This window comes from Vanellus vanellus (genome assembly GCF_965231255.1).
Source record: "Vanellus vanellus genome assembly, chromosome: 1".
In the NCBI taxonomy this organism is placed as follows: Eukaryota; Metazoa; Chordata; class Aves; order Charadriiformes; family Charadriidae; genus Vanellus; species Vanellus vanellus.
The window spans coordinates 42,560,553-42,631,611 of NC_138905.1; the positions used below are offsets into that span (position 1 = coordinate 42,560,553).

A 71,059-nucleotide genomic window follows, 5' to 3' on the forward strand; every position below is an offset into this window, starting at 1 on the left:
TGCTCCTGGCTAATCTGCGTGGCAGATGCCAGTTTCACGGTTTACCCTTTGACAGCCAGCTATGATGTCAGGCTGAGCTGCACCTTATGAAGCAATTTCACTTCCTGTTACTTTGACACTTTCAAGTGCTTCCACACCCAGAGGACAACCTCTGAAGAACTGCTTGCCAGTATTATCTCCACCTAAGAGATTTTTCTTGTAAAAAATTAAGAAAAAATAAAATACTGGAAGTATTGAAGAATTATGCAAATCACATTTTTCTTTGCTGCATTGTTCTTACCGGATCTCTTCGCTTGCTGTCATGCTTATCCACAATATCCCTTGCCTGACATAGAAGATGCAAAGTTCATTGAAGACTGTGTGAGAGCTCACAACAAGTTGCGATCCAAGGTGAATCCACCAGCCAGCAATATGCTTCGCATGGTAAGGAGGCGTTCGTGATCCGTTTGAAAATTAATACAGATTGTGCTGCTGATTTAGCCCATCTTATTCTTCATTTGCCTTGTGATTTTATTTTCTGTTCTATCAGTGATTTTTGTACTATATATGTTAGTTTGTTGTGGGAAATAGAAAAGATACTAATTTTCACAGTATTGTTCAGTTTTAGTAATTTGAAGGGAATTCTTTGTTTAGGGATGGATGGCTACTCCAAACTTCAGCCAGAGGAAAGGGCTGTATTGCAAAAAAATAGCGTTCAGTTCTCAGCATTTCATTTACCTCTTTCTAAGAAAGATAGTAATCTGTTTTGTGTTAGACTGGTTTCATACAGGGAAGCTGCTTGGTATTACAAAGCTCCTGAATAGGCAATCAGCACAACAGGATTTGTTGAAAATCTATCAGCTCCCCTTGTTTCTTCCAATCTGAACATGTGTTGAAGAAAGGGGGATTTGCCATTTAGATACCCAATCTTCATTTGCTGTTGCTGGGTTTGGGGAGTAGGGATGCTAATATCTGGGGTGGAAAGCAGAACTTCCTATAAATATAAAGGGTATCGGAACAGGCCATGGATAGGTCTCAGCTTGTTTGGTGGAATAGATGAGGAAGAAGGTAGATGGATAGCCGAGGGAGGTAACACCAGTCAGTTTATGTCATTACTCTGAGCCCTTCAGCAGTGCAGCATAGCTGGAAAGGAAGTTAAATGCACAACCGCATGCACAATATGAATTATTTCTATGGCAGGAAATTCATTGTAAAGGGGTAAAATTCAGACTACTTGTGATTTTAATTTCTTGCCATTTTGAAAACCAATGTTTAATTTAAAATGCTAGAGCACATGGGTGAACTTGGCTGCTCAGGCCAAAGATCCAGCAAGCCTGGAATAAGGGCAGGACAAATATACAGAAACTTCTTGAATCAAAGGAGTTGCATTGTATTCAAAAGCTCTTGGTGGATTTTTCTTGTATCATTTTTTTTCAACCTTGAGCTCATGCAGGTTTTTATCATCCCTGGCATCACGTAGCAAAGACCTGCACAGCCTAACCACGAGTTGTGTGAAGATGTCTCCTTGCATTTGATTTGGACATGTAAATTCCTAGCTTTGTTTGATAGTCTCTGGTCTTTGTATTGGAGTAATCATTGCTTATTTACCTGCTTCACACAAGATGCCCAGCTGCCTCTGAACAAAGCTGCAGAGCACCCTCTGTTGCTTTATGAAAGCCCTCCATGCTTGAGGATGATCATCCTCCTCCAGGTTCTCTCCGCCCTTTCCAGTTCTGGCATCCCCTTCTTAAGGTGAGGTGCTGCACACAGCCTTTAACAGGACTTCTACAGTGGTGTAATTATATACCTGGTTTTATTCTCCATTCCTTCTCAGGGAATTTATAACACGTTATTTGCTTTTTAGATTACTTCTAAGCATTGATTTACAAGTGGTGATAGCCAGCTCCAAACCTGTCATTATGAACACAGAGTCAAAATTGTTTGGTTTATTTTTTCAAAACACATCCCTTAACTTACATTTGTCTGTATGGAATTTTACCTGCCATTTTACTGCCTGGTCATTTGGTGGCAGAAAATCTTTCTGCAAGTCTTGCAGACTGGTTTCTCAAATTATCATTTGTGCCACTTAGGACGGGAATGGTTCCTCCTCAGCCCGGCAGAGATGAGTGAGCCTTTTAGTTCCTTTGGCCACACACTGAGGAGGGAGAAGAGCAAAGAGGCAGAAGGGGCTGGGGGAGGGAGCAGCTGTGACTCTTCTCCTCCTCTCCATCTCGGCCAGCAGAACAGAATTCCTCTCTGGTCTAGCGATAATTGCAAAGTGCAAATCCCGGGACAGCCAACAGCTCTCAGACATAAAGTCCCTCGAGCCCCTGTAAGGCTGGGGGCTTCACCCAGTTGCCTCCTCTCAGGCCACGCAGCTTGAAGACTGCAGTCCAGCTCTAAATATTTTAACAAGTCAGATGATACCACGGGACAGTGGGTAGACACTATGTGTCCTGCAGTATCTAAGGGAGAAAGAAGAAAATAAATTTGTTGTGGGAGTAGAAATGTCAAGTCAGGGAAAGAAACTGAATGCAGGGATGAGAAGCAGGAAAAGGGGGAAAGAATCCTTACAAGTTTCTGTTTAAAAATGTTTGAATTCAGCGAGGTCACTGCAGTGCAGGTCATATTCTGTTTTCTTCCTTTTCTGCAGTCCTGGGATGCTGCTTTAGCCAAGACTGCCAAAGCGTGGGCAAAGAAGTGCAAGTTTAAGCACAATATCTACCTTAAAATGCTGGGGAAGGTGCACCCCACCTTTACTCCTGTTGGAGAAAACATCTGGACTGGCACAGCCACCATCTTCTCCGTGGATGAAGCTCTCAGTGACTGGTTTAATGAAGTCAGCAGCTATGATTTCAACACCAATAGCTGTACTGGCATGTGTGGTCACTACACCCAGGTGAGTCTTACATGCCCAGTGGTTTATAATGTAACAGTTTCACAGAAAATCCAAGCACAGGTTTGAAAGGGACCTCTTTGGAATAGGGAATTAGAGCAGGGCTTTTCACCCCCCCGGTTTATTGCTGCATGAGATCGGAAATTACTGTTCCGAGCCCCAGGGATGTCCAAGTACTATTTTCAGTAACGTTGCAAGAGGATTATCCCCTGACAATTTCATGTTTACAGGGGAGCCAGATAATAAATGCAAAAACATCTATTGATCAGTCGTTTGTCTAAGCTGCCCTTTGGGTTGTCGATGTTGCTCCTGTGTTGTCTGTTTTAAACTTCCACAAGAGCCTTCCCTTCTCCTCCCTCCCTTAATGCCGTTGCTCTTTCGGTGTTCAAACAGGTGCATTACATGTTTCCCTTTGCCCTTCAGGTCGTTTGGGCAGAGAGTTACAAAGTTGGCTGCGCGGTTCACTTCTGCAATACAGTTGAAAATTTTCCAGGGCTCTTCCGAGCAGCACATTTTGTTTGTGACTATGGGCCAGCGTAAGTTAATTATGGCATTTGGGATTATGGAGTTTTAATTTTTAAGTATCCTATAACTGACCTGGTATCAGATGCTAACAATGATGGGAGCAGTCGTAACAAACTTCAATAGAAGCTATGTCCACGTGTCACCGGTCTGAGGGAAGCTTCCCCCAGACATTAAGAGCAGAAGCTGCTGGACATAGTCGGAGCTGCAGAAAATCTCTTTGTAAAAAAGCGGGCAAGCAGATCATAGCTGAGAGCACTCACCTTAACCAAGATGGTGGAATAAAGTCTGCTTTGACTTCATCTCTGCAGAAAAAGTAGGGAAGGTGCAAGCTTTCCATTTGAGAAAGATTACATCTATCTATGGCCCTACCCAAACTTCAAACAAGCCATTTTAATTGAAGAAATGAAGAAAGTCCTCTAGTTTATCTCATACCTTGTAAATTCTGGATTTACCTCTTACAGATTTTCTTTAAAATACAGATGGGTAATGAGGGACTAGAGGCAAATTCTTGTATGCTTACACAGTATTACCTGAGAAGTCTCTTTAATTTAGATGGCAAGTCACCAGGTAGCTGCTTCCCATGCCAGTGAGAGCTTTAATCTGATCTAAAAACAATGTCAAACAATTGCAATGACCAGTTTTTGGATAAAGGGATTCCCCCCCCCTCCCCCCAATAGCTTTACATGATAAATTATTCTAACAATGTGCTGAAACCATGTATTTAAATTGCTTTTCAAACAACTGAGCTAACAAAATACTGTTTTTCTGCTTTGCAGGGGGAATTACCCAAGAAAACCATATAAAGTAGGACGACCCTGCAGTGGATGCAGTAATGAGAAGTGCACAGACAAGCTCTGTGGTAAGATCAAAGTGATAAACTTAGAAAATTGCATAGAAATAGAAGTGGCGTAATTATCCGTGGAAATACAACAGGGAGTCAATTTGCACAGAGTAAGTACATAGAGGGTCTGCAGCCCACCACACAGCAACAGTGCCAAACCCTGGTAAGGATAGTATAAGAAGGAATTAATCAGAATATTTTGCTGTTGAAGGCTCTCAGACGTAGAAGCCAGAGTTTCTGATGGAGTATCAGTTAGACTACTTTCTGCCTTTTATCTGATCAGGAAGTCATATATAAACTTTAGCACCAACCATTTTGTCTGCCTGGTTCTTTTTTCCCTAGCAGAAGTAGTATGTTTAACTTCTTCTTTCTTGCTTGTTTAGTACATCCTATCACATTTTCCAGAAAACTATAGTTGTGAAACAATAATGAGATTATACTGAAAAGCACACTTATTTCTACCTGCCGCAATTTGCTGAAGTACAGCAGTGAGAGCTTTTTTTTCCACAGCAGTTTGCAGCTGTGGACCTTTATGTCATTACACCTAGTCCCAAATTAGTCCCAAGTAGTGTTTTAAGTAGAGATTAAAGGACATGCAGCAATGTCTTAAGTTAAACATGAATTTTATACAGAGGTTTTATGGGAATGGTCTCTACTAGCCAGGCTCTAGATAGCTTCAGCTGTAGAAATAATTGAGCATTTGGTATCCTTATTTCCTTCTGTGATATCCTGGCTGACTCATCTTGAGGTCTCAGGCTGATGCATCACAGGAAAACTAGAAACGTCTCAAAGACTAGGGGGAGGGAGAGAGGGAAAAGAGCTTTTAAAAATTAAGTGCTAGATCCGACAACTCATTTTACCATATTCTTCTATAGGGCAAATCAGCAATTCCAATTGGATGCACATAGGCAATACTGCAAGTGCATCAAAGCTCTTAGTAAAGGTGTATTTGTGTGATAAATTTAGTTGTTAGGTTTGTCTGTCCGTAACTACTTAAATTTGTTTTGTGTATCAATTTTTAATAAATTACAAGTTTTGGTTTTTATTTGCTATTCCCTCCTCCCTGTGACACAAATTCTTCCTAAGGCAGCTGCTTCTTTTCTGCTTCTATTTCAATTCAATAAAAATAAGGGCCCGACGTCAGCCAGGAACGCACTCTTGTTGGCCTAATTGCCCCTTGCAGGATGTTTTAAGCACTGACTGGCATTGTCAGTGCAATCAGCGGGGCAGCAGCAATGGGTTTCCTTTTTAAATTAAGAACCACCACTGAATGCTACTCACATTTATTTCCTTTTCTTATCTCTCTACAGAAAATACAGAACGTGAGAAGCTGATAAGTACGTATCAAATTGTTCTTGATTGCTTTCCTGTAACTATGGCTGAGTCTGATGGGTCTTAATACCTGTTTCTTCACTGTTTTTCAGATTATGCCTACTGGTATCCGGACTGGGATACACAGCCACAGCCACCACGGCCCCGTCCCCCTAAGCCTCCCACACCACCGTACATCCCCCCTGCTGAGCATCCGCGTCCCTCTTGTGACCAGTACTGTATTAGTGTTTTAGTTTTAAGGCCACTGTTTTTGGTACTGAGTACTGGTGCTGTTCTTTTAGTACAACAGTGGTTTCCACACACGTTTTTTTATGAGTAATGATCAATTAAGATACTGATAGTGATCCTACCGCTGTATTACTCTCAAAGAATTGCACACATTTGCAAAAAAAACCTCGTTCATCTCTCCATTATCCATTATCCTTGTGATGTTTATCCAGCATAGAAAAAGCTGCTTTTTCACTCAAGGCAAGATATAAGTGGCTGTGCATAGAACTAGTATAATTTATTGGCAGTAGCTGTAACATGCGTCTATGTCTGCATGAGCCTCTTAGCTCTGGCTCAGGAGCAGCTTGCTGGAGGGACCACGTAGACTATATATTGCTATACATGCTAACAAGCCTCCTGGAGACCTGGAGCATCACAAAGACATGTCTGAAGTGGCACAGCAGATCCAAAAGAAGCAATAACTCATCTCCATTAACCTTCAATCCAAGACATCGCTTTCCCCAGATAATGGAAATTTACTTGTACGTATTATTTTTAAGAATAAAAACAGTAAAGCTTCTCCTTTACTCTATTTAGCCTACGTGTATCAGTCTCCATTAAAGTTTCTCTATTGTCAGTTGTACTATTCTGTTCTCCTTGCAGAGTTAAGCTTTGTCCTCCATAGCTAGAAGAATGTCAGGGAAAGTTGATAGAGCAAGGATTAAGATGGAGTGTCAATGGGGAGAGCTTAATTTTAGTATGTGAGATGGTGACAGATTCTGAAATGCAGAGTAGATGACAGCTGTCCTGAGCTTGCAGGGAGAGAAAGGTGGGGGAGGAGGGAAGCAGGCAGAAAAACAGGAGAGGGAAGATGAAATGGGCCTGGGACAGATTCTGATTTGGAAATGGAAGTTCTCAGCCTCATTAAAAAAGCCCAAACTGTTGGTGGATTTAGTTTGGCTTGAGACACATTTAGTCCTGACCCCTACTGTTCCTGTATACATTTGTCAGTAAGAGAAACAAACCCGTCTTTCAAGCTAAGAGATACTGGCTGATATTAGCAATATATAACTGTGCTATCAATAATTAAAGCTGTTTCTCCTCCTTTATATTAGTCCTAATGTTTTGAGAACATTCTGACTCAAATTCTGAGCCACACCGCACCTCTGAAGGAGCATGGCATCCCACAGAATAAAAATGAGCCCCAAATGTTTGGCCTCTTGTCATATGCTGCAAAATGTCACCATGTAAGAAGATACATATTTAATTTCACAATTGTCCATTCTTGTCTGCTGCCATCTTTCGTATCTAGCAACAGCAAGTAGGCGGGGGGCAAGTGGTTAGGAATGGGACACAGGTGGGACAGCTGACCCGAATTGACCAAAGGGATATTCTGTAACATATAACATCATGTTCAGAAAAAAAAAAAAAAAGAAAAAAAAAGGGGTAGAAGAAGAAAGGTGGGGAGTTGGCTTCCAGGGTGGCCATTGCTCAGAGACTGACTGAGCATCAGTCTGCCATTAGGGGTGGAGAGTGATTGCCTTTGCATCACTTGAGGTTTTTGGTTGGTTGTTGTCCCCCTTTACACACATATTAAGCTGTCTTTATCCTGACCCATGAGATTTTCCACTTTTCTTCTTCGTGTTTCCTCTCCCGGTTCTGCTGGGGAAGGGGCAGTGAGCGAGCAGCTGTGTGGGTGCTCGGCTGCTGACAGGGGTCAGCCCACATTATTCTGGTCTAAGAAGTGGTTCACAGGGTTGTTGTGAGCACAGTGTTTCTCATCCATGATTCCCTCAGAAGGCCTTTTTACCTGTAAGGAGTCTCCCCATGAACAGCTGGAGGTGTTCGACCCATAGGACCTAATGTGTGCTGGTGGGGCTGCTGTTACAAGCTCACAGTGTGACCCCGCATCACAAACCTTAATGTGGCCTTGCCACCAGTTCCAACACCTACACGACTGCATGCACAAAATTGATAACTGGGACCTACGCCCAGGTGTTCAAAGGAGGCAGAATCCTAAAACGAATCCTGGAGTGGGAAGAAACCCAACCTCATTCCCACAGAGATGTCCAGGTTGAGACTGTGGGAAAGTGCCTGAGCTTGATGGACAAGTGATAGTTAAGGGCAGTGTGAGGAAGAGGGTGGTGATGGTGGTGGGTCTGAGCAGGGAACGTTGGGCACCTGAGGAAACGTGCATGGGACATCAGCTCCCAGCTCCTGGCTGTGAAACCCAGTGTGGGCGCTGGGCACCCGGCACGAGACAGCACCAACCTTCACAGTCCCCAACTCTGCTGGGGGCTTGCGTTGCGAGGAATGAATTATGAATTGCTAAAGCCTGGGAGGAGAAATTGATAGCAACACATAGCACAAGGGTGTGATCACAGGAGGAACCCATCAATAACTGCCGCTTATTTAAATCGCAGTTCTCAGCCAAACTAACCCATTCAATAACTCAATGTACAACCAAAGAGATTGTTCATACTGTAGTAAAAGTCATGGTTCAAATCAGTAGTTATTTCTTGCGGCATTCTGGCTCAGAGTAACAGCCTTAACAGCAATGCTATTTTCATGAAAAGCAGAAAATTTAACCAAAACTTTACTGCAAGCCATAGTGATTGCTATGGATGGGATGGTGGGGGCCAAAGAAACAAAAACAAAGAAGCCCAAAGGACAGGAGGGAAGAAGCTTGCCCACCACAGTTAGAGAAAGAAAGAAAGAAAGAAAAAGGAGAGAGACAAAACTGCCACGGCTCTGATGTGAACTTGTAGCTCAATTTCCTTATTCTCGTAGCAACGCTCCTGAAATATGACTCATTTCCTGTGACCAATGCCATACTCAATTACCATGGCTAAGATAAGTCCTGCCCACAAGCCTTCCAAGCAAAACGCTGCTGGTGGAGCTAAAACCACCTCGGTACAGCTGAAACGCTCTGCTCTTAAAGCTGGAAGACCAGAGGCTGAGAATCATGACAAGCAGATTTTCTGCTTGTGTGCTGGCTTTACTGCACTTCTGTCCTTCCTCTGACTCCTACGAACCACCGACATTGTCTGATGTTGGAGATCCAAAGTTTATCGAGGAATGTGTGCAAACCCATAACAGATACCGGTCTGGAGTGAATCCACCAGCCAGCAACATGCTCTACATGGTAAGGGGATCTTCATGACTTACATGCAAGTGTGTAGGGTTGTGATGGTGTTTATGATTCTCAAAGATAGGTTTTGTGATCAAATGCAAAAAAAAAAAAAAAGAAAAAAGGAACTGCCCAACGTCCTGGGGTCATAAGAGCTACTTCTTTTTAAAGCAGAGAAAAAGGCTGTGATTATCAGTTGCTTTATACGATCGGGTACGTGTCTAGTTTTGCGTGGCTGAATTTCCTGATTTGAAACCCAAGATTTCAACCCTCAACCTAATGCTGTCGTTTTGTGCTGTGAAAAGCCTCCTCGCTCCGAGGCACCGCAGCTCAACAGCCCGGGCTGTAATTTATGTGCAGACCTAAGCACAACCTTTCCTACTTGGAGTCAGCAAGTGCAGAGACCGTTGCCAAACGACGTAGGAGACCTTTCTCTAAGCTTTCTTTGGGAGGCTCTCACGGGCTGGGCCAAGAGAGCAGCTGTTCCTAGGTGCGGGGGGCTGCAGGGGAAGCCAAAAAGCAACAAGTGCAGCAGGAGCCAGCGCTGGAGGGATCAGGTCCTGCGCTGCTGTGCCCCCCCCGCCTTCTCCCTGGCCACATCAGGGGGCAATACGTGCAGCCACCGTGCAAAAGGCAGCCTGTCATGATTCCAAATATACCCCAAAGTGGCCGTGTCTCCTTTCAGGTGGCTCGTGACGCTCGTCTCTCTGCTGGGTGGCACATGGAAAACCCAGCAAGGAGGAAGCTGTAAATGCGTGCACAAATATGGGCTTATGGCTGAGAAGCTCATCTCTGATTTGTGAGATGCTCAGTTCCGGTAGCTTGAGAGCTGTCTCTTGCAACATCCATCACCTTTCGTGCTTTGACTGGGTAGTACTTGAGATACCGTGTTTCTTCTTGGGATAATCTCCACAGATCTCCCAGATGGACCAGAGCGGTTGTCCTAATTCTGATCTCTGCTCCTCTTTCTTACTATCTCACACGGTCACCACCAGAAGAGGACATAACACCCCATCTGAAGTTCAAAAAAAAAAAGTTCATTTCCCATTTCTGGTTGTCAAACACTAAAAAAAGCAAGCTCGAGTTGCAAGCCTGACAGGAACCGATTTAGTTTCCCTTCTAGATGTGTCTTTTACTGCAGCTTTCTTAGTGGGGCACCCTGAACTTCCAGTACGTATTGCTCCAAACTCTGTTTTCTAGATTGCTTTACTGGCCCTACACTAACAAAATCTTGCCATGATGTATTAAAAGAGCAGTATTCATCTTTTCAAATTGTGCCTAAATTTTCCTTTTGAAAAATTAAAGAACTGAAATCTGAAAAAAAAAAAAAAAACCAGCTTAAGAAACAAACATAGATTATCACAAATAAAACAAGTTGCACAGTAAGTTTCTTTTAAAGCACTGCAAAAACCCTAAAGTATGACCTCTCCCAGGAATAATTTAATGTGGAGAAAGCAGTACAATACATGATAAAATCTATTATGAAAGTAGAATCATAGAAAGTAAAAGCATTGGAATTGAAAACAGTGTATTTCTTCATTTTTTAGTGGTGTTTAGCACTTCAAAAATGAGGAAAAGAAGATGACTTCTTTATTTCATAGGGAACTTCTGTTTGTTGTAGATAACTGTCCACCAAGATATATAAAAAAGAAGACTATGAACTCAGCACATTTCCACATCTTGGAAAAAATAGTTTTTAAAAGAAAATGCAAGACAGAAACTCCTTTAACTGCAACTAAGAAAGCCCAACCATCTATATTTGTAATATGTTTATTATAAAATGAGAATGCTGATCTACCATTTTCTAACCTGACAAATACGACCCCTTTCCCATTCACCCAAAGCATTGCTTAGATCTGTTCCAAGGCTTTTCAAAAACCAGCAGAAAGACTCTCACCAGCTTCTTCAGGGACTCACAACAGTCTCCTTTGACTTACTGCTGCCTCACATCACTTTTCACCAATCATATGATCAGTTTTCCCTCTCTACATCACCGAGCAACTCATCTGAGTTATAAAACCAAAACTGAGAAATAGTTCATGGGGGGAAAAAGACTGTAATTATCATTTTCTCAAACAGCAATGATAACCGTATGCAAACCTCCCTGTCCTCTGCATTTTCCCCCATGCAGTTTAGTCCAACCTCTTTGCATAAATGCAGTTTCATAAGCAAATAAGAAGTATAACTATAGTTAAACTAAAGGTCATTCTGAACTATGAATTCCTCCACATTGCTTTTTCAACCGTCGGCCAGTTTAAGCATTCACACAAAAAAAGGGAAGTACATTTAAACTTATTAATTTATCTTTAAACCTATTTTATGTCTACCTTTATGGAAACTTAGACTTAATACTATTATAGGATGAAGAAGAAAAGAGATGGACGAACTCTTAAAAAGCAGAATGGGAAAAACAAGATCGTGAAAACTAAGGTGCGTCGACCAACTGTCATACCTCTTTCAGCATGGTCTTCTCCTTGTGACCTCAGAGCATTGCCAAGATGTAAACCGCAGCCTCTGTCTTAACTTGCAGTAATGCTGGGACTGGAGGATAACTTCTGTACAATGACCCATATTGTTCATTGCCCTTAAAAGTTATCGTCTGAGGAAATATCAACTGCTCACTTGAAAGAAGACCCCCAGCCCCAAGTTTACCTTTAACATTCAATACACTGAGCAATACACTGAGGCAAATTATTTATGTGGTAGTTCTGTGGGAGAACACATGCCCACACAAATGTTAGTCATGGGAAGAAATGGAAGGTTATGGAATATTTTCAAATCTCTGTCGATGTATTTCGGTATGATCTTGCAATTTTTAAGTACTTATTGGTAGAGCAAACAATGCACATATTATTTCAGACTTATCTATGGTATAAAAAATTATATTATGTAAAATATAGCCATAAAATCTAACAACCACCTTTTCCTTAGCCACTGTTACTGGTCCCTTCAAAACAATTTCTCTAGTGATTCCACTGTTTGCAGAAGCAACCGAGATATTTTAATCCATATAGAAAATACAAATAAAAAAACTGTATTTTTTAAAAAGGTCCAATCCAAATAGTTCAGCAGTGCTGAACAACTTCATTTAAATGACAAAGTGTAACTCGAAGTACAGGCGTACACTCATGGCACTGCATTTTCCAGGAGGTACAATACTGCATTTGCTCAATCAAGTTGTGTGCACAAGAAAACCCAACAAAACCAGACACCACCTCCAGTGCAAACAAAAGACATTTATATAACTCAATTGCTTAAATAACCACTTTCTGTAGGACTGAATAGCAAGTGAATGAGTGATTCCACAAATATGAATTCAGCGCTAACACTTGAAGCCACCGAACACAGAGATGCAAACCAAGGGGATGAGTTTAAACTGTCCCCAAAATCTCAGCATGCTTGTGAGCTGACCTGCAAGGTGGCCTTAATGCATGAGGCTGCACGAGACTCCAGTCTGATTGGTATGCTAAGCATAACCCCCCAATCTCCGGATTTCCTGTAAATTCACTGTGTACATTAAATTGATGTTCTCTCATGGCCAGCACAGCCTGGAAGTGCACACTGCGCCCCAAACACCGCATTTGCCTGATGTACAGCTCTTGGTGTCCAACAAACCAGTCAGTCGAGATCACCCACCACCCCATAAACTTCCTCAAGTGTAATGACTGCCTAAGTTCAAATCAGAAATGAACCTACACGACAATTTACCATGTAGCTTTGTACATCTCAGCAGAAGTAAAAAGCAAATGAACCTGAAGCACATATGCTACTGAGACCCATCTTCTCCTCAAAGTTGCTCTGAACTACTGCATTGCTGAGATCCCAAAGTGATTTTTAGTTGTCTTTATTTTGCAGAGTTGGGATCCAGATTTGGCAACGACCGCGAAAGCTTGGGCAAAGAAATGCCTGTTTCAACATAATACATACCTCAAAGATCCAGGGCAGGCTCACCCCAAATTTACCCCTGTTGGAGAAAACCTCTGGACTGGCTCCGTTTCTATTTTTACTGTGCAAAGAGCCATCACCACATGGTACAACGAGGTCAGCAACTACAATTATGCCACCAATAAGTGCACAGGAGTATGCGGCCACTATACACAGGTAGGCATTGCATTTCTCCATCTAAAAGATGAACTAGTGTTGCCATTTTGACACAGAAACTCCAGATTTCTGTTGAAGATTCAATGAACTGTTTTCCAGGTGCTGTAGTCTTATTTTATGTCTGTGTGCACTAGATGTTCTCTTGTCCCCATTTTAGGGAGGAAAAGAGCCGCTGTATTATTATTTTAAATATGCCGGTTGTATTTTGTTTCCAGGAAGAAAACAGGGCAGCCGTCAAGCAGTCAAATTTAGCCAAGCGGTGGCCAAAAACCAGGCAATGACAATGGCTGTGGGCTGCAGCGTGTGGTGGGATGTGGTCCCAGCTCTGGCAGGCAGCATCCGCACGCCAAGGGCTGGGGAAATACCGGCACATGAAGAGATGTCTGCAGATCTGCAAGCATCACGTGCACATTTTTTCCCAACCATAATTCCAAAAGAAAGAGGGCAAAGTGAGGGAGAGGAGTGCCACTGCCACTCGCAACCCCACAATTGCCAACCACAGCTATGGGAGAGCAGGACGGCTTCCAACAGTGGCTCTGTAGGGATTAGATTTTGACCTGAAGCTATTTCATATTTTCTGCGGAGATACACGTAGGCATTTAGGACTTGTAAAGACGAGCTGAAGCTGGTGGGGTGTCTGAACGACACGTGCAGGTACTTGTCTGCAGAGAAGATGTTCAGATGCAGGATCCGTGGGAGGTGACAGCGTGTTGCTTTTGACCTTGCTCACAAGGACACGGCAAGAGTCGGCATCTGGAAACTGCAGTGAAACGCACCTTACCTGCCACTAAGGCACAGCGCTGTCTACCACATTGTTTGCAGAGGAGCAGCCCAGGCCATTGCATGAGGGAGAACGAGAAAATAAGATTATTCTCACTTGGAGTCAGCAGTGACAGTGACTGTAGGTAGAAGCTGTGTGCCTGCCAGATTTGGGACGCATCCTCAGGTCTGCACCTTCAGGGAACCCCTGGTTCCTCTCCCTCCTTCCCAGCTGTGGAGCAGAGGTCTCCCCCGGGTACAATTACTGCAGTTACCACAACCACATACCCAGCGATGCTTCAGCCAGTGGCTGCCTGGGATGGGGAAGGTCCTGTGATTCGGTCCTTCACCATCCTCGGGGATGCAGCTGTCTCTGGCTGGCGCTGGGAGCTGCCTCGGCTCTGCCGCTGCACTGAGAACACCCTCAGGAACCTGAGGGTTGTCCCCTCTTCCCAGAGCTGGCACCAAACAGGCACAAACAGAAAGGGCCAGGTCTCCCCTTCGAGTCGGTGGAGGGGCGAGTGTGGTTCTCCGTCTCCTGTGCTGTCAGGTTCTCTCTACATCTCTCACTTAGTCATCGCTGCTGCTGTATCGCCCTCAGGTGCCGCTGTGCCCTCGTCTCCCCTCTGCTTCTGTCACGGGGTTTATTTTTCCAGGACTGCAGCATCTGGCTGCACTGTAATCTTTGAGGTAGATATAAGATGCTGGATCGAACTGAATGGCTTCTGGTAGACAGAAGATCACTAGATGATGTAATGCCCTCATCTCTACATTATCTTAGTCATGGCCACGATGCTGAAAGGCAGGACTGCAGCCCAGACATGCTCCTTCTTCCTCCTCCTCCCATAACACCAGTGCCTTCCAGCAATTTGCCTATACGTCCCCACTGGATTTAGTACAGGGACAATCAGTCCTCGTAGGAGCTGTAGCCTTTTCTGCACAGATTGGATCAGCTCTCCCCCATCAAGAAAGACAGAAAGCTAATGGATTACCTTGAAGCAAAGGAGATGAACTTCACCTTCTCCTTTGCAAGAAAGGAAAACTACCTGTTACAGCCAGTTATTCTTTCTTTGAGGGTTGTTTTAACAAATATCTGGTAAATTGGGCAAAACAATCAGGTGTTTTTCAGAACAAGCTATGATTTCGAGATCCATCACTGCTGCTTTCCCCCAGGAAGCCTGCCCAAGGAGTGCTCCTCAGCCAATTTGTCATGAAACAGAGGAGGGCAGGTCTTCTCTGTAACACTTCAGATGCTGAAGCAAAGCTTTTGTCACCACTGTACCTGTCTCTCTTTGCAGATCGTTTGGGCTACAAGCTACAAGGTTGGCTGTGCTGTCCACTTCTGTCCCAGGGTGGCTTACTCCCATGTAACCAACGCAGCACACTTCGTCTGCAACTACGGGCCGGCGTAAGGTTTTTCACTACAAATGTGACAATGCCATGTTGGAGCCCACAACATAGCAAAAACATGGACCTGCTGGAGCAGGTCCAGAGGAGGGCCACAAAGATGATCAGAGGGCTGGAGCACCTCTCCTATGAGGAGAGGCTGAAAGAGTTGAGGCTGTTCAGCCTGGAGAAGAGAAGGCTCCAGGGAGACCTTATTGCGGCCTTTCAGTACCTAAAGGGGGCCTACAGGAGAGCTGGGGAAGGACTTTTTACTAGGGCATGTAGCGATAGGACGAGGGGGAATGGCTTCAAAGTGGAAGAGGGTAGATTTAGATTAGAAATTAGGAAGAACTTTTTCACTCTGAGGGTGGTGAGACACTGGAACAGGTTGCCCAGGGAAGTTGTGGATGCCCCATCCCTGGAGGTGTTCAAGGCCAGGCTGGATGGGGTTTTGAGCAACCTGGTCTAGTGGGAGGTGTCCCTGCCCATGTCAGGGGGGTGGGAACTAGATGATCTTCAAGGTCCCTTCCAACCTAAACCATTCTATGAAATATTTCACAGGGTTTGGGTCCTAACCCTTTCCTCCCACAACGTGCAACTTTATTAGATCATCTATTCACGTGTTTTGTGGGAGGAAATGGCCCCCAAAATAGAGAAAGAAGTACACCTCTGTCCAACCTGATTTTTTTTTTGCTATATTATGGGTACGTATTGTAGCAAAAAAGCAGTGGCACAGGCAGAAAGGGCAAAATATAAGATGCTGACATGAAAAAAATGAAGCAATCATTTGAAAATTAATCCCTTCCTCCTGAATGCCAAGATGGCACCAGACAGTTGCCAAGGTGCAAGCCCGAAGTCTGAAAAGATTTCCACACATGCCTGCAGAATTAAGCCTCTAGGTCAATGGTTTGGATAAATATTGAAGTGTGCAATGCTTGCAGCTGCAGCCTGAGGGCTCCTTGTGAGGCTGGGGTTGCTCAAGGAAAAATTTTATCCAGGGATCCTTCATATGCATAGTCAGTAGGATACCCAGCTAGGATTGATGTTTTTTACCCTTCTCCAGCTAATTAATGCCACCACAGCCTCAATACAGCTTTAAAAGCTTTATATGCATACCACATTGGGCCAAGGTCAGGCCAGCCCATGAACTCGAGCAAGTTTGGCATTCCTGTTGCCTGTGCTTCATCCTTGGAAGAACACGTACCCCTGACCAGATACCTTGAAATGACACAGCTGCTGCTGTGCCAAAGCAACACAACTGCTCTCCCCAGAAGCCCCACACCCAAAGGGGCTGGGCAACCATTGCCTCTGCCGGTTCTTGAGCCAAAAGCCACTGATCACCCAGGGCAGCTTCTCCTTTCCCTTCTCGGCACTCGCTATGCGCCCCACCACGCTAGATGGTGCAGAAACCCTGTGCACAGGCCAGCAGGTCCCCAGCCCTGCCAGGAGGTGCTCTCTGCCCCTCGAGCCTCACGCCTGGATCTCCCAAAGGCATGAGCCAAGCCTTCCTCCTTCTGCCCCTTAGCCAATATCTGTGTCGTGCAGAGGACTGAAATCACGCTGGATTGCTTGCCCTGCGTCAGCAGGGATCCCACGGGCAAGCAGAAGGGTGCCCTCACCCTCCACAGCACCCAGCGGAGCAGCCCTCCGCCAAGGGCCAATGCAAGATGCACGCACAATTTCAATTCGTAAAGTGAATAGACTCCAAAGGATTTTCTCCAGCTTAGAGCAAGCAATGAAAGCCTCACCTTGCTGAAAGTAATGAGGTTTTACCACCAAGTTTGGCGCTGCTGAGACTCTTCGCATATAAAATCTCTCTCAGTGTGTTTATGGGCAGTTTGAGGCACGCTGTAAATCCTGCTTTGGCCACGCTCCAAGCAAAGCGAAGCACTGAGCTGCGCTTGGTGCAGTATCAGAGATGGGCAGGTTCGATATGGAGATATCGAGCCGAGAGCCTGGGCAGAGGTAGCTGCTGCCGCTCCCGCGGCTGGCAGAAGGAGGGAGCAGGGGGACATGCACATCGCTCCTAAAATATTTACCAACAAATGGATGAAATCACTAGCTATGGGAGATTCTCCAGCACCAGAGATTCCTCTTCAAGGTTGAATATGCACGTCCAGACAGAGTAACTGAATCTACTTTTGCTCCCAGAGCTAGAGCCAGCTTTGAGAGCCCCCAGTCTCCACAGGCACAAATTATCCAGTGTTGTTGAGACTATTTTAATTCCCAGGTTTGCAGTACCGCTGTCTCCGGGTTCCTCAACAGGTGCCCCATTACACTTAACCTCTTCTGCTTCACTGCATGTCTCCGACATAGGGCACTCAGACAGGGACTGTCCAAAAACCATCTCCCTGTCAACATAAGGGAAGCAAAACCCAGGTTAAAAACTGATTAGCTGTAGGTATTACCATTCTCCTCCCAAGGGCAGTTTGAAAGCAGTGTTATTTTCTTTCCAGTGGGAATTACCCAAGGCGCCCATACAAGACGGGAGCAGCGTGCAGCGACTGCAACGGCGAGCAGTGTGCTGCCCAGCTGTGTCGTAAGTAGAAGACAACCAGCACTCCTCCCCAAGCACACGTAGAAAGGGAAAGAGCACACAAAAGATCCTGGCAGGAGGCAGGCACAGCGCTCTCCTGTTCCTAAATATAGTCTGAAAAACTGCAGTCAGAAGCCAAGTGTGCAGTGAGGCACAAAGAGAGGGGAGGAGGGTGGAAAGAGCCTGTTTTCTACCCCAGGGGAGTGATGGGGTGGGGTTTGCTCTTCAGGTGCTGGAGGGTATGATATAGGAGATATAGTGGCTGTAGTTCAAGGTGGTATTATCCCTGCCCGGAGTTACTGCGTGTAGAAATGGGAAGCACAGAAGGGGATACACATCCACTCCTGGGGGCTCCAGGTTATTAACTGGTGCACAAGCTGCGGCTTGAGCCAGTGCAGGTCCAAGCCAGCCCGGGTCCACGCCAGCCTTGCCCCTGCTGTGCTGCTGCGGGAGGGGAGAGCTGCCACGACACTGCCAAAGCTGCCTGCTCCAGTGAACATCAGCCAGGCCATCTGCTTTCCCCTATGCACGGGGAGAGAGCCAGGCTGACATGTGAGAGCCCTTCATGGGGACACGGTGCTTAGCCTGCACCCCTGACAGCCCCCCTGATTCTCCTGCACTTGGCTGGATGGGGACAGGAGGGGAGGAGACCTTCTGCAATAAGGACAAGGCACTGTGCTGTGGACACCTGCCCAGGAGGAACTGAGGTACAGTCACATTTTTCCCTAGCGAACATTTGACCCTGGGCGAACTGACGGAGTGGGAAGCTGATGTTAAAACACCAGTGCTGCAGGAATGAGAGGGAGTCCCTGATGCATGGGACTGTTTAATATTAGCTACAAGTTGAGGATCTTAAATGTAAAGCACTGGGCAAAAGCCAAAGTGATCTTGGGAAGCATGCACAGGGGAATGAGTCCTCTCCATGCCAGCCACTGGTGGGAGAAGCCAACAAGGTGTGATCAAGTGCTCCTCAGCAAAGCCTGAGGGGTCACTGCAGGGCTCTCCCAAAGTCAACAGGTCTTTGCTTCTTCCTGGAAAGAAGTGCAGCTGCCATAGCTGCATTTGTGAGCCTGTCGTGAGGCTCACACTTCATTCCTTTTTGCTTAGACTCAAATTGTTTATAATGTGTAAGTCTGCTTACAGTCACTTCTTTTCTCTCTCCAGAAAATGCAGAGCGTGACAAAGTCATCAGTAAGTACCACCAGAATTACTGCTTCCATTTGTTGCCCTTGGTGCAGTTATGCTTGAAAACAAGTAACTTGTTTTGTTCGTAGGTGATTCCAAGTGGCGTCCAGACTGGGACAGACCTGCATGTGACGAGTACTGCATCACCGTTATTGCTTTAAGGCCATTACTCCTTATACTGACAATTCTGGCCACCTGGCTCCTACCAAAATACTGGTCTATAACACCTGCCACTGAGTGACACACATACAGAAGACCACGAGAGCGCTTAGGTCAACTCATCCCTTCCCTGCACAGAAGTTAACTGACAGAACAAAGATCGGTAGAGACATTTTTTGCATTCACAGGTGATTTAGAAGTACAGCAATACCATCTTCATTGCAGGCAGCAGCTAGGAGAGCTGATAAGCAGCCTTCTCGTTGAGCAGAACCAGTAAACGGTTTTAAATTACCCATGTATTTTTTTAAATTGCAGTGAGTGGGATCCGGTGGGTGAGGCAGCATGCTGCCCACGCAGTGCACTGAGGCGCAGGCAGCTGCCTGCCATGCTTGCTCCCGAAGGGCTCCCAGCAGCCTGGCCCCAGGCAGAGCGCACACTTCTCTGGTTCCTATCGCGCTCTTTCCTTGGACACTCCTCCAGCAAGACACAGAGTAGCCTGGAGACGTTTTTCATTTAACATGATATTTTTTCTAACAATTTTTGGACCCCTCTGAGCTCTGGGATTTGCATCCTGTGGCAGGCAGCATGCTTCCCAGTCGCGCAGTACACTGGGGCCACTGGTACTTCTCTTTGCTTAGAATTTGGTTTTAAACATGCTTCATCTATGCCAAAATACAGTTTCACCTGTGTTTACAGATGGTTATGTATCACTGCAATGTTTCCTGTTTGTTTGTTTTTCTCATTTTTTTTTCTGAGCATGCAGTTTTTGACTGCTGTTTCAAACAATAAACCATTATTTCCTGCTTCCCATGTATGGCAATTGCGTATTTGCAACATGATCTAAAGCTTAACTGCTGGTGCATAAAAACCTTCCACATTAGCTCCAACCTGTACAATGCTGAGAAACACAATGCTGGGAAAGATGGCATAAACCTCCAAATAAAATCATGCTGCGCCCGTAGTTATGTCTTTGGTTCAACAGCTGCCAAGGGATGAGTCTCCTGCAACCCGCACATCTGGAGCAGGCAGAAAGCAGTGGGGACAGCTGCTGTGTTCAGCTGGGCATGTCCTCTACCAACTGCCATCGCTCAGCTGGAGTGGAGGCTGGAAGGAGCAAAGCTGCACAAGCTCGCAGCTGGACCGTAGCAACCCTTATCTAGTATCTATTTGGAGGAGGGTTTAGATGCCTCTGCACCATGGCCCTCTGCAGGGCACAGGACACACACTGCTGTAAAGGAGGCTGGGAAGTTCCCCTCAGCACGTGGTTTCTGGGGTACTGCCCTGGCAGTACCTGTCAGTGTTTCTGCATACCCACTCCCGACCCCACTGCTGGGGTCGATCTTAACTGAAAACACTGGAACTGGAGCCCAAAGTTTCTCATGTTTTTCTTGCTGGTAATTAACTGCTTGCACTCAAATAATCTCAGCATCACAGCCTGAATAAATCATTTTTCAAAATGCAAACATGGTTGGGGACAAAATTGCAAGCTTTGCCCTTGATGTATCTTTACACTTAAGTTTGTTGGCTGCCAGAGCCCCCGTCGCCAAGACATCACGCACACAGACAGATGAGCAGTTTCTTTTCCATGCTCCAGTGACCAGGGTCCCAGTACCCATGCTGGCCCACTTTTCAGAGAGCCAAGCTTGGTTCTGTCTTCCAGACTGGGCAGATTAGGGTGTTTTCAATAAAAAAAATCTCCATTGCAAAAGCAAGGCCATGGGTCTATCTGTTAAAAAGAGCAGCTGTTTTCCTCCCCACTTTTCTGTTTGCCATTCTTTTATGTGAGACCCAAGCCTCAAGCTCCATGTACCACAAAGTCCCATCTGAAAATGGGATGGCAAGCAGCACATGGGCAGTGGGACTTACTCTGTGTAGGCTCTCTTGTGCAGGGCGCCCACCCCAGCACAGAGCCAGGCACGGTGTCTGCCCCACTGAAGCCAGGTGCAGTTAGATCCTAGTGCTGCAGAGAAATGTAGGAGAGGGAAGAGCATACACTGCTGCATCCAGGGAGCAAAAATGAGCTCAGCAAGAATTCTCCCCTGCTTAGTTTAATCTACGCTTGGTCTCCAGGAGAGTAAATAGAACGAACACAGAGCCCTTAAAGTTCAAAACATTCACAGCACTGTCATTGAACTATATACTTCAGCAGCTCTACGGAAACACCACAGAAAAAGCTTTGTTAAAAAAACCTGTAAATCACTGGGGCTTAGGGGAAAAAAAACCCTAAACTTTACAACATGGTATCTTTCAAACAAAAAAGCCTGAAAGTCAAGATGTCAAAGCTAAACAAGTACGGCATCTCATTTTAAGGACATCCAAAAATCTAGATATTTAACTCTGGATGATAAACCACTTTGAGTTGTCCGCATTCATCTTAGGGCATATGCCCATGAATTCCGTACGATAAATGCAAAACACTGATATATAATACAGCCTCCAGGTACTTTTTCCCAAGTCTGTAAACTCTAAAATCAGTTTAAGGAGACAATTTGCAATAGTTTAAGCTGTTCCAAAAATACCATAAACAATTTTTCACCCTTCCAGATCCACTTTGTTTTCTATTATTTACTTTTTATACAAGTGTTGGAATTGTATAGCCATATTCTCTGAGAAAATAGGTGCAAAAAGCATGAACAGTGAGCCCATGCAGCCAGTTACCATTCAGATATGGGCTCTAAGCTGACAAATCCTTTGGTTTAACTTGCCTACAGGAATACGAGTAGGCTTTCTTGATTTTCCAGTTCAAGTAAATAAATGTCCAACCAACAATTTGTAAGACCTGTCAACCATAACAACTGAAAAAGATTAAACACAATGCAAAGCCTTTTCATCCCATAACAACAGAACGACAAGACTCCCTGAAGTCTATTAAGAGTTTTAGTATGGATAGGGATAAAGCTATATAGATGCCTCAGCTGTGGGTCCTAAATTAAAAAAAAATTAAAAAAAAAAAAAAAAAAAATCACACTTTCATGGAAATATACATAATTTAAGACCAGGCTGCCACCAAGCTGAGCTGTTTTCCTGCACTGCAACGCAGGCAAACACGCAGTTAGCTGACGCTGCTGAAAAACCATCGCTTTTTTGTAGGGTGCTTCCAGCTGGATTGGGTTCCTGAAATGAAATGTCAGCCTACAAGACCAGTGTAGAGAAACCAGCACCACACTGGTTTGTTTTTTAAAAAGTTAAAATTAAAAACAAGGGAACATCTATGCCAGTCATCTGTAGTGAAAGGTGCCTCATACTGTCCAGATTAGAATCAAGGACTCTCCCTCCCCTAATACACTCATGCTCTTTCCCTGGCTACAGTCAGACTCCTCCTTACTGGCTTCTAGCTCTGCAGACTCTTCTGTTGAAGCACTCGTTCATGGGATCACACTGTGAAAACAGGCATTTAAACTCAAATATTGCAGTGCCTCCTGTTGAAATTAGTCCTTTCACTATATGAGAGGCATGAACTACCTGACTGGTACTGAACTTCGGTGACCCCTGTACACTGTCAACTGCTAAACAAGAGTTGGTGTTTCAAGAAAGCTTTTAATCACTAAACCCATCAGTTCACTGCGGTTTCTGAGATGGATACTTGTGACTTATTGATCATATTCTCAGTGAATTATCTGCTGAAGCAGTATTTTCCTGATTGATTTTGTAGGTAACTGAATTGTCGTTTATGAAAAATGCAGTCCATAAAAGGACTGAGAGCATTTTTTCCTTAATAATTAAGTGCCAAGAAGTGATCACATAACTGAAAGGCACACGAAGGCTAATGTTGTCCCCTAGCCTAAAGGGCAAGCATCTTAGCTACTTCTCAATGTACATGTACTGGCTATTTAACCACATATATTCTAAATTCTACTTTATATATGCAAAAAAGGAAATGGCTGTGTTTTTGCTTACTAGTTTCAAATCAAAAGTCACCAACCTAAAAGCAGTGAGTTGCAATGTTCTAGCATAATCATTTCCACTGCATGTGCAAAAGGACTCCAGCATAATCACGAAATTGTTGTGGCTGTACCACCTCCTAGTTATTAAATTCTTTAATCTCAGATGTATGAAATAAGCAACATCTGCTCTTCTGATGAACTTTATTTCATCACAATTTGCATTTTCAGGAAACTAAAAACCTCTAAACTTCCTTTACAAAAGGGGAAGGGCCTCAAAAAAAAGAAAAAAAAAAAAAAGAGGAACACAATTTCTTACATTTTCTTGCAAGCAAGAAATAAATTAAAATTGTATTTAAAGATAACACGACCTTCTGCTTTCCCTGCAGCACATTCCATGTAGAAAGACACTTGCTTTTTACCACATTCTGTCTAACAGCCTCCAGGATAATGCTAATAAATGACATTTCATTAATGGCATTCAGTTAAAATTAAGGTTTGTCTAATTCTCACATGAAGCTGTGAGCTTGTTTCCTGGAAAATAAGATGTAGGTTGTACAGTAACTGACTAATTCAAGGATTTAAGAACAATGTATTAAAATAGTTTATTAACAGTCAGACAAGACACGCAAAAATAATCAGCTTTTACAGAAACAAAAGCATAATACAGCAATAAATCTTGCCCATTTTGCAACAGTTATCACCATAACTGAGGCTGCATATAGGTCTGGTAGTCTTTCATGCAAGAACTACCTTCAACTCTCACCAAGTTCTCTGACCCTAATGTCTAAAATCCTGCATCAAACTCCTAAATGTTTCTATTACGAAACCTTCCCTTTAGGCAGATGCATGTTATCCAAGTACACTCCCTTACTTCCTCAAACAACACAGCAGCGCAGGTTTTCTTCGCCAACCTTGGCAATTTTGCACAGCCGCTTTCAGGTCCACCAATTAAAGTGTACTTACGAAAAGAGAATGATCTTTCTACCTTGTTTTTTCTTGTCCAGATTATACAGACAGCAAGAAGTCTCAAATCTTCCAAGTGTGAAAACGTTCATTAATGTGGCAGAAAAGGTGGTGAATTACTTCTTTTTCTTTTTTTTCTTTTCATCTGCTGCCATTTTTAACTTGACTTCTTCCACAGAAAGTGCTCCTAATTTCTTCTTCTTTGCATTCTTTACTTTTTCCTTGATGGCTTCAATATCAATTTTTTTCTCAGTGGAGGCTACATAGTAAAAAACACAAGTATTATCCACAAAACTCTCTCAGTAGAATTCAAAGAACATTCATATAAGAAATCCTATACAACTGCATTGGAACACAGATGACACACTCTGCACACTTACAAACTATTATCACCCGTGTCTCAGATCACAGGTGTAGCCCTCCGAAATTAATACACACACACAGTCTTGGACATCAGCCTATTGGCTTGGTTGGTCTCACATAAGACGACAAGAAATTAATTATTGAGTTCTTATACCCAGAGAAGCTTTCATGGTATTTTGTCTCTTTGCGTATAACTAAGGTGGTAAGATCCCAAACATACCTGTCCCATCCTTATACTCTTTCCCTGGCCGTCCATTAACGGCCACTGTCAGAAACAGAATGGGGTGTGCTGGGGGAATATGACACACATCTTTAATCTGCATGAAGACCTTTATAAGAGACTTCTACAGAGAGTGCCAGAGTACTGAAGTAACACTTAATGCTGAGCAACATGAATAACGTACTGTTATGTTTATCTAGGTAATGGTATTTTTTCTTTTGGGTGTGTCATGAGTTTGGATCCAACTCTTCTGTCTCACAGAGTTAATTCCTACATCTCACAGTGGGTACCAGCTGTCCTTGGATCTCAGTTCTTCTCTACATACAAACTATTGCTATCATTTATTCTTGAAGACTGAAGGATTTCGGGTCAAAACATACAGCAGCTAGAAAAGCACAGTATTTGAGACACAGTACAATTAATAGCAGGATTACTGAAAATTTATTGCCATCACAAAAAAGTACTGTACCAATGATGCAGAACACATGCTTTTCGAGAAACATGAACTTTTCGATTAATCTGAAACTGTGTAATATGTAGTGCAATAATACGTAGGTAGTACATCTAATACAAAACATACAGAGTATATGCAATACAATGAATATGTAGTATAGTCAATGAATCCACGAAAACAGAAAACTTGTTTCCCTAGTGCGTAAAACCCAGATCATCTGAGAACACAAGTTCTTACTCGGCATATAGTGTGGTTTCACTGTAACTTTTAAAAAAACTATTTATCCTATCTTATACCAATACTGTGGCATAAGTTTCCAAGTAAGTATTGCTTTTGGGCTTCTTTTTCTTAACAGAAAAGCCATTTGAATGCAAAAATTATGGCCGCTTCGCTACAAGACTGAGCCAAAAACTGATGTAGACAGAACAACCAATTGAGATGGCCATCCCAGTACCTCCATCAGGAAAATATTCTACGGAGAACTGTCATTTTATAGGTACAGAGTTACGGGCCTCACGATCTTTCTACTGTCCCTGGCAACTTCAGACATGGATTTGAGCATTAGGATTTTTTTGCATGACCTTAAGTATTTCCTACAGCTGTACCTCTTCAAAATCACTCAGCCTAGGAATCAACAGCAAAAGGTTTTAGAAAAGGAAAAAACAAATTGTTACCTTTCTTTGTTTTCACAAGTGGCTTTTCCTTTGGCGGGATAAAAGCTTTATTTCTTTCTTCTTGCCTTTTCTTGATTGCATCTGCTTGCTTTGCCTAAAGTTACCAATAAAAAGGTCAAGTATCAGTACAGCAGGGCAAAAGGGGCGAAAAAAACCCAACAAACAATCCAAGTCAGCAGTCAAATGCTTTTTAACTGAACAGCAGGTTACAACTTTACCTTTATCTCTTCCACTTGCTTTCGTTTCTTCTGTCTTTCTTTCAAGAAGTATTCACCACTTGCCAATTCTTTATCAATCTGTGTAAGACAAGTATCGAGAAGCTTCAGATAATTATGCATTATAAGCCAGATGTATCGTACCAAGAAATCAGAACTTGACAGAAAAGGCCACCCAACCTCTTGTTAGCAAGAACAAGATTTCAAGTCATGCTAGATTCCTGCATAACCAAATAAAGTTTCAGCTGACCTGGCTTTCTGGCTGTGGAGGTGGGAATGGTGTGTACTCCTTCTTAGTATTTTTCTTCTTTGGCTCCTTGCGTTTGTTCAAGTTCTTCCGCTTGAACTTAGGCAAAAATCTTTCCCAACTTTGAGACCTCAGTTCAGGATCTTTTGATAATTCCCTTTTGATCATCAGAGTCTTCAGTAGTTTTAGAATGTCAAAAAGAAGTTATTAAGAAAATAGTATTACAGTAATAGCCAAGAGGTCCAAACTACATGTTTTACTAAACTTTCTTACGTTGAATATGCTACATCTGAATGTTCCATCTCTCACTTCAGGAAGAGTAGAGGGGTTTAGTTGTGAACAGTAGAACCAAAAAGATATGTGTGTCTCAAAATGGGGACAGAGTGCACTGGAGAAGGTGCCTCAGTTTAAATGAGCAAGTACCAAGCAAAGAACTGAAGACATGAAAGTTTATACACACTTTTCCTTTGATGTTTTCTCAGATACTGTTAATGATATTATGGCAGTATATCCTGGTAAAATGGAGGAGAACAAAGTCAGGACTTTTTTTGAAGAAGCACTCTACAGAAATTCTCAAAACCAGATTACCACACAGAAACATGTACCTTATTAACATACAACTCTCTGAGAAGAAATAGTGCTTTCTTGTAAACAGAGATGCACAGTGGACCATACTAACCTTAATGTTATATATGGGATGTATATTCTTCATCGTGTCCAGAACAACTTTTCTAACCTGTATTTAATTAAATAATAATAATAAAAAAAAACAATCAGAAAACTCAGCAAGTATATCATATTCTAATCAATTAAAATACCAGGTATACTGTCACGCCTCCTTTTCCCTCCACCCCTAAAAGTAGGTAGATTTAAAAAGCTAATGCACATTGCTAACTAGAAGGCACAGCACTTCAGAAATATCAGTAACATTGTCATGTTTATAATACACTCCAGCACACCCCACAAACATTACTTTCCTGTTACCACGGATTTTATGGCATCATGAGGACTCTTGCTTTTGACAAGCTGTCTTCTCCTACATAGTTACTAAAAGCATTAGATGTTCCTTAAGGTTATATGTCATTAACACTGCAGTATTTTCATTCTTACACCTCTTATCCAAAACTACAAAAAATCTTTCTAAAATAAATAAATTAAGAGTATTTAGCAAATATTTTTTTACTTCCAAGACAGAAAGATCTCATACTCTAAACAAAATTCAGCAGCTAAGATGCTAAGACTATGGATATTCATGTAAATGTAACTTATAAACATACAGCTGAAAAGTCAGTGAGACACTCTTGAGGTTACCAGATTTTTGCCTCTTGTCTGCCCTCAAGCTGGGCAGAGAAGTATGCTACACAAACTGCTTGTCTGCCTTTCCTTACCTCTTTTAGGCCACTAAAGGGTCCAAGAGCTGAAACAGTGTTGCCTTGCACCATAATATAACAGTTAGTTAACAGTTCCAGGGCCTACACCAAAAAAAGAAATGAAGTAAGCGTAAACTGAAAACCTGACACAAATTTGGGTCTAAGAATTTTCTGGTTACTACACCTATTGGAAATACCTTCAGAGTAGACCCTTTGGGCCCAAGAAGTCGTCCTCTTCTTTTTATAAAAGTGTCCCTCTTTCTCACCAGAGAGCCTATTTTAATGATATCACATGCAACATCATCCTGAAGGATACGAACTGCCTAAAGATAAAAGAAGGAGGCAATATCATCTAAACGCAAATGTATCATTCAGAAGTCAGGAAGATACTGCAGTTTATTCTTCCCACTTCGCTTTCAGATATATTTACTTTAAATAAATTTCTTATTTTACGTGACTCACTTGAAAATCCCGCATTTTGAAAAGGTACTATACGTATTATGATAGAATTTGATACAAACTTCCATGATTTAATACAGACCTGTTCAAATGGAACACTTCTTGCCAGAAGTTTTATTAAATCTCTAGCCCTGATGATTGCATATGGATCAAAAGTCTTCTTAGTGGTCGTGACAGTCATGCTTCCTTCAATTAGATCCAGTGTTCCATTCACAAACTGCAATATTTAAAAAGAAACAGAGAATCAATGTCTAAATAAGAGCCTCAGAATTCATCTTTGGCAGTAAGAAGTTTGCAAACAGAATGCTACATACTGAATGCAGATTCATTTTCCAGATTTCCTCAAGTGACTTTCAGCTTGAGGAAACTGACACACAGACACAAACAAAAAAGACTGAATACATGTGTCACAAGGCCTGAAACACCACTCCCTTGTCTCCTTGAATTCAGGCGCAACAAAGTTGTCAGCATCTGGATGAGGAGACTTGCTGCTGCAGAGAGCTTTCCTGACAGCATCTGTAAAGAACTGCAAGTCTGACTACGCAGACCTTCACTGATTTTGATGACAACAAAAAATGACACTACCAATTCTAAACGCAAGCACAGTAGAAATTTACACAAATACAGTATCAGAAAATCAACCTGCACTATTTTTATAAGCTTACGTAACACCTGTATCTCCCAAAAGATAAAACGCAGTATCACAATTAGTAAGTATGCATACATGTTCACCCAGGGCTTTCTGGACGAGTGGCCAGCACTCTTTCAAGTACGCTTCTCTGTACTTTGGGAATAACGTTGCAAAACTGCTTTCTTCCAGCAGACCTTTGGGATTATCTTCTCTTGTAAAGGCCGGCTCTTTCCATCCATCTGGCACAGTGAGAAGTTCAGATTCATCAACTGTTATAGGTATAAAAAAAAAGTTGTTTTTTTCCTTCTCTTTCATCAGCAACTATTACTCTCCTCCCTGTTTAACTACAAAAGATACAGTAAATGAAAGCAGGGACACAAATTTCTGTTTAATAGTCTGCTGAATGCATCTTGCATGTCTTCTAACCTTAAAAAAAGTTACTGCTTTAAGCTACTTAAAAAAAAAATAACTCCATAACTGAGGTAGGCGCTGTGGGCACGATATTACACGAGAACAAGCCATACCATGCTGAGGCGAGCAACCAGAGGACTGTGAGGACGGCCCCACCAGAAGCCCCCACCGCTGCGCACCCCTCGCACCCAACAGCCGCTCCTGTCCCACCCCAGCGACGCAAGCCGGGAGGCAGCCCGCCTTCCCCACGCTACCTCTCCGCCTACACGGAATTGCCGCCAAGCTCCTCAGCCTCAGGCTGTCTGAGGAAACAGGGGAGTCTCCCCGCACCAGCACAGGGCAGAAGGCCCGCGGCCACGGGGGGAACCCGCGGCCCCGGGGGGAACCCGCGGCCCCGGGGGCTTCCCGGCGAGCCGGCTGCCAGCCCTGCACGGACCCTCTACCCGCCCCCACCTGCTGCCGCTTTATTTTTGTTTCTGTTCTTTTGTTTTTCTTTTTTCTTCGGCCCGGCCCCCGCCTCGGCCTCGGCCTCGGCCGCCTGGGGAGAATCCACCATGTCTGCCCGCGCGCCGCCACCGCTCACCCGGCGCCGGAAGCGCGGCGCGCCGGAAGGGGGCGGGGCCCGGGCGCGGTGCACGCCGGGAGCGGTAGTCCCGGCAGGGGGGAGCGCTGAGGGGCGCGGCGAGAGGCCGCGCTGGGCTGCGGGGGGTTAGAGAGCGGCTTTATCGTGTATGTTCAGAATAATACGCGTTTTATTGTCGGGTGGCCCTTCCCTGGGAGCACAGAGATGAAAATAAAGCCAGTGCGAGCAGACAGGGATGCCTGCTGTGCCCCGCAGCAAGGCTCAGTGCTGGCCTCCGTTCTGTGGGTTGTGGGTGACGGGTGTTGCCAGGCCGCGCGTCTGATTGAAAGGCCTCCTTGCTGCTTGTGAGCACTGAAACGTCCCACAGCTCTCCATCCACGTTACTTTATCTCAAGGTGTGCCCGCACCGGGGCAACAGTGGCCTCTGTGAACACAGCAGGGTCCCTCTCATGCTTACAAGGGTCTGGTGGGTGGTCATAGTGCTGGAGACCTCCCCTGCTTCCCCGAGGTGGCTCTGCAGCCCCTTCTCGGCTCTGCTTCTTATTACAGGCACAGACCCTAAGAAATTTAACAGCACAGCTGAGATGAGAGGCATCGAGCAAGCATTGTCTTTCCTTCCTCTTTCATGTGAAACATCTTTTCTAGCCACGTTCTTGAGCTTTGAGTTTTCTATCGCTGTTGTGCAATGCAAAGGGAAAAAGAACCAGCATCATCGAAGTGTAAACTGAAGTACATTGATAAATACTTGAAGTATTTCAGTGCTTATAACTAAAGAAACCATGTTCCTGGTGAGACCTAATTATTCAGTTGAATAATGTAATTTAAGGCTCTCTGGGGGGATGCTCTGCATCTTTCTCCCTCCCCCCTCCTCTACCTGTAACTGGGCTTTTTCTTCAGTAAAAAAGGAAGAGCGTGCCTCCTTCACTGTCTTTTATGGCAAATGTTAAAAGCCAATGGAGAGAAGAACTGGAAGAGACATTTAAGAGTGAGAATGCCTCCATCTCTGAGGGAGGATGGCCTTTGTGCTTGGCAGGTGTTCATCAGACCAATTCATAAAAGCCTGTGCTCTGGGGTGTTTAATTACCGTAATGACAAGAAAGATATTACTATCATCTGATTTACACATAAATAAAATACTAATTCAAAAATCAGTTTTGACCCCCCAAAACTTTTCTTTGAACCTGACTGCTGTCTTTCCTAGCCTGCTCCATCTCCCAGCCCTCTCCCAGCCGCATCTCCCACAAGGAACAGGACACCAGGATCCCTGCCGCCTGCAAGTTTGCTGTTGAGTTGGTGCATGATTTCAGCCATTTATTTTAAATTCTCTCTGTCTATGTCCTTCGGACAGGGAGGCTGCTGTGGGACAGCTTGCAAAGGACAGAGCGTCCCTCGGTGGGGCTGTGAGGCGTTTGATGGGATGCATTGTCTCTACCCTGAAACGGCACGTGGAGTATCCACCTTCTGCTCTGAGGATAAAATGGAAAAAGAAAAAAAGCGAGAAGGAGAATCCGGCAGGCCCAGCAGCAGAGAGGTGCTGGTGGGTCCCTCCAGCCACTTTGGGGTGGTTGGTTATCCATCCCTGGTCCCGCTAGATGGCAGTGACCGCTGTGCAATGTGGAGCACCCCAAACGGAGCTGCAATCCGTCCGGTGGATTCTGCTGGAGATGGAGAGAGCTGGTGGCGATGGGGAACGTGCTCCCCTCTGCCCACGCAGCCCTGCCTTGCGGGGGGAAGGTTGGGGTCCCGCTCCTGCCTCGCCTGGATGCCGTATGCCATTGGCAGAAAAGTGCAGTGCCCCTGGGCGAGCACAGGGAGGCAAATTTGCTTCTCTCAGCTCTTCGGCACAGAAGTCTCCTGGGGTTGCTTGCTGGGCTTGCTGGTATCCCTCAGCATTGTGCAGCCTGTGAGCATGGGATGGGGGTCCTGCCCAGCTGTAGGCACCCACCCGTTCGATGGGAAGGCAGGGCTGGGGGGGCGCAGGGAGGCGTTTCTGCTCTGGGAGGTAGTGCATTGTGGAAGCGCAGCAAAGCAGATTTGGAAAGAGTTTGAGGGAGGATAATTAGATAGGTTCAGCACTTGTTTATAGCCTGTGCGTAGGATGCAACCCACCAAAAAATCTCAGGAGCGGGCTGTGGAAGGGGCGTGCTGGCAGCACTCAGCAGTGGGAATCAGCTTCCTGACTGGGATGAGAGGGGAAAGGTAGAGAGGCTGCAGGCCATGGAGTGTCAAGAGCATCAAGGCAAATTACAGGCTGCGGTGCAAGAGAACAGGGAGCCCAAGGGAGAGGCATGGGGGGTAGGCAGCATGGCCAAGGTGGTCAGTGAGGCAGAGGATCTCTGCAGCAGCGCACTCCCTGGCTGCGAGCAGTTTTGAAGGTCAGAGGGACAGTCTCTGGTGAGATACACCTTTTTTTCCTCCAACCTCTTGGGCCGTGTGCCTGCTCTGAGTATACATCTCACACTTCTGCAGTGGTAGTGACAGCCTGCTTCTGTGCCTGCTCCTCTCCTGCAGCCCAGCCCCTGCACCGGCTCCTGCTGCCTAGGTGTCACCAAGCCCCCCGAGCCACTGCGCTGGAGAAGGAGAGAGGTGCATGGTTTAAGAGGGCAAGGGACTGGGGTCTCCTTGCACTCAACTGCTCTGACTCAAAGGATGGACAACCGTCTCTGGTGCAGCACCACTCAGAAGCGTGTTTTTCTGCAGTTGAGACAGGTCCACTAAAAATAATAGAAAACAGAGGCAGTCGTGCTAACAGACTTGGAAGCTGTGATTCAGGAAGGTCCCTCAAGTCCCCTCCTGTCTGAATCTTTGAAGGAGACAGTAATTTCTCATCTTTCCTCTTACCTCAGGATCTGTGGTCTGGTCGGATATGGGGAAGCCACTTCCCTAATTCCTGGTAGGGACAGGATGCTCCCACAGACCCGCTCCACTCCTCCGGGCAGCCTTCTCTGGCTCCAGACAACAGCATGTTTATATCATTTTTATTAGTCACTGCTCAAATGTAATAACCAGCCACCACTCGTCTGGTGAGGTTAGGAGGGTGAGGACAGCTAGCTGGGGGAACAGTGGCTGCTGAGGGGATGGGGGACTGAAGGCTGGTGCCCAGGTGACTCCAGCTGGGCTGCGCTGTGGCAGGGATGCTGCATTCCCGCAGGAGTGGGGTCCCCCGCATGCTGGTTTGGTAGCTGAGCTCCCAGGCAGAAGGGGCAGCACGAGTGCCAGCATGGTGGCAGGGCACAGCTACCTCACAGCCGGTGAGGCGCAGCACCGCTGCGATTTCCTGCCCTCTACCGCCCTGGACTCTGGGGTCTGCCTTCCCTCCCAGCTCTGCCAGCACCAAGAGGCAACGTGTTTTCTGAAACCAGCATTCACTGGCAGCACACACCGTGCTCATTGTTATAACAGCCCAGTATGGGATTTGAAGACCTTTGTCTGAATGATACAGATCCCAGCCTAGCAAGACGCCTATGCCTGCTGAACCCATTGCTGGGCTTTGGGGGGACCTAGGTCAGCTCTGTATCTATATATTCAAGGGTTTTTCCTGTTAAAAAAAAAACAAAAACAAAAACAAAGGAATGAACCGGCACAGCCACAGAGCCTCCCTTACATGCATTTCAGGCTGTATGATAAAAAGGGCAGAGCGCTGCTGTTAGGATGAAGGTGCCTCTTTATTATGCAGCAAAGTAATTATTTCTCAGTCAGTAGATAGGACTCCAGCCACTTGGCACTTTCTTGCATGCCATTTTCCAATCCAAAAGAGCAACTTGGGATTTTGTGATAATTCAAGCAATCAGATGAGCTCATGCACATGGCATTCATTCACTAGAAACGCCACACAGATCCCATTCAGCCTCAGCACTCGTAAATCCATGTGACACTTTTATCTATTTATAAACTTTTAACAGCAGGTTATGATTGTTATGCAAGCCGTTTTCCAGGGATTAATAAGCAGCTTGTGTTGATGGCAGTGAGAAGGGCCATTAACTGCTCTGGGACACTCATTAATCTGTAGTAAGTGCTCAGCACCTGGATCATTTCTGAGTAATTGATTATTTAATCAATACTGCCTTTTGATTCAAATAACTGGAGAATTGTATTTCAAATTTATCCTGGCTTAGGGTGTTCTTAATTCTTTTAGTTTACAACAGGGCAGGAAACAGGTACATGGGCAAGTGAGAGCTTCTCTTGGTGTGACTGGCTCCTAAATTATCAGCTATTTCATACAAAACCTCTCAAGTGGCCAAAATACAGTTCAAACTGGCCACCAAAACCTATTAATTGAATTGGATGGAGAAAAAATAGTCACAAATGTGTGGTTCTTTTTCTGTTAATACAGAGATCTTTCATTATTGGAACAAAATTGTCTTTGAGTGACCCAACACTGGGAGGTAGCCTGGCAGAATTAAAGTAGTCAAACAGAAACTCTCCCTGCCCAGTCACCTCCAGAAACAGCCCTTTTGATTCGTTCCCCATCTGGCTAACATGACCTCTGTGCCCTCAGGCGGATGGGGTTGTGGTCTTCATTTCTCTTTCCTCTCCCCCCCTCCCTCTCCCTTTCTCTCTCTGGGCAGTGGTGTAAGTCAACTGCTTGGTTTGCAGAGTCAAAACTCTACTTTGGTTTTGTTCTCGTCTTTGCTGTCAAATCCAGTGACCTGCAGAGGTGCTGACAGATGAAGGTAACGGTGCCCATCACAAAGCTGGTCAGGCAAGGACCACACTGTGGTGGTGCTGCTGCCTTCTCCGTGGAGAGCTGGGGAAATGCCCAAGCAGGCAGTTTCTCATAGGTGAGAACAGGTAACTGGGAGTCAAAACCATGAATTTCAAAAGACAGAGACTTATTGTAATGTCACAGGATCATATGCTATTTCCCATCCATTTGAGCTGTCTTTTCACTGGATAACAAATCTGCATCTTACCACAAGGACATGATGGATGAATAACAACTACCATCACTGTTAGTGGGGTTAAAACTTAGGAAAAAAGCAAAAACTCACACAGTAAGATATCTATTCATATTTTGAGGCTGGAAAGACAGGAGGAAGATTTTGCAAGAAATAGAGAGGAGTATCACTGACCCGATAGCAAAGCTTTCAGATGTAGCTACCGTGAAGACACTTGTGAAGTTAGGCATGAAAAGATAAAGAAGAGGGAACAGTGGCCGTCATAAATTCAGCTCAGCTAAGGGATAGCTGAGTCTGTGAGAGAGCAAGGGCTTCCCTTTGAAAGAGAGCAGAGGGGAGAGCACGTGCTGAACTGTAAGAAGAACAAGGAGCTGAGAAATGAAAAGATTACAAACCATAAAAGCATCTGAAAGGACTAGCTGTAAAAGCAAAACAAAGATAATTTGTGGCAGAAGGAAGAACCCCGGATAAGAAGGAAGAACCAGTGGATAAAAAAGATAATAGCTTTGTCTGGGGAAAAACTCCCTACAATAAAATTGCTGTCAATTTGGGGACAAGAAAGGGACGAGAGCCAAAGTGGGAAAGGAATTTAGTATCATTATGAAATCAAAGCAGCAGGTTTAGACCAAAAGGTCTTTGGAGCGGGGGATGTGCCTAATCATGTATTCATACAGTGACTGACAGAATGAGGCTTTTGTCTTGACTTGAGCCTCTGGGAGTTGTCAGAAAACAAACACCATACCATGGCAAGCTGCGCCAGGACCTCCGAGATAAACCCGGGAGAATAAAAATGGGAGGGTGAAGGCGAGTGCCGGTCAGGGGTAGGTGTATCGGAAGCCAGGGAGGAGGAAGGCAGGGGGCTGAGGAAGGCGGTGGGAGGAAATGCCTAAATCAGAATATTGGTCCAAAGCCTCAGAGGGGAAGAGAGTCAAGCGGGGATTAGAAAGCGATCGCTCCTGTCTGCTTTGTCTCCCACATAGTGTGGAGAGCAACCACATGTTCCCAAAGGTCCAGCAGGGACGGCTAACAGAGATTTCTCCAGCTGTCTCAGTGTCCATCCTATTTAGGTAATGCCTAACGCAGGCTGTGCCTGCCAGGGCAGAGTGGGTCTAATGGCTCTTGGCTCCCCAAATGAGGAGGTGGCCCTTGTCACCCGGAGGCACAGGTCTGCGCTGGGGCCGGGGCAGCACCCAGGGTCCCCTCCGCTGGCACCACTCCTGGCCCCTCCGTAGTGGGTGCCTGGGGAGCCATGGGGAAAGGAGAAGGGGATCTGCTGTAAACCTGCAAAGAGCAGACCCTTTCTCAAAGGCATACAGTGCCACGGGGCTGTGGATTGAAGCTGGAGTTTCCCCCCAAAAGTTGTGAAAATAATTTTAAAGCCATACCTGAGCAACCAGAGTTTGAACACGGCTTTTCTTTATAAATTTGTAACAATGCTTATGTGCGTTATTCTGAAACACACAGATAAAACACTCCCTCAGTCTATTTTTCTCTTGTACTAGAATCCGGACATTATTATGCAGATTTCCACTATAGCAAAATTACGGCAGAATAAATAGCTCTGCTATACACGAAGGGGAATCCTATTACATCTTCAGTAACTCTCAGTAAGCATCATCGCTATTATACCAATTGAAGAGACAGAAAACAATTTTTAATTAAAAATATTTATAGCAGGCATAATACCAACTGCCAGTTTCACTATCCAGTGAATGCATTTTGCAGCTGGTACTAATTCTCTCTTATTTCCATGAGGTTAGCCAATATCAGCTGTTCATTAAGCAGAGGACATTTCAGGAGTATCCATATTATATGCTGTAACTAACTGAGAAGTTCTTCCTTTGATAGATTTTAGGAAATCAAGATTGCTTTGCTATGTTATTCTGGGACTTTATAATAGAGAGGTCATTTCCCAGTGATCCGAGTAGGCTGCATCATCAGTTTTATTCAAATCAATCCTACAAACTGCTTTCCAGCAGATAAGAACATTTTAATTAGCAATATATCTTTTGTCTTCTATCTGCAGTGGAGTAGGGGGTGGGAAACTGATTTCAGCACACCCTTTATTTTACTGGGATAGCAGCATAATCAGAAGGTGTCAGCAGAACCACAGGCAAATTAATTTTGAGATACTGAGCTTCGTACAGCCGACCATACGGCTGCTCCTAGCGCTGAGTCTGGCAGAGCGAGCTCACTGCTGCCGACGGCGCTAGATGCTCCGAGGGGCAAAGTCTGACACGGCTCTCTTGGGCAATCATCTAGCTCCCCTGCTTTCTGTGCCAGAGAGCATGCAAGACCTCAGTTCTTGTCCTGGTTAGATGTATATATTGGTGAATGTGCTTACGTATAGCCGTAGGTGACGGGCAGCTGGCTGTAGGAGTCCTAAGAGCAGCTATGAGCCTGTAGCTTCTGCTGCAGCCGTAACTCAGGCTCAGAGGAAACCAGCAGGCAGAGGATGGGGCACAGAGGAGCCTTATTCCCACATATCTCCCTTCCTCCTACCTCTCTGTGCCAGAGGCCATGTGTCTGAAATCCGGAGCTGGAACAGTGTCCCCAGTTTTGTGCCCCCAGGAAGCTCTATCCCCATAAAAGCAGGGATTCAGCTGAGTCAGTTTGTCCTTGGTTCACATTCATGTGGCTCAGAGGGGACTCAGCACGCTGAAGGCTCCAGCCCATAAAATCTAATACAAAACTTCTTGTTCGCTGTATTCACCCCGGGATAGCCAGCAGCCCAGCCAGTGAGGAAATCCCCCGGTGATTTATCAAAGTAGCAGCTGGGAACTGACAAACCGAGCAGCTCATCATAACCTGGCTTGTGACTTGCTAAATCCCATATGGTTATTGTTTTTCACTTTAAAGTATAAGCAGTGAATTTCAAAACCCAGAATTTAGCAAGCTGTGTTTCATAATTGGAAAGATCAAAACCCATTTGAGTCTGTGAAGTCATTTACAACATGCTTATCCTTCCACCCACAATAGATTTTACAGCAATGTCCCCTGGCCCGGATCCCCAGTGGCAGCAGAGGAGCCCAGGGGACCCAGCTGGAAAGGCGAGTGATGTGAACTGGTGGAGAGGTGCATCCGTGAGGGGAGCAGAGGCTGTCCCAGGAGGTGATTCAGAACAAGAGTTTAATGTAGGGAGGTGCTCTGAGTCGCTCCCGGGGGAGCTTCCATCCCTCCACTGCCTGCAGACCGACCTGTGAAGAGCAGCTGCTGTCGCTTAATTAGCCTTTGTGAATATTCTGCTTTAATCCATCTTTAAAGCTTGCAAAAGCCTCGCATGTCCATGTGCTGATCTTGGTGTAGGCAAGCATTGTGCCAGGCATCAACAGCATCAAGAAGCTGAGCTCCACCAACTCTGTATAAGAATGTCCAAGCTGTTACATCCATTTTCTTTTACCTACAGGTAAATAAGTCTTTTGGGCAGCCAAGGAGCACACCCTTTCTTCTTGCAGAGATGGCAATAAAGGCTTCCAGAGCACTTTGGACTGAGCGTACGGAATACAGTCACCACAGCAGTCCCATATCTAACTTTGAGTAGTCATGATGTCCTAGGCTAGCTTTGATTTTAGCTGTTCCCCTCGGTATTTTGTGTAGGTGGACAGTGAGCATTTGAGTGATGTTCTGTTTATCTCCTAATGGTAGCAAGCAAAATTTCAGGGAAAAAAATGATACCATTCCATCCTCCGGAAAGGCGGTCTCTGAACAAGTGGAGCAGCAGAGCGTGAAGCGTTCCTTCTCCTGCTACTCATCATTTTGGTCAGCTGTTCATGAAGTGGCACATGGAAAAGCAAACTGTTATTTCCCTCAAATCTTTTGTCTGGGTTTAAGTAGAGTTCATAGGTTGAATAATAAGGAGTTTGCATCATCCCTGAGTCAGATAGTGTAGTCAACTCTACAGCGAGCTCAAGGACTGGGGTGTCCATTACCAGAGCTGCTACTAAGGTTGACCAACCACTTTCCTTGCCTAAACTGTAAATTTTCGAGGGCAGGAACTTTCTCTAAGTATGTGTTTGTACGGGAGGGCAATTTGAGATGATCTTGTGCGAGGTACAGCTGCAACGCAGAATGCTGGCTGCTGAACGCTGCGTTTGTCGTAAAGTTGCATCCGATGCAGAAGGAAATACAACAGAGCCGGTGGGTGGCAAAGTAGCTGTTAAAACAACCATTTCGAATAAAATGTCACAGACTGAAGTTTGATTGATAAAATTTCATTTTTGCATGCCACTGGGCGGAAGAAAAGAGCCCATCTGTTCTCCAAGCATTGCACATTGTTAAGCAAACTGCTCGCAGCTTGGCAGATCAGAACATTAGAAGAAAAAAAAAAAACCACTAAAAAAAAAAAAGCCAACCATAGATGAGCATGAATACAAGATGAGTCATTGAAGTTTACCCAAAAGCAACATAAAAATTATGGTTCTCGCCAGGAAGTTATGCCAGGGTATTCTCACGGGCTTGGCTCGCTGGGACAGGCAGGCAGAGAGAGAAAGCGGCGGGGAATAGGGGTGCATTCTTCCGCCACCGAGGCTGGCGAGGGCTGTTTGGCTGCTCGCTGCGGGGAGAATGCGTGTGTTTGTCTTAGCAGACAAGGGGCACCATTATCACATACCTCAGCAGGGTTGTAGATGTCAACCAAATAATTGGTTTTATTTAGAATATGACATCCAAATGGTCAATGAAGCATTTTGGGTGTCCTGGAAAGATTTTATATACAAACCAGCTGGAATCCCATTGACAGGAACAGCCTCTTCCTTTCCCTCGCCCCCCTCCCCATTACTTTCAGTCAGACAGAGCTGGAAGTGACTGAGAGGAGCTCCAAGAAGCCTGCGCCTTTGAGCAGTGAAGTCTACTGGTGCTAAACATCTGACACTTGTTCATTAAGAGAGACCCGGGCAAGCATTTCATCACTGAGATGAGTATTTAATACATGAATGGGTAGCGAGAAAACATATTTGTGGCCATTTCAAAAGGCTGTCATACAAGGAGACTCCAAGTCTGAGCAGGTTGGACAAGCTGCAGGGTGCTTTGGAAATCTCTCAAATGAACACACACTTGTAAAGCCCAAAGTTGCTGTTGCAGCTTCCAAAGAAAAGTGAGAAGTAGAGTGAGCGGGCAGGCGCGGGGCAGGCAGCAGGTGCCGGGTTCCAACTTTCCTTTAGCACAACCGCTAGGTTATGGGGAAGGGGGGACCTTAACACAGCTTCCCATGCAGAGCGTCACAGCTGCACCCACCACAAAACAATACAACTTTAGTCCCATCACTCCGTAGCTGCATGAGTGATGTGCTAGGATTTTCCAGAAACTCAGAGGACAGCCTGTCCTGGTAGCTGTCACGGCCAATGCCGGATAGATGCATCTTCTTCCTGTGGGAATCTACCATTTGTTCAAGGAAAATTATTGAATGTAAATAGATTCAAAAAAAGAACTGAAAATGAATCACGGAATCACGGAATTTTCAGAGTTGGAAGGGACCTCTAGAGATCATCTAGTCCAACTCCCCTGCTAAAGCAGGATTGCCCAGAGCACATTACTCAGGACTGCATCCAGGTGGGATTTGAAAATCTCCAGAGAAGGGGACTCCACAACCCCCCTGGGCAGCCTGTGCCAGTGCTCCGTCACCCTCACCGTAAAGAAGTTTTTCCGTGTATTTGAACGGAACTTCCTGTGTTCTAACTTGTGCCCATTACCCCTCGTCCTGTCACTGGGAACCATTGAAAAGAGCCTGGCTCCATCCTCCTTCAACCCATCCTTTAGATACTTGTCTAATAATAAGGTCTCCCCTCAGCCTTCTCTTCTCCAGGCTAAAGAGTCCCAGCTCTTTCAGCCTTTCCTCATAAGGGAGATGCTCCAAGCCCTTAATCATCTTAGTTGCTCTTTGCTGGACTCGCTCCAGCAGTTCCCCGTCCCTCTTGAACTGGGGACCTCCAGTAGCTAGAGACAGAAGAATGTTTCAACTGAGACAAAAAAGGGCAGAAGCATTCAGTAAAGTGCTTTTTCTCTGCTTTTGGAAGATGCAGGATGCTGGCTCCTGTGACAGAAGCAGAGTGCGTCTTGTGCATCCCAATTGTCCCAAAAGAGCTGGCTGAGAAGGGAATGATTTTTCAGTAGCCTCTTAAGTACCAGGGGCATTGCAGAAAATATAAAGCAAGATGGTGATATGCTAATTGAACAGGACAAGCAGGAGGTCACTGGTTGAAAGCTGTCGACTGCCTGGCTGATTTCCATCCTAGGTGAAACTATGGAGAAGCTTGATGTGAAATTCGGTGATCAAGAAGATGTACATTTAGTCACCGACACCAATGTTTTATAAGAACAAAGTGATGTGAAATTCAGTGGTCAAGAAGATGTACGTTTAGTCACCGACACCAATGTTTTATAAGAACAAAGCGGCATTATTTAACGTATCTTTCACTTTTCCCGTTTACAATTTTGGCTGATAAAAGGCAATTGTGGAAACGTGACAGACTTCTAACCCATACTCATTGTAACAGGCTAGCTGGGTGTTATCTCAAAAAAAACCCCACCAACATCAACAAAAAATCCCCACTATGTAATACAGGACACAGCCAGTGGATTAAGACCGCACTGATTAACAATGAGGAACAGTCATGAAATGAACTGCCAGATTTCCGACTCAATCAGTGTAGGACCAAGGCAATGTTTTTGCTGAGCACCTGAAAGCAATAACAAGAACACTGCAAAGCCAACGTGTGGAAGATGCCCAGGTTGCAAAGGAAGCATGCAATGATACGGCAGTCACGAGGAGTGAGCTGGGGCACTTGCTCAGCTCCAGTCACCCAAACAAGAAGTGTTTTAACACAAGGCCATTCAAAACCACACATCTAGGAAGGAGGATTGCTGGCTGAGCCCACATGGTGGGAAATAGGACACTGGAAAGAAGTGACTCTGTGTAGCATTTGGGTATTAAAAGAGGACAAGCAGTACAACTAAAGTGCTCAGAACAAAAAAATAGATATATGACAAGAAAAAAGTTGTGAGAAAAAAAAAGATATATGTGACACACAAAAAAAAGATATATGGGTATATGGACAAGAAAATAGCGAGCAACCCAGTGACACAAATGCTTATATTCAACGTTGGTGAGGTGATCCTGGAAACCTGTGTCAAGTTGGTGACCGCATTTCTTACAGAATAAAATTAACTTGCAGAGGAGACCCACCAAATAATTGGAAGACAGGAAAATTGCCAAAAGCTCCCAGAAAAATGTCATTTGCTTGCCAAAATCTGTAGAGAATGCTTCTATAGGGTTTCAGAATACTTAGTGTTAAGAAGCTATTAATTCAGATAAAGGTTTTGGTGGTAATATTCAAATTATCGGTAGATAATAATTATCAATTTTAGGTAGCAGTAATAAGAAATGCCTTTTTTACACAAATACATTTTTCAGAAAGAAGGTTGATTATCAAAGGGCTGAGATATAAAAGGTTTCTCCACTTCCTGATGGCATCAACTGAAGATTTGGTGCCTTTTTGGGTGATACGCTTTAGTCTAACACAAGTTATTTAGTTCAGTATCTCAACATTCAAACAAAATGTAATGATCTGTTCCCTGCAGGCAACTGTGCTACATCTAAGGGTCCTTTTTTGCCTTCAGGTCTGTGACCCTCCCAGTTCTCTCCCCACATTGCTCCACACATTAAGGCTTGCACCATGGAAACCACAAATAGAGTAGAAAATATCCTTGTAAATCACTGTGGTTAAGCGGCATTTCTTATTTCGGATTTGAGACCATTTTCAAATCAGGCGAGTGGAAACAAAGGGAGACTGCAAGAAAGATAAGACATGCCAATAGCAATAGTAAGCACCGGGGTTATTAGGGCAGTGGGCACCCAGCAAGTGCACTGGGACTGAAGGACACTGCCAATCTCATGGGTCAGATGACCCCATTTCAGCATGTGCTGGGCTGAGACATCCCGCCTAAGTGGTCTCAAAGCCTTTTACTGTAGGTTTGGGCCGTGTCCTGATCCTATTATCAGGTTTAAGAGCAGGAACTGTGGTCCTGCCAAAATTAGATAAGGGCTAAAAAAAAAAAAGAAAAAAAAAAAGGGCACCAGCAGACACTGCTATCAAACAGAGTGCTTGCTTGTGCTCTTACACTGTTGGAAATCATCAGCAAATTAGGTATAAAAGGAACAGGCAGGCAGTGTGCTCCCAGCTGAACTGCTATAAATGTCACAGCGTTTGTGTTGACACCACAGGCTGTTTTATAAAAAAAAAAAAAAAAAAAGAAACCGAAAAAAAGAAAAAAGGAGGAAAAAAATAATTTTGCAAAGAGGTTTGTTTTACAAATGAGAAAAGTCAAACATACTTAGCAAAATTTACCCTGCAAGAATCTAATAATCAGGCTATTATTAGGTGATAGTCAAAAGGTGGTAGGAGCTGAACAGCTAAATAGTAACTACATCACTGTTTATACTTAAAACATGTAAAATGTCTTATACCAAAGACTAAATGGGAATGGCATAAAGATGTGAAAGAGTTTGAACTGTTTATTTAGATCAGAAAATCCTTAGGATTGAATGAAAGATGGGAAAAAAATATAGTGCAGGGAAGGGGACCGTGTTGCTTTAGGGTTGATGCTCTTCCATTATCCTAAGGATCTCCTTATTCCCTGCTAGCAAACAAGCAGCACTTCCCATAAAGTCACAAAACCCAGCAGTTTCTCTCCTGCTGCTTCCTCAGTATCCGCAGCAGTTCAGCAGGAACTGCGACGGCTATTTCACCTCATCATTTTTAAAGGGAAAATTAAATTTTAAAAGTTCTCTTTGAGTCGCTTGGCTGAAACATGGCTTTCTACAAGCAGCCTTATCCAAAATATTCACAAGCACCTGCTGCTTCCCAAACCAAGGCAAAATTCTCCTGGTTTCAGCTTGTGATGAGTTCAACAGCTGGGACACATTTGCAAAGCTCTCAGTGCCCCAGGTAAAACTCCAGGAGAGCATCGTGTTTCAGGGCAGACGCTGGGCGATGCACAGAGTCATAGCAGCTGCAAAGCCAAAGGGATAAACACTATGGGAAATACCGGCAGGTCAGGTGAAATGGTCTCCTTGAGAGCCAGCAGTAGTCTGCAATCGCTTGAAAGTCTCCAGAATACTTCAGCATCATCGGGCTGGTTTCTGCATACAGTCAGAAAAGGGACCCCAGCTTGCTAAAGGCGTTTTATGAAATCTCGGCGAGGCAACGTCTGCCCATTTGACAAAGCTCTGCATGGTTAGAAAGACTCTTACAATGTTTTGAATACCACAATGCATCATTTATTCCTTCTCATCGAGGAGGAAACTTCTCTCTTTATAATTTATAAGACTGGTAACAAGCAGGCTGTGACATCTCTATGGGGAATGAGGAACCTTAAAGCAAATACCGCTTCATGAATAATTCCTGTAGAACACGAGAAAGAGCGGCGAGGCCATTTTATGTATCCCTTCAATTATCCCTTCCAGAGGGACGACAGCTCATATCTCTGCCTCAGAGAAGTAAAGTCAGGGCATCCACTGCAATGGGACAACATTTTGGCACAGGAACATTTTCATACCAGGTCCTTAAGCTAGGTGACTACGCCTGCCCACTCCTACAGCAAGAACATTTCCTCTCATGAAGCCCAGGTTGGCCGCCCTGCCGAGCCAGTGAGTCCTGCCTCAGATTTGGTCTTCGGGTTTATTCCACTGGCATCAGAGGGCTCAAGGGCAATTGGTTGTTCCTTAAAGTTTCCGTCCGCCCAGATCTGTGACTTCTAGCTGTGGGAGACAGTGAGAGGCATCTTCAGAGGGCAGGGCATGTGAATAGACTCATTTAGCTGAAGGGGTTATAATCAGTGGCTTTAATTGCAATATAAATTAGCAGCAAGACACTTTCCTTTAAATAATTGATTTGAATCTTGCTCTGCATTTCTTCTCTTTGATTCTTTTGCAAGGGAAAGGTAGACCTCGCTGATTACTAGCCAGGAAGGTGTGTTGTTGTGGAGTTGTGTATGGTCTTTACACAGAATTTGGCGTTTGTTTTTGCTGTCCAGGAGGACACACCATGAACATATTTAAGCCATTACACAACTTAACATACCCTGCTTGGGTGCTCCGTTTTGTATGACAGAGAGCAGCAAATGAAAACTGAAAGAGCCAACTCATTTTTGCATCCTGCTGTTTCTGGATGGAAAGTGGGGTTTAATAAAAGTGCAGAAATTTAAAACTGTGGCAAATTTGTTTCATATGTGTCATTCACTCTTCTCAAATTACATTTTGCACTGGAAATGAATGGCTTGGTTACTGAAAGCCTTATCATTAGTCAAGGATTTTAAACAATCAAAGCAAAGCAAAGCAGATCTTCCTTCTGTACCAGAAGAGGCAGCTGCTGCCGAAAGCTGGTACATCTCCTTGGTAAAACCCAGGTTCAAGGTGGTCAGCTGTGACTCTCCTTCTAGAGCTCCAACTGTCTCAAGGACTTTGAGAGCAAACAAGTATTGTTTGAATGTTATCTATCAGTGTCTATTCAGTTCATGCTATTTTAATACCCTATGGTAACCTTAAAATAGGCCATCATGATTGTGAATTCAATTTCAAATGTACACTTATTTTAAGAAAAAAAAAAGTGAAGTTAAAAACAATATGTGAGTTTGTCAATATGTAAATTGAAAATTATATTTAATAATACTTGGTAAGCAATATGTCATATCTGTGTAAATCACAAATCATATCTGATTTTACTTATTATCCCTCCATGGTAGGCATTACAGTGCTGTGCCTCTCCACTGCATCTGCCGGAGGGCAGGTAATTAAATTCATGACCAAACATGCTCGGGGAACAGAGGAGGACAGGGTTTGGCTTGCGGAGGGTTGGATCTGCAGTTACAGCAATGGCAGGGACCACGTGCAGGATGCTGAATGAGTAGGACGCGGGTATTTATCATGTTGGGGATGGGCAGCAGTTTTCCCAGTTGTCCCACTTCTGGGAGCTGGGCACTTCTGGAGGGGAGGTGAGGTGCTTCAGGGCAGTGAGCACCCCTTCCTACGAGGTGCTGGGGCACTTCAGGGGATGTTGGCTGCATCTGAGGCTACTGCTACACACAGAAGCCTGGTGGCCTAGGGTGTCTGAATTACCGTGCCAGAAGATACCACTTCATATGTTGATGAAATCCAGGGCAGACTCGCAGCTTTAGTACAGAGAAATCATATTATATTGTCGTATTATATCGTCAAGACCCTGTTGGTCTTGACATTTACAGTCCCTTTTCACCAGGACTTTAGGTTATGACTGTGCTGTAGCTGCATAAGGGATCGTGTTAGCACTGTGCTGTAACAGTGTTTTGTTCTGACAGTCTTTTACTCTCAGCTGTAACCACAGCTACGAGCAGGAGTTAGACCTGCGCGCTATGGAAGAGGATGTTATTCTTTCAAGCAATCTCTGAGAAGACACTTAAAATGAGCCTCCGCACTTTGTACACATGGTTAATATAATCTTACAGTTTCTGCTTAAAAAGCAATGGTAGCAGAAGTCATTTTCTTCCTCGCAAGCTTCAAATCCAAATATAAGAGTAAAATAGTAGCATGTGGAGAGATGAAAGCCCCATGCAGGACAGTTTATATGCGGCACTATTCTATTTGAGAAGGTTTTTTTGGGTGTCCCTACCTCTAAAGCTGTCAGCTTTACTGCCGCGTGCACTTAACCTTCCCCTGAACACCAGCTTCAAAGCCTCAGTGCTTTGCGGGCGCCATCAGTCTTTCAGATACGAAAAAATATTGCTTTTTGCTAAAAGCTGTGCTTTGTTCCTTTTGTTGGGTAAGCAGAATGTCCCGGCAGCCTCAGCACTTCATCATTAACTGCAGAACATAGTTCACACCCAGCTTGGGAGAGCAAAAAGAAAAATGGTTTTGCCTCCCTGCCCATGACCCCATGCCACCGTGTTATTTTTCACGAGATCACTAAGACGTTCACGAGCATAAATCAGTATCATTCGAAAACCAAACGTCAAAGGAAACAGTAAAAATCCCAGGGTTTTATGAATGGGAGGGATTGTCTTGTGCTGCCGGGCTGGGATCAGTGTGAAGCTGGCAGGGGATGCCACTGCAACGCAATAAACGCTGCCATCTGTTACTCCTGAGCTCCCGGAGCATGTAAAAAGCACCAGTGAAAATCAGCCCTGCCCCGACGCGAGGTGCTCAGGCAGCTCCTTCCCACCCCTGAAGGCAGTGGGAAAAGCCGGTGTGTGTTGCTGCTGGTGGGGCTTCACCTCGGTGGAGACGACCCGGGGAAAGACACCTCGGGGGACCGGGACTGTGGCGGGGCAGCAGTGGTGGAAAGTGTCCATGAGCTTTCCAACACCGTGGTTGTCTGATGCTCGCCCGCCCTACAGCACCAGCACAGATCAGTGCCTTGGCGGCACCTGGGCCTTCCTTCTCCACCAGGGAAGGTCCAAAACCCAGCACACTAGGAAGCACTTTGTGTGTTTCTGTATGCGTATATCCACCACCTCCCCTGCAGCAGCTCCCCCCAGGTTTGAGGCTCATTCGGGAGAGTGCACTGGGCAAGGGGGGCTCCTTCCCCTCTCCCCAGCCTCCCTGCAAACACCAATCTACCTCCAAGCGCAGGGACGTGTTTCCTGGGGTACTCCGGAAGCTGGCTGCGTGGGGTCCTGCCACCCCTCCATAAGCATCTCGCCCCCGTTCCCTGTCCCTGTGCGGGGGCTGAGGGCTGCCAGCCAGCAGTCGCCCCGGCCGCGGGAGCAAATGACTTCCCACGTCACCCTGACGCGACTGCATGGCTTAGGGGCGTTCGCATCGCTTCGGCAGGCTCAGGCACAGTGCGATTGGGGTAATTTGTACCCCAAATACCTGCAGCTGGAGTTCCTAAACACGGAGGCACTCCAAAAGATAACAAGCTGTTGTCCTCTGCTGTGTGGAGAAATCCGTGCAGCCCAGTGACAGAAACAGAAAGGAAGAGGAGACACCCACATACAAAAGCAGTCTGCTCAAAAACTACCCTGTTATTTTTAGAGCAGAGTACTACTCATGTTTGCAGGCGTATTTTTTTTTTCCCACCCTGAGCCCATGCAGAGAGGGGGATCAATCTCTAACAGCTCATCATTGCCATTTTCTTTACATTCAGATAATGCATTTCCAGGTTGAAAGACTGGGTGGGAAATACTAATTACACGTGCAACACTGTTGGAAACGGGATTGTGTGTTTATCTTTGAAAATCTGGCCCCTGGCTGATGTGATAATTTCTCTCCTTATTTCAGCTGGTCCTCTCGAATGCCCTTCCCCTCCCAGGCACGTGGCGGCTTGGAGCTGCAGCCATGTCCCCCACAAGCACATCAGAAGCTGCTGACCATACCACCAATTCACTGGGGAGCTGCAGGAGGGACCAACTCTGCCTAATTATGGACATCAAAACACCAGTTCCGCAGCAGGGGCAAGCATGCAGATGAACCTCTCAAAAGATTTAATTACGTAGAAGTAATCTCTATTTTGAAATCCCACAGGATTTCTATTTCGAAAATTAACTGCTAGAAAAAATGCTTTTTCTGTCTATTTGTGTCAAAACATTTGTGTCCCTCCTACCCTCTCCCCTAGTTCACTGTATATTTACGGGAAATGGTGCGCGCATCATAATGCTGTATGTATTCTGAGCAGCCGTTTTCCTCGAGACCCGATTCAGTGATCGTGATTGAACTGAGATGTGCCTGAGTTTCTGCTGAATGTGAACAAAAGGCAGTTCCGTCCTTACCTCTGAGCTTGTCAAATGAGAGTGATTAAAAATATGCAGCTAGCTGGAAAAAAGCAAGATGGAAACCTGTGAAGCTAAGCAGAACAGCATCATAAGCTGCTTTTTTTCATCTAGCAAGAACTTCACCAAGAGGAAATAAGACTAATCAGACAAGCAAAAAAGAGCAGTTCACATTAAAAAACCAATTCATTTGCCAATTAGGTCTTGAAACACTTAACAATGACTGGCAGGTGCCTGGAACCCAGCTACCTTTGATAAGCAATCACTTATACAGTGCTGTGGCCCGGCAATTATTTACTACATTAGGAGATAAACATGTTTGATCAGAGCTATTAACTAGTTTAGATAATTCATGTGCAGTCGTTACCCTGTATGGAGTGAACAGATTTACAGCGCCTTTGTTTGACTGGGGACACTGCAGTTCAAAATCCTATTGTGACATACAGATGTTGTAGACTACTGGTCATACCACGTAGGCAAACATTTAGAAATGCCTTTTTGCTCCCCATCAAGCTGTGGCCGAGGTGGTTTCCTTTTGCAACACAGTTCCATGAGGAGATGGGTTGCGTTGGGTTGCGTTGGGTTGGGTTGTGTTACGAGAGATGAACTGGTGGCCGAAGCCCTCCCCACCCAAAACAAGCCCACTGGGCTGCCATGGGCTGGTAGCCAGGAGGAGGCACAGTGGACATGTGGGGGGTGATGTGTGGTGAGCTGCCTGCAGCCTGTGTCACTGGTGGGGACGTGTCTGAGCCAGGAAGGCTGTGGAGGGGACAGCTCAGATGCCTCCTGGCACAGGTGGTGGTGGCAGGTGGTGGTTCCCCTTCCCGCTGCCCTTCCCACAGCAGCCGGTGATCAGCGCAGAGCCACCATCTCCCCGAGCTGTGGGGAGCCCTCCAGAGGTTGTCCCAAAAAGGAGCTTTAAAGGTCAGCATCACTCCCTGATGCTTATATGTCTAAAAGTCACTCGCAAAGGAAAATTAGATTTTTCCTCCCCCTCCCAACGCAGCAGCCATTGGATGAGGATGCCAGCTCTTCCTGCAGCAGGACTCTAGCGGGCACTGGGTCCTGCCACGTGAGCAGGGATGTCCAGCTCCACGGTGGCTGTTCAAGGTGAGCCCTGACTGCTGCTTCTCCACAGCAGGCATCGTGCCAGGGACCAAGCACGCTGGCAGCTGAGGGGCATGAGGAGACCATCGGGAGGAGGAATGACTACGTCAGTCTGGAGACGGACAGTCAGAGCTCTCGGCCTCCAAGCTGCACAACTGCTGGCAAACTTTGAAGTTGGGGGAATGGCTCACAAGACGGCACCAGCCCATCTGCGCAATAAGTTCTATCCTGGTACTTCTGGGGAGGAGCAGATAAGGTAGCTGCAAGGAAACCATGTGTCTATGCGTGCCTTCCCCAAGCCCCTTTCAGTTCCCTGTTTGCTAGAAAAAAACACGCACTGGTGTGTTTTTGAACTCTGACCAGTGGGAGCAATACCAAAGCAGAGGCCATTGCCTTGTTTTACATGGGAGAATGAGTGATGGATTTGAGTCGCACCTGAAGTGGGTGTCCTGCGGGGTGCTCCCCCTGATCCCAGCCCCTGCAAGGGATGGGGCCGACCTCCCCTTTCCTTTCCTTTTTGTTGGTGCTGAGATCCTTCAACACCTTCCGCATGCGGTCTCTCTTAGTTTTGCCTGCCAGATTTCATGGGTTACTTTTAGCATGCTGAGGGGAATGAAGACAAGTGAAATGACCACGCAGGCCAGGCAGCGAGAGCTTGGATCAGAGAGACGGTGGATCCTGCGAAAACAGGCAGCACAGCTTCCCAGCCCCTGCAGAGGGAAGGGTGTGATGCTGCTCGACCCCAGGCTGGCCAGGAGCTCCTCTTTGACCCCGAGGGCCTACGTGCCTGACCTCTCACAGCGACATTACCACTGCGTTATTCTGGTCAGGGGAAGGTAGCCACAATGGTTTGTCTTGGGCAGCAAAGTGTGCCATGCAGCAGCATAGAGGACAAATTACCCAGGGGCTGCCAGCTCAGGCTCCCTGAATGCCTCTTGCCCTGGTTCTTAAGGTTTCTTAGGACGATCCTGCCTCTCAGCTGTGGTAGCAGATAGCAAGTCTGGATCTCAAACAATCCACCTGAAAACATGGGCTTGGATAATTTCCCTAAGCGAAAGTTCTCTGTCTTTTTCTTTTTGTGCACATCCAGAAGATGTAAAGGGGGGGGGGGGGGGGGCAGATTTTTAAGTCACAAAATGATTACATAGATGCAAACGTGTGGCCAAAAACCAAGGTTGGAGACCAGCCAGAGGGCCAAATACTTGACGCGGGCAAGCGGGTGCGAGGGCTTGTGATGCTGAGCGGCCCCGGTGCGGGTTAGAGGATGGCAGGGTAATTCAGGTAGGAAGGGACCTCAGCAGGTCATCACCGTAGGCCAGCCTCCCCCTCAGAGCAGGACCAGCTCGTTCGCCATCTGCTTTTGCCTTTCCCTGGTTCTGCTCCTTCGCAGCTGACCCTGAGGAGCAGATTGTTTCGCAGCAGACGCAGCCGGGTCCCTGCAGCGGCGTATCCCGGTCGGTGGAGCTGCTTTCTTCTCCGGGCAGAGCTGCAGGGGGGCAGCTCATGCCGGGGGGGTAAGGGATGCCTTCAGCATCCCCCTCAAGTGCTTTGCCGCGAGCGTGACCTGAAACTGCTTCGCAAACCCCCTGCAGTTTTCAGCACTGAGGGGACAAACAGCCTTAAAAATAGAGAACACTGTTTTATTAAATATACTGAATATGGCACAATCTAGTGTCCTTAATGATTCAGTTTGAAAATACAGATATTTACATACGGCATGCTGCGTGTGTTTGTAGAAACGCTGTTTTCCTAAGGCTGCCCGCAGGGGTCGGTAGGGGGACCAATACATCGGGGAAGCAAACTGGGAAGCAAAAGGCAGCCCTTTATTTGGGTGTGGGGCTGACAGAGGGCTTGGCTTTGCATTAGTAATGGTGAGCTGCCGCTATAGAACCTGTTTTGTTACTAAGACACGTTACAAGTCAGCAGACTGCCACATTTTTCTGACTCATCAGCTGATATTAATTAATGACTTGGGAGCACACCAAAAATTCCCAGTGGCCTTCCTTCCTTGAAAGGCTGCGGTTGTCTCCCTCCCCCTGGCTTTAGAAAAAAAACCATCACATCAAAAAAGCTATACATTTTAAGTATGGAAAATGACTGAAACAGCTCATCCCTGTATTCCGTAGAGCAACGCCCTGCCTGCAGCTGGGACCAGTCCCAGCTCCCTCCCGAAAAAAAAAGGTGCAAAAACCTCAGAGGACAGGACACAAACCTAATAAGGAACACAAAAGATAACACCGATCATTTTTTTTCCTCCTTTCTTATGAAAATCACCTTTGTGGATGACCAAAACTGCCTGTGACAAAACAACTGCCCATCTCTGCAGGCTACTGCAGCTCCCTGCCAGCCAGGCCAGTAATCCTGAGCGGCGGGATTTCACGTATGTATGTACAAAATGTCTTCATTTCTCTCAAACCAAGGAATGAGGCAAATCCACTGAACTAGCAACTGCAAAACAAAGAACGCCAGCATCGTCCTCCTTCCAAGAGAGCAGCCATGCTCCCTTGTCTCTCCGGGGCCTGGCCACCTTTGCTTATGCCACATCTGCATCCTCACCGGGGCCAGCATCAGTTAAAGCCCAACCCCCGAGAGTCAGGTTTCCAGGCTGACTCCCAACACCTGTATTTGTCTGTCCTAGCAAACAGAGCCACTGCTCTTATGTGTTTCTGGGATCCTTTATCCCTTACTGTAATGTCCAGTTTCTCATTTAAATAGTTTGTGTTGATATGAAACCAATTTTTCCCAAATCCCCTGTAAATATTAATCTTCGGAGGAGTGTATTTAGACAAAATGTAAATAGTTTCCTTCATATGATTTTGTCTGGGCAGAACAACGGCCACCAAGATATCGTGTGGTCTCCAGGGTATTGAATAGTGCTTTCATACTTTTCTGTTACTGGGGTGTAATTAAAAGATCCTTTTTTGTCTTGAGTCATTACTGGATAAATAAAACCTCTTTGCGAATTACCTCAACCTCCTTCAACATGAACATGAACACAGAGCAGAGCCGTGTTTCTGAATTCTGTCTGTTTTTAACAGATATAACCCTCTTAGTAACAGCTTAACCACATTTTTACAGACACAGATGCTCAACTACATCTTTACTTTGGTTCTCATACCCCTATACTGATTTGTGAAGCGCCAAGGAGCATTAAATGCCCTTTCCACAATTCACAGAGGACATTTTAGTGAGTGGTAGTCCTGATGAAATAATCCCACCTTCATCATCTGACTCCAAATCATCTGACTCCAAATGAAATATTAACAATATTAACAAGTCTTAGGAAGAATAGGCGAATAAAACAGGCTGAAATACTTACTTCTGGCGGGTGCCCTCACAGTAAATGACAGCATCTCCAACGGAAAGTTTGATGAGAGCAACTTTAGTGACTTGCACATGTGCAGAACAGAGTCCTGTGCAAAGTCATACCTCAAAAATACATTCATTAATACTCCTATTTTTTATCTGTAAGGGTTTCTCAGAATGGACTTTCTTGGGATGGCATTTTTGTTTGCTCCTGCTATTCTTCCAGCTTTCACATTTCAGTGGCTGGAGCATACAAAAAACCGTTCCAGCATTTTCTTCTTCCCCCAAACGCAAGGGGCCAAATGTGTGTTTGCTCTGGACTAACGACTCATAGACATTCAAACTCAAAGCAGGTCTCATCATTGCATTAGGAAGATTATAAAAGCAGTCGGTGTAAAGCTGCTGGCTGTAACAGGGATGCTGAAAGGGCTGCTGAGTGCCCAGGGCCAGAGGCAAGGAGGCCAGCTGGAAGGCAGGCTGAGAATGAAATTACACCTCCCTAAGATTCATATACAGAAATATGAGCAGCTTCTCATGCAGAGCTCAGCATTTAAAAGTTGATAAATTACAGAATGAACGCAGGCAGTTATTTACTCTGTCCCTTATCCTTATTAATTCTGTGGTGTACCCTTGCTCATCCAAAGCTTAGCATGGATTTATTCTCAGAAATTAAAAAAAAACTTTCAAATGATTAGACCTGGAAAAAGTTTACTAGCAAATTGGCTTGCTTATGAATTCATAAGAGCACAGAATTGTCTTAGTTATTTGAAGTTCTCAATGGGTCAGTCATATTGGGGGAAAGAGCATTTGATGAAAACCTCCAAATCATTATCTGCCTTCCTCACAGGATGGCCCAGGTTTTCCTTCTTCTCACTGCTGACCTGTAGTGGGGAGTGTTGCTTTGAGATACAGCCATGGACATGAGGCACCTTTTACAAAAAGGGAACAACAACAACAAAAAAGAAACAACAAAAAAAGAAACAAAAATAAAGAAATGGAAGCAACACCAAAACCACATCTGCCTTCATATGACAGGACTGAAGAACCCAAACCGGACTGGCTACTGACCTAACAAAACCCAACTGATTTGTCTTTTTTCTGGCAGAAGACTCGGTCTCAGTCCCTGCATGTCTGTAGACCAAATTTGCCTCAAATTATAGGAGGGGTGTGTTTTTGAACACGTGAGGTTTTAGGGTTCTCAGAGGAACAGAAATGCAAGTCTGAGCCAAGGTTTTGGGGTGATTTCTAAAGCAAGGGGGGGAAAGGGTCTGAAGGATTCTAAAAAAAAATCTCAACTCGTCTGTGCTTACTGGTGCCTCAAATTATTGTTATTTAAACACAGAGGGTTTGTATTAACTGTGTGTTTGTACATAGTAAATCCAAAAACAAAGTTTGACTTTTATAATGGAGTTTGTAGCACTGAAACACTGAATCTAAAACTCTGTAAATAGCAAATCCTTTTGTGGGTGCCCTCAAAATCCAGATGGTAATCTGTGCTGTTTGCGTTGGATTTTCCCCTCTGCTTCCTCCATTTTGGTGGAAAAAAAATAACAAAGCTAACCAGTCAAACAAATGCCTGCCCCATACAAATTCATGGAGAAAATGTGTTCATTTGAGTTCAGTGCCCCAATTCATCAGAATTATCAATCTGTGTCTGCACATACCAGACTATTTAAAAATGGAAACTAGAAGAGCTTCTGACTGCTTCTCGTCAGGAGCAGAAAAGTGAGTTGTACAAGTCATTCGAACAGACATCTTAAACCAACCGAACACCTTGAACTAACCCTAATAAAAATCTTCCACTAATCCTAATAAAAATCTTCTTTCCTCAAATTTTACATACAGCATTTGGCAACATTGTCTCCCTAAACACAGTTCCTTGTTGTTATTACTTTAGTGTATGCATATGGTCAATTCATAAATGAATGGTGGTATAAATGCTATGTATTATGTGTCCACATGCCATGGCCTTGTAAACTCTTAGGGTAATACCAACAATAATGATTATTAAAATATCATTGTAATAAAACCGTGACAATGATATGCTAAAACCAGCGAATGGTCTAACCCAGAAATGCCTCAAAAAAGGAAATTTTAGTTCTCTTAAACCCAAGGCACAGACCAGGTGTGGCAAGCAGTAGAATAACTGAGCTCAGATACTTGCCCTACTGTTTTTCCCCCAGAAAATGAATGTAAAGTATTCACCCTGTAGCTCAGTAGCTTTTAACAGCCACCTAGTGTGGACTTTACAGTGCTCAAGGCTAGGCAAAACCGGGTCAGAAGAGATACATTTCAGCAAGCACCACATTTAAACACATCATGTCAAAAAAACGCCACCAGGCCTTGATGCCACATGAGCGAGCAGAGCTTCGCTGCCAGGTAGCGTCACAGCTCACCCCTTGCCATGCCCGCAGCACTGCTGCTCCCATGGGCAAACTGGTACCCAGCACAGATGTTACTGCCGTCCCCTCTTGCTCTTTTTAGCTCCTGTCCCTGCCCCCCACCCCCGATGCCACCCCACTTTCAGCTCATTGCAGTACCAGGTACCAGTCCGCATCCTGCAGCTTTTGAAAGCTATTGGTGACCTTCCAGAGCTGTAAGAGTGGGGCTGCTGGAAGAAAAGGAGTTAAAGGCTTCGAAAAATTAAAATCTCACACAAACTAGCAATGAAAGATTTGGTTTTTAAATTACATTGTCCTGAATACACATCTGCAATATAGAAGTACAATAAAATTTGGTTATAGGTGATATATGGGGATCAACCAGTTGTTTTTTCAATCCCCAGTTTCCAAGCCCTTGGTATAAGGCCTGACTGTTCTTTTTAAAAAAGGGTGGGATTTTGGCTGAAATTCCCTCAGGACACAGAAGCAGATTCATAATCTAATCATTTATTTTCATAATTGCCTGCTATGTTATGGAGTGCTCCTATGAAGCTTTGGATATGGCAGCCCGATTGTGAAACAAGTCCTTACCCATTATCTGCCAACAATGTTTATGCACACAGAGCTAGAGATCAGCCAAAATTTCACTACAGGAAATCAAAAACACTGGAAAACAAATGCAAAAAGCATTTGGTAGAAATTAGAGATACTGAAATGAAACCTTTTTCCCGTATTGAATTAGGAACAGAATATGTTACAAGATTCAAAGGCGGAGCTAGAAGAGATGACTGAGATAATTTAATTTGTCATTTTACAGAACATGGGCGTCAGACTTTCTTGTTAACCCCTGCCCGAACCAGAGCACTTCTTTCATCAGGAAAAAAATGCAATCTATGGTAGTTATTAATGAGGTTAACTGTTACTCTTTTTGTTAGACACTTGCACCTTATTTTTAATCTGAAGTGTTTCTTTCTTCTGTCTTCTTGATGGATAATGCTGTATGTTTGTCTGTTAGGCTGAAGAATGATCTGCTAATAAATTTCTGTTTCCTCTGTAGATATTCACAGGCTGAACTAGCCTTGTTTTTGATAAGATAAACAGGCTCCTCTCCTTGAGACTTCCTCATGCTTTCCATTGTTGTTTTTGGTTGTTTTTTTTTTTTTTTTTTGTCATCCTGGTAGTTCTTACTTGAATCCCCTCCATTTTTTCAATATCCTCTTTGAATTGCTGACACCAGAAATGGACTCATTTGGCCAGTGCACTGCTGCCAAACGTGGAGGTAATATGTCCTACTTACTCCCACTCAATATTCCCCTGCCTTTAATCACTTGGCAGAAGGGCTGGGTTAGCAGCTCGTGTTCGGCGCGGCCTCCAGCTCTTTTGCAGTCTGCCGCAGTTTCCTGGGAGGAAGCGCTGCCCTTCCCCCAGAAGGATGCTCTGCACCCCATCTCCTCAGGTGTCTGGATTTGAGCTTGGCTGCGTTAAGTGCATGTTTTTTAACAGCCACCAGACTTATCAGGTGATGCAGTCTGCTGTGTGCCACTGCCCTGTCTGTCATTTGCTGTTTCTCCTAGCTGTACATCACTGGCAACCTTCAGGAAGATGACAAAGCTTTAAGATCTATTTCATGTTCCTTCGAAGCAAATGATCATATTTCTGTCACAGGCGCAAGCACAGGCTCTTTGTTCAAGGATCTCGTCTCCCAATTTCTCTTCTGTCTAACTGCAGGTCCATTGCCACTGAACTGGATACTATCACCAAATGGTAATAAGCAAATGCACCAGGTTACATAGAGAGTTTAGTTCTGCAAAGGATTGATTCTAGTTAATGAGAATGCTTGATCACATAGAAGTGTCTAGCAGTCGCTGGCTGGGAAGTTAAAGCATTGCGTTGCTCCTCATGGGATGTTGACCACTTACTGACATTTCACAGGAAATCACTCTTACAGTCCCCTCAGTGTGTATGCAACAAATAAGACTGCATATGCTTATCAATAGTTGCTTTCTTCGTTACTTCTTATCCTTCTGGCACTGTTCTATGGGCTTTATAATTTTAGCTGTCCAAACTGCAAAGAGCGGTTCAAAACTTGTAATTTGTCTTTAGAGGCTTTAATTGAACGTGGGTATGCGTGCACGCACTCAGCTCGCTGCAGACCAGCCAAGCGTCTCCATGTTGGCACCAAACTGCAATAACCTGCCAAATCCCACTGGAGAATTCCCAGTCAGCCTGATATCAGCCTGCACCTGACATATTGCCCACCACGGCACTGCCCAGCCCTCCTGTCGCAGACCCCACACAGCAGGCATGGCTGAAACCCAAGGGGAGTCTGTCACCTCTTCCAGCCCGGACCTGGAGCTGGCTTACCCTGTGCCATCAAGCAGCCATGCCACTGGCACTCAAACCATGTGCTGGGTTCCCAAAAACTGGGATGCCTAGGGATTGGCAGCCTGCTGCCCCCTCCAGATGGAGGCAAGAGAAGTCTTATGGAGTGGGGAAGGATGAACCCGGTGGGCTGAACCTCACAGTACAGTTAATAAGATAAGATAAGATAAGATAAGATAAGATAAGATAAGATAAGATGAGATGAGATGAGATGAGATGAGATGAGATGAGATGAGATGAGATGAGATGAGATGAGATGAGATGAGATGAGTGTGATTCATCATGGCATCCCAAAAGGGGGTCCCTGCTGGAGCTTGCCTGGTGCTTACAGGTAGGACACAGCATCCACAGCAGTGTGGGCAGGAGAGATGAGCTGGCAGGAACTTGCTCCTGAGGGTCTACATTGGAAACACACGTGGAAGCTCACGGCGTGCAGCCGTGGCCATGGGCAGCGCGGAGGGCAGCTCCATGAGCCCGCCGATTCAATTAGCTCTTTTTCTGTTTGGCCGATTGACAGCGAGCAGAAGGGCTGTTTAGTGTTAGGGGCAATTTGCGTCGTCTATTTAGGCAGCAGCGGTGCATTGCATCCCCGTGAGCCACAGTGATGCCTTTGCTCTCCCTTTCCTACCCCGCGGGCGCACATATGCACAGGACCTGACATCACTCAGACAAGCTGCTGTACAGCAAGATTTTTCCAGCTGGTGATGTTTTAAAAGCTTTAATTTATCCTGTTAACTGTCTTTGGAGAAACACACCTTGCAACTCTGATGAGATCACAACATCCTCAACACCTCTGGAGACCAGATGTTTCATTACGGGATGACTAATGGAGCAAAAAGCTTTTCTTCCTTGCACACACAGACAAAATCCACATCCCTGGAGACCACCCTTCCTGCCTCTCTCCCCTCTCAACCCCCAGCCCCATGTCATTTTATACTGGATTTTAAACTACTGATTCTAAAACATATCTGGGTTCAAGCTTCAGTGGAGACCAGCCCAGCGCAGCCCCCAGAGGTGATGCTCGTAGGAAGCCCTGGTCCGCTGGGCACTGGCGCTAAGCATGATACAGGAGCAAGCTCCAGAGGTGAACCCAAAACTCTGCAGCCGTGATGGTGAAGCAGCCGTGCCCCTGCCCAGCCTAAGGAAGTGGAGCAGGAGGCAGTTGCTGGGCTATTGCTCCAACCTGGCAAGAGAAGAAGGAACAAAAATCCACCTCGAGGCAGGCAGAGTGTTTACGCAGCCCGTGTGGCTCTGCACAGCCTGCCCGTGGTCTTGTTGCACCCCAGCACGGAGGACTGCTCTGAGGGGAGCTGCATGGCACAGCACCTCCACAGCGGTGGCTGACAGTGGCCGGTTTGTCAGTCTGTTTCACTGGCAGCACCAAGATTAAGGCCACCTCCAGTTGATCTCAAGATAAGGAGGAGGCTGAAGTGGCATAAATGCAACTTATGGTCTTCTCCATCCATACCTGAACCCAAGCAGGGCTTGGCTGGGCTTCACCATCCTACAGCTACAGCAGCCAATGGCACTGAGGTTCATCTGCAGGGGCCAAGTGATAATGAGAAGTGATATGTTCTGTCTGCTGATGGATCTTGTCGTTACTCAGGGCCCCATGCCACCACCCAGGATACTATCCTGGGCCTTGAAAAGCAAGTCTTGTGGTGATGTGGCACTCCAGAAAGAATTGAGTCAGACGATGGGACTCATTTTAAAAACAATCTTATAAGTAATTGGGCCAAAGAGCATGATAGGGGATATGACATACCCACTCAATGCCATGTTCTTGTGGAGTCCTACACAAAAAATCACAGAAGCAGCTGAAGGAGAAGGCGAATAGGGTAAATTTGTAGAGGTAAAAGCCAGCTGGGACATACCACTTCTATTTATCTGAGAGTTCATAATACAGTGGTCACCTTCTCCTTCAGCTGCTTCTGCAACTCATCATGTAGGACTGCACAGAAGCTGAGATGTCTGCAGCTTCCTCACATTTATGGTCCTGCTTGGTCTGTGTCTGTACAGAGACACAGAAGGGCACCGATGTTTAAGCCAGGATTCACAGCCACACATTTCAGATGCCACGAAAAAAGAAGTAAAAAAGAGGAAAAAATGAACTCCACAGTGTGCAGTAGGCCTGAAGTCCCTTTTGTAAAACTGGGCTGAGCAAAGTACTTGAAGACAGGCTACCGGGAACAGCCCTGGTGAGGATGGCGGACACCAGTGTGTCTGCTGAGCCCCTCTGTAACTTTTAAGCAGCACATCTTAGGCTTCATACTCTCCACAGAGCTGAGCTAATAAGTACATAAGCTCTCCCGATCTTTTGGCCAACCCTGTTTAATCCGCATACAGTTCCACCTCTAATAATTTTTGCTGGCATCCCTGTGGATCCAACAGCTGAATTATTAATATTTAAAGTAACCCCTATTCTTAAGTAGCTGCAAAACTGCATTATAAAGCAGATTCATTCTTATTCAAGTGATACTGATGCAATACTAGAAGCCTCCTTCATCATAAGCTCTGAGACCAATGCCGGGGGGTCCTGGACAAGAAGAGCAGCCCTGGTTAATGACAGTGTGAAGGATGTCAGGGAGCCACTAGTTATTTTTTGCCCTCACAAGGTGAATGCATTGCTCTACATGTACAGTACTTTTTAACTGCTGTCCTGCACATGCTAAAGAGTCATGGACGCTCCTGATAAACCTCTGTTCAACACCTGAAAAGGCCAGGAAGTGTTTTAATGTAATTATTCTCAGCAGAAACAGAACACAGCAGAAACACAGAAGCACACAGCAGAGAGCAGGCTGCTCGCTTCAGTTCTCTCCCTCCATCTCTTCTCAGCTCCTTTCCTTGGCTGGAAAGAGGTTTAGCACCCCCCTATCTTAATTGAGGGAGGTTGAACAGCAGGGTGAGCCAGATGAAAGTGACTGAAATACTACTAGAGCTTCAGCCATTCTCTGTTCTTATAATTTTTTACATTCCTTCTCCTTTGCCGCTGTCCTTTATTCAAAGCCTGTATTGATTTCTCTTATCTGTCCCTCTGCCTGCTCTCCCACTGGTCGCTCAGATGCTTACAGGAATTTAAATAGACTTTTAGAAATGGTGGTCTCAGCTCTGAAGGTTGTTTAAAAGGACACTGTCAAGAAATTTCCTCCTCTTATATTTTAAAAGCTTGGTATTAAAATTTGAAGATATTTTATTTTGACAGGATTCATGTTTAGCCAAACATAGGTCAGATTCAGATTTTACTTATTACCTGGTCTATAACTGAGCTAATATTTTTCCTTCATCAGAGAACTGATACAAATATAAACATTCCTCGGACTGTAACATAATAAACTCAGGTCTTCTGCAGAAAAAGCTAAAAATAAAAAAAGAAACGTGGCATTAACTCGCTGTTTTATGTAGTTACAGGAATTGGTGCTGGAGTCTCCTTTTTTTGACTATTCCTTTGATACTAAAGTGCATAGGGAGAAAGGAAAAATTGTCAACAAAGTCAAGTTTTCATTTCCTGCACTTACTTAAACAAACCTACATTTTTCTGTGAATATTTGTTTGGAAAATGTACCATGTAACAAATCCCAACTGCAAGCTACCTTCTCGTTCTTCACTGTAGAGTATGAACCAGTTTACCGGTTCATTGGGTAAAAAACTGGCTGGAAGGCCAGGCCCAAAGAGTTGTGGTGAATGGAGTTAAATCCAGTTGGCAGCTGGTCACAAGTGGTGTTCCCCAGGGCTTGGTACCGGGGCCGGTTCTGTTTAATATCTGTATCAATGATCTGGATGAGGGGATCAAGTGCACCTTCAGCAAGTTCTCAGATGACACCAAGTTGGGCAGGAGTGTTGATCTGCTTGAGGGTAGGAAGGCTCTACAGAGGGATCTGGACAGGCTGGAGCAATAGGCTGAATCCAGTGGAATGAAGTTCAACAAGGCCAAGTGCTGACTACCCTCAGGTGCAGAAGGGTGTCCAGAGAAGGGCAACAAAGCTGGTGAAGGGTCTAGAGAACAAGTCTTATGAGGAATGGCTGAGGGAACAGGAGTTGTTTAGTGTGGAGAAAAGGAGACTGAGGGTAGACCTTATTGCTCTCTACAACAATGTGAAAGAAGGCTGTAGAAGGTGGGGGTTGGTCTCTTCTCCCAAGTAGTAGGCAATAGGACAAGAAGAAATGTCCTCAAGTTATGCTGGGGGGGGGGGGTTAGATTGGATATTAGGAAAAATTCCTTCAAAGAACGGCTTGTCAAGCATTGGAACAGGCTGCCCAGGGAAGCAGTTGAGTCACCATCCCTGGATGTATTTAAAGACGTGTAGATGTAGCGCTGAGGGACGTGGTTTAGTGGTAGCTTGGCAGTGTTAGGTTAGTGGTTGGACCTGATGAACTTAACGGTGTCTTCCAACCAAAGCGATTCTATGATTCTATGAAAATTGTTCTCAGGGAAAAAAAAAAATAAAAAAATCAAGTTTTATCTTTGACACAGCAATGTTGAATGATACAACTTTCTCCTTTCTCATTTGTTTTTGTTTTGTTACCAGAGTAATCTTGCCCCCGAAGAATGGTTCCTGACCAAGAGAAGCATATGGTAATGAGATAAGAGCCATCAATGGCTCCAGCAGAGTAGAAGGAAATTTAGAAGGAGATAACTAGATTAATAGGTTTTACACAACCGCATGTTGTGTGAAGGAAATTAAATTGTACTACAAAGCTTGCAGTATGTGATCCCATTATTCAAGTTTATCTACAACATATAATACCAATTCTCCTCTTCTCCATACTCATCATATATTTCCACAGCATCCTATTTTTTTCCAGTTGCTACTGCACATCTCAGCTCAGAAGAGAGTTGGGTCCTAAAAAACCCCAGAAAATAATTGTAGCAATGTAGCATCTCTCCTCTCTTTCTTTTCCTTTCTGAATCTATTCTCCCCACCATTTCCACAGTGCATTCACCAACCCGACCCAACAGCATGTAACAGAGTTTTTAATACATGGTCATGGATGCACTGTGCTGCTGTGGGTTGGAAAGTGATGTCAGGCGCTGCTGACATGATTTGGAAGTATTTAATCCATTTACTGATGCCATTTGCACAATGATGGAGTCCCAAGAGAGGGAGAAAAGAGCTTATACACGCTGCAGAGCTGACCCGCACCAGCACCGTGATGCTGGGCACCTTCTGTGGGCACTGGCTGAGCTACACAGCATGGGATGGCGAGGGACATATAGGCACTGCCACCACGGTCCCCAGGGTGCCATTGAGGACAGAGGGCCCCAGTGTTCCCCCTCCATTCTTGTTTCAACATAGGAACAGCCAGGCTTCCTCCCAAGGAAGATAAAGCAGCCAACATGCAGGGGTCTCCCATGCCTCCCAAGATGGGAAAGGAGAGAGGAAATAATTTGCTCTGGGAGTTCCTAAGCTACATCCTCTGCCAGCCTGATGCTGGGGACTTCTCTTCCACCCATCCATCTTGAAGGTTTCTTCCTTTTGGGATGTGGGGTATCAATCCCACACACTGTGCTCGATCCCATTTGAAGTGATTTAAATATATCATTAATGTAGCAACAGGTTTGTACACCGGCCCTACCCTCTTTCAGCAGAGAGAAGAAAGATAGCACGAGTATCATAAGTGTAAGCTTAAGCTTAAGTGTAAGCTTAAGACAATGGTCTTACTAGCTAGTCTGTACTTTTCTTTGTGACTCAAAAGATATAAACAGCAAACAAACTGTAAACACCCCGAGCCCACTGATGGTGGACCATCAGTCAGGCTCAGGAAAATTAAGGGCTCTCCTTGCAGACTGCTGTCTTGGAATTGCTACCAGATTAAAAATGGTAACAAATAGGGTTTGATGTGTTGGTGCTGTGGTCATCAGGTCTGTTGATTAGGAAACTGTTATTAGTTACACACAGTCACCCCTTCAAAATCACAAAATCCATCAAAAGCGGCTGAAGTGGCGAAATGCCATGTGCATGTATTTCAAAAGGTAGCTTCTCCAGGGAGAAACATGCCCTGGGCAGAGAAAACCCACTTTTGCTGTAAACACACAACTACAGCAAGTGTCTGTGCCTTTGAACCAGCAGTTACCCTCTTTGCCCCCTCCACCCCAAAAGAAAGTGCTCAGTGCTCAAAATCACTCAGGAATCATCCCCAAGGACTTGTGTTGATTTGTAATTTTCAGGCATGAAGTTATTTCCTTAGACAGAAATGGAAAGTAAAAGAGAATCTAACCTAATAAAGCTGTAAAGAAAACCAGGCGTATTTTGGATGAAGCCACAATTTTGGTCTTGGCTAAGAGTCACAAACATTAATTATATGGCAGGTAGTTGTCTGTCCTAGAGAAAGCAATCATAGTCAAGTCAGTTAAAAGAAACTGCTCGAGGGAAGGGAAGGAGAACCACAACAATTTTAACTAGCACTGGTTGGCAGGTTAGTTTGCTCATGGAAAGCTTCAAAGAGCCATCAAGTGTCCATCTCTGCATCCCTCCTTCCCGCTGATGGGCTTATTTAAGGTTTTATTGCTTTAATGCCTACTACTAAATCTTCAGTCACAAAAAGCACCGTTAGGATGCTAACATTTGAGCACAAACAAGGTGGTGTGTTTTTTTTTTTTAAGGACTTCACTTAGACATTGAGTGGGGGATGCTTTCATACAAATACCGCTCCTTCATACGGAGAACTTGTTGTCTCCTTGCTGCTGCAGTTTGGCATTGAAGCACTGTCATCACAGAGAACACCTTCAAAGTTATCCTTTTAAAGGCAACTGACTGGGAAGACTAGATAAAATCTGTTCTGCAGAGAAATCAACACAATTTTTGCAGCTCTTGCTTTTATAGAGCCCGATTATTTCCCCTTTGAGTCTAGTCCTTTTGAACTTTACTTCAGTAAGAAGCCTTCTTGCCTCACAGTTTGAAGTAACCACAAAGATAATCTTTAAAATCACTTTTCTGCAGCTGAGAGACACTAAATTCCCTTCTACTGGCTAGAATAACCTTATTCTAAATTAAAGCTGATCCAATGGTGGCATTTTACAACCAACATATTCTTTTCTCAAACACTTAGGAGTACCACCAACAAAAAACATATCGTGACAAAAGCATCGTTAAGGCAAAATAAAAATTTTATAAAGATTCACATATATGTTCATTTCCATGTATTAGCAAGGTAAAGTCTAGCGGACATGTGGAGATGGGAGATATTTAGGACAGCAAGATTCAAGAGAACTGGGTTGCTTCCAGGTCTGACACAGACTTACTGTTTAAAATGGTCTTGTACCCTTAAGTCTCATTTTCCCATCTATGAAAAGAAGGCAATACTAATTCCTTTGCTTGTCCCAGTCCCAAAGAGTTTATAACCTTTATTGGGAAGACCATCTCTTCTGCGATGTGCAATGTGAAGTACCAGGGGGTCTTCCAAGACTGGGAACCTGTGCAAACACTAAGCTAATATAAATAAGAGATTATCATTGCAATGACTAACTTGCTATTAATTCAGCTGAAAGGTTACTCAGGCTAGTAAAGCAGCTATTCTGTTGACTGTTCCGAAGTTTTTTGTGTTTTTAGATGTTAATGGTAACAATTGTCATACTCTACAGTTTACTTGAGTGACACAAGTGTTATGCAGTTCAATTCTTACTAAGCAATTGAAAGTCAATTGAGCAAACCTTTTCATTTTCTCATTTACTTTTGAGAGATGTTTGCCTGGAGTTAACTACAAATTAAGCCAACAAGGAGTTTACAAGTGAAAACTATCAACTACCAAGTGTTGATAGTTCCTAATACACGACATCTTCCAGAAATAGGTTGGAGCTTCATTTCTACCTTAGACAGAGCTGAATGGGCCAACTAGGATTTTAGTCAAAACCAGGGTGGGTCAGATACAGGTGTAAAATACAGATTACTTAAAAGAAAATAAAGGTAACATGCAAAATCTTGAGATGCCTTAGAAACATAGACGCTCACATAACCACTGCAGAGCTGGCGCTGAAAAGCAGTTTCCTTGAGCGACAACAAAACCCACCCATTTACTCCAGCGAAGAAGTGTAACCAAACAGACATTTTCCTCACTTTTGTGAGACATTTTCTCTTATAAGCTTTTGAATTGCAGCAATGTATATTGTAAAAAGTGAGAAAATAGTGTGTATTTTTTTGCAGTATTGAAAATAAAACCATTCAGAGCTCTTTTAAGAGGGACAACTCCCCTGTGGTTTAGGTCAGTTCCAGCGAAGACTGAGCAGGAGGAATTTTCTGCGCCCCTTCTTTGTTCTTCAGCACAAAGCAACACAGGCAGATGATACACCCAAAGATGTGCACATTTATAATTTTGGATCCATTTGTCATCTTCCTGCTAGGTCATTTACTCCGTGCCTGCACCCGTTGCAGCAAATGAAAGTGTGTGCGGTGGCTGACTGCTGTAAGCAGAGCAGACGGGGCCTAAGGACCAGGCTGGGACTTTGGGGACATTCCTGGTGGGTGACTTCAAAGAGGATGCTGGCTATTTCTTTTCTACTAAAGGAAATGGATTCATAGGATGGGTTTGAGTGCCAGCCTATGATCACCCATGTTCTCTAAGAGAAAATGAAGAGATTGTCCTCATCACTTGGCTTTTGTGAATACTCTGCTGATATTACATTTGCTGCCAGGGTCCCTCTTATGAAGACGTTGGGACAGAAGCAACCACAGCTCAGACGCTGCTTGCTGCACATTTTTAGCTGTGGATAAACCCAACACAAATGCTTCTCCATGTGTTCAGTGAGGGAAAGGTCCTCATGGGCACGGGAGGCTGGGGAGGTGGGACCCAGCCTGACCAACTGCCGGCATGGCTGGCCACCGTGCCCTGTGTCCGAGAATCCTCAGGCAGGGGCACAGGGAGCAAGGAAGAAACCAGCCAGGTTTTCTTGTAGAAACCCGCTTGTGTTCACCAGAAATGATGTTTCCTGGAAGGCATTTTTATTTCCACAAACTGGTAGACTCTGATCTGAAAAAAAAGAAGGAAAAAAAAAAAAAAAGAAAAAAGCTTTCTCAGAGCCTTTTGTGTAGTTTTAACATCTCTGAATGGCATTTGAAATGCAGGGCTTTTAGTTCTCGTAAGCAGATATTGTTTTGGCTAGCTCAGGAGACTGTTCTGTAACTTCATCTTTGCTACTGAACTAGATGTTCCCCGAGTGGGAGGAACTGATATCTGAATTTCAAAGCAGTTAATAGTCTTACTTGCACTTTTGCAATATTTGGAAAATTGTAATTAACCAGCTTAGCTAATTTACGTTTTTAATATTTAAATGTTGCTTGTTACACAGAAGCTGATTGCTGTAGTAGCTTCATTCTGAAAGCTCATTAGAACTGCTAAAAGGTTTAAATACACACAGCTGAAGAAATACATGCATTTTTATAAGGCAGGTATTATGGCAGTACTCTGAATTTCATTGGCCTGAACAAATATGCCAGCCTTTTTTATTCAAGATTTCAATTTTTTATTCAAGCTCATTTACATTTGCTTGGAAAGGTACATTGCTGTTTTTTTGAGCTAAATACTCAAATGACATTAGCTAGCAGGATTTGTAGGTTTGTGTTTTTCACTGTAATTAACCTTCCATTATGACAGAGCCGAGGAAAATCAGACAGGGGCCCTTTTGTGCTGTGTGTGATTCATGCAGGATGTAGATAAGACATGGACAGAAGGAGCGAGACTGGCATCTGGAATTTTCTTTTAAAACATACCAATATTATTTAAGTACATTACCTCTTTACTTAAGGATGTACGCTTCTTTTCCTAAGATGGGATTAAAGGAATTCCTGTGGGATGAGAAGGCCAAGTATCATTTGCTTAATGGAGAAGGTAATGCAGATGAAAGGATAAGAAGGGGTGACCAGAGAGGAAGGACGTGGCAGGGACATGCTGCTTGTGCTGGGTGACGTGGTGTGACCTGACATGGGGAACGAGGACGAGCCAAAGGTCTGGAACAAAACAGCCTTTTCCTATTTTCAGTCTTGTATTCCAGCCCTGTTCCAGTCAAACCAGCGGGTCGGATCACCCTGGCAGTTGGGCTGCTTTGCTTTTTTAAAAAAACTCTTTACCAGCATGTGTGATAAAGCTGTTAGCTACTGTGGTAATAGCATGTGCATTTTCCATCCATTATTTTCACCCCTCTGTCATGTTTTCCCCTTTTGTGGTTATTCTTCCTGCTGTAGTATCTCCCTTGTCCCAAAATGTAACTGATTCTTGTCCATAAGTATCACACAAATGTGCAGAGTGCCAGATTGTGATTAGGAAACCATCACTGGGTACATCTGAACGTGTAAATACCCCTTTGTTGTTAGGGCTTTTCTGTCTGTTCAGCTATTTGGAAAAAACACCCCAGAAGCCAAAAGCTATATATATATGTATACACATGCAGAATCCTCCAGTCAGCAGATCTTATAAATGAACTGGCAGTACCCCACCAGCATAAACCATGGCATGCTTAGTTCAGCATGCTTGAGCCCAAGCTCTCCTGGGCTCCTCACCTCCTTTTCCTGGCACTGCCAAACTCCTGCTGCTGCTCCCTCGTCCTTCCCCCACCTCTCCCCAAACCTGACTTTGCCTCCTGCCTCTTGCCCTCTTTCCTTCACACCTGGAATTTCTCTGGAGGCCCCAGTGCAGAGCCCAAGCTAATGAAGTGCTTATGAGGGTGGGATGCTCTCTGCTGATATAACTGCACACGTCGGGACTTGAAGCTGCTGGTTTTATGGTCCTTCAAGTGATACAGCATAGGACTGAAAGACAGAGCTCTGCTATTTACTGCATCCCTCAGTCCCATGTCAAGCTGAAGCAAAGGGATGGGAGATGTCCTGAGGCACCACAGCCTTCTGCCCCTTTCCTGCCTTTTTGTCTGATATTAAAGCTTTGGTACTCATTCATCTGATCTTTTTTGATACTAGTAAACCTCTCCTATATGAGGAGAGGCTGAGAGGGTTGGGACTGTTCAGCCTGGAGAAAAGAAAGCCCCGGGGAGATCTTATTGCGGCCTTCCAGTACCTAAAGGGGGCCTACAGGAGAGCTGGGGAAGGACTTTTTACTAGGGCACGTAGCGATAGGACGAGGGGGAATGGCTTTAAACTGGAAGAGGGCAGGTTCAGATTAAACATTAGGAAGAAGTTTTTCACTTTGAGGGTGGTAAGGCACTGGAACAGGTTGCCCCGAGAGGTTGTTGAGGCCCCATGCCTGAAGGTGTTCAAGGCCAGGCTGGACATGGCCTTGGGCAACCTGGTGTAGTGGGAGGTGTCCCTTCCTATGACAGGGGGGTTGGAACTCGATGATCTTCAAGGTCCTTTCCAACCTAAACCATTCTATGATTCTATGAAACTTCATCACCTGAAACCATCAGCTTCATTTTCAGAATAAAATCCCAGAACAATAAAAGAAGTTACTGCAAGCTCTAAGCACAACAGAGATCCCCAAATGACGGTTCCTCTTTCCAGTTCTCAAGAGAGAGAGATGTCAACCAACATCTTTAAGAGAAGGCAAAGGCAATTATTTTTTCTTTTCTCCTAATTTGATGTGAGAACCAAATACCTGCTGAGAGCAGGAATAACTTGGGAGGAAGCATCCAGCGCAGAAGCTCTGGTCAGGGGACAACAGTGATGCTGCATGACGGGATGCCGTAGACCCCACAAAAGATGGGAAATCCCAAAAGGGATGGAAACAGCCAAGGCCCACGCTAGCAGTTTGTCCATCTCAGGATAGCTGTACTGAAAAGAAAAGAGATTCGCAGAAGGTCTTCAAGGACTGCTGTACTGCCCTCACTCGTGAGGGGATCTAGACAAGCTCACTGTTGGGCTAAGACATGTTGACCCTACTTGTGCCCACTGCTGGTCAGACTTACTGGAAGGGGGCTTGAAAATGTGGTGCTGGAAGGCAGGAGATGAGGAGAAAGGGAAGTGGAAGAAACCTGAGCCACACATTTTGCAGGCAGGTGCTCTCTTCTGGCCAGTTTAGTTGGGAGCTTGGCTCTCCTCAGCTCAAGGCAGAGTAGACAGCGCGCCATCGGAGTCACCCCTAGAGCTAGAAAGCAGTCAGCCTCTCTTACCTTCCAGTCCCCTGACAAGAAGGACAGACTCCCCAGGGGTCAATCAATCAACTACACCATGCCATTGCTGCTTGGCTTCCACACCTGGGAGTCTCCAGTTTCACCGCTCCTTTGGATTAGGAGGAAACAAAAGCTTTCAGTCCCTCCTGTGCAGCTAAAGGGCCCTTTCCTCAGGCTCCTGATACCATCTTCTCTCCTCTCCTTAGCTGGGAAGAGATGAAAAAGACAACTCTCCCTTTTCTGCAAAACACAGTGGTGCTCAACACCGCCCCATACCCCAGTGAGCCAGGTGGAGCCAGGTCAGCCACAGGGACAAACACTGCATCCTAGCTCTGGATGGCAGCCTGCTTGTGCCAGGTGGGTGGGCTGTGACCCGCACGTCCCCCCCGCCAGGTTCCCCCAGGTCCCTAGCTCTGTGAGACCACTGCAGAGGGCCTGCTTCTGACCAGGACCCATCTCACAAGGCATCTGAAGAGAAAGGGAGTTACCATTCGTTTATCTAAATGGCTTGTCACAGCCGCTGCAACGCTGCTGCTGGGCTTCAGCAAGGTGTCCATCACCCACGCAGATCGCAAAGCTGAAACGAGATCAGGAAAAAGTGGCGGGGATGAGTTTTCTCTTTCCTGGCTGGCTCCCAAGGGTGCTGTTCAGCGCAGGAATGGAATACCCGGCTCCTGCTCGCTGGCCACGGCACTGCGCAAGCAAAGTCACGGCTGCGTGGGGACCCTCACAAGCAATTCTGCATGTGTGCACAGAAAGCAGACACACTTTCCTTCTCACAGTGCTCAAGTAGCATGTAATAACTGCTTAAACCAATGGCACTTACTTGCAGTCCTAATGATCCCCTTCCTCCTCTCCTGCTCTGGTGCGAAGAAGATCAAGTTACTCATCAGGGGCTCTCAGTACTTCCCACGCTGAAACCTTTCCCACTGAAGAGCTCTCACATCTAGGCAGAGACATGCTGATACCTTCCTCCCTTTAAATTTCGGGAGGGACCAGGCAGGGGATGAAACCTCTTGATGGCCTGCTTGGCTGAGAGCTTTACTGCAATGGAAATGGGTACCACGGGATCAAAGAAGCACAAACCTTCATAAAATAAAATAAATAAAAAAAAACCAAAACCACCACAAGAAGGACTCTTGAAAAACCCAGAGCTGCCAACAAAGTCATACTTTCCGATAGTAAAAAAGATCTAAGGACAAAGCCTTGGTCCTGCTGAAAGGGGGGATTTCCATTGATCTCAAAGCCACCCAGGTTTCAATAAAAGTTGGGGTTTTTTGATGCTTACTAACCTAAACTCAGTTTCTAAATATTCTAGAGGCACTCACAGAGGTACAAGCCAAACATGAGGAAATCTGTCTCTGCCCCCAGTTTGTGACAAAGCATTACAGGAAAAGGGGCCTTCATGTTAAGTAGTGGAAAAAGTATTCCGAAAAGGGGGATTTTCACCAAAAGCTTCACAGTAGCATGACTACAGCCTAAAGTATGTGAAAATACCAGAATGCAGTAATCAAACCCATGGAGATCTGGGGGGAAATCTCTTTCAGAGTCTCAGTAACTGAATAAAGAACAGAATTTAAAAACAGTATTCACTGCATCTGTTCCCTGTCACATGCCCTCCACAAACAGCCTTTTACCAAATTACAGGCATAGTTAATCTATTAAGCATAAGAAGAAAGAAACAGTAAT

At 45.0% G+C, this 71,059-nt stretch overlaps 3 protein-coding genes across 3 annotated transcripts; 2 read left to right on the top strand and 1 right to left on the bottom strand.

The window, feature by feature from the left end:
• Positions 1-243: 243 nt before the first annotated feature.
• Positions 244-5,892, top strand: LOC309671261 (glioma pathogenesis-related protein 1-like; the record flags this gene model as incomplete). Its single annotated transcript, XM_082482467.1, has 6 exons — positions 244-423; positions 2,633-2,878; positions 3,299-3,411; positions 4,177-4,259; positions 5,552-5,578; positions 5,666-5,892. 6 exons carry the CDS (start codon positions 244-246, stop codon positions 5,890-5,892), a joined length of 876 nt encoding a protein of 291 aa, XP_082338593.1.
• A 2,773-nt stretch (positions 5,893-8,665) lies between these two features.
• On the top strand, positions 8,666-19,288 carry LOC309671272 (glioma pathogenesis-related protein 1-like). Its single transcript, XM_082482478.1, has 6 exons — positions 8,666-8,925; positions 12,766-13,011; positions 15,069-15,178; positions 17,613-17,695; positions 18,857-18,883; positions 18,967-19,288. Exons 1-6 carry the CDS (start codon positions 8,746-8,748, stop codon positions 19,116-19,118), a joined length of 798 nt encoding a protein of 265 aa, XP_082338604.1. The 5' UTR covers positions 8,666-8,745; the 3' UTR covers positions 19,119-19,288.
• A 4,209-nt stretch (positions 19,289-23,497) lies between these two features.
• On the bottom strand, positions 23,498-29,507 carry KRR1 (KRR1 small subunit processome component homolog). The gene is made up of 10 exons (XM_082490413.1): positions 29,381-29,507; positions 28,610-28,785; positions 27,968-28,102; positions 27,624-27,749; positions 27,445-27,528; positions 26,736-26,792; positions 26,060-26,230; positions 25,813-25,890; positions 25,595-25,688; positions 23,498-24,142 (listed from the first exon to the last, which is right to left on the bottom strand). The coding sequence occupies exons 1-10, from the start codon at positions 29,481-29,483 to the stop codon at positions 24,000-24,002; spliced, it is 1,167 nt and encodes a 388-aa protein (XP_082346539.1). The 5' UTR covers positions 29,484-29,507; the 3' UTR covers positions 23,498-23,999.
• Positions 29,508-71,059: the final 41,552 nt, after the last annotated feature.

Coding starts and splice junctions, on each gene's coding strand:
- LOC309671272 (XM_082482478.1), top strand. CDS start 8,746: ATGACAAGCAGATTTTCTGCTTGTGTGCTGGCTTTACTGCACTTCTGT. Junction 13,012..15,068: donor TATGCGGCCACTATACACAG/GTAGGCATTGCA, acceptor CTCTCTTTGCAG/ATCGTTTGGGCTACAAGCTA. Junction 17,696..18,856: donor GTGTGCTGCCCAGCTGTGTC/GTAAGTAGAAGA, acceptor TTCTCTCTCCAG/AAAATGCAGAGCGTGACAAA.
- KRR1 (XM_082490413.1), bottom strand. CDS start 29,483: ATGGTGGATTCTCCCCAGGCGGCCGAGGCCGAGGCCGAGGCGGGGGCC. Junction 26,793..27,444: donor CCTTTAGTGGCCTAAAAGAG/GTAAGGAAAGGC, acceptor AATTAAATACAG/GTTAGAAAAGTTGTTCTGGA. Junction 25,689..25,812: donor AGCAAGTGGAAGAGATAAAG/GTAAAGTTGTAA, acceptor TGGTAACTTTAG/GCAAAGCAAGCAGATGCAAT.